General features: G+C 49.3%; 1 protein-coding gene and 2 long non-coding RNA genes across 4 annotated transcripts; 1 reads left to right on the top strand and 2 right to left on the bottom strand.

The window, feature by feature from the left end:
* Positions 1 to 43,449: 43,449 nt before the first annotated feature.
* Positions 43,450 to 49,110, bottom strand: LOC146890231 (uncharacterized). Its single transcript, XR_014999112.2, has 2 exons — positions 47,035 to 49,110; positions 43,450 to 44,780 (listed from the first exon to the last, which is right to left on the bottom strand). It is a non-coding gene; the product is annotated as an uncharacterized LOC146890231 (long non-coding RNA).
* Positions 49,111 to 51,283: 2,173 nt separating this feature from the next.
* Positions 51,284 to 56,977, top strand: Irf2bp2 (interferon regulatory factor 2 binding protein 2). 2 transcript variants are annotated; one of them, XM_085681922.2, is made up of 2 exons: positions 51,284 to 52,897; positions 53,478 to 56,977. In XM_085681922.2, the coding sequence occupies exons 1-2, from the start codon at positions 51,955 to 51,957 to the stop codon at positions 54,191 to 54,193; spliced, it is 1,659 nt and encodes a 552-aa protein (XP_085538048.1). In that variant the 5' UTR covers positions 51,284 to 51,954; the 3' UTR covers positions 54,194 to 56,977. The 2 variants fall into 2 exon arrangements, with proteins under 2 accessions (XP_085538048.1, XP_048306199.2); XM_048450242.3 differs by having other exon boundaries at positions 51,286 to 52,945.
* Positions 56,978 to 58,812: 1,835 nt separating this feature from the next.
* On the bottom strand, positions 58,813 to 60,616 carry LOC146890230 (uncharacterized). Its single transcript, XR_014999111.2, has 2 exons — positions 60,496 to 60,616; positions 58,813 to 60,409 (listed from the first exon to the last, which is right to left on the bottom strand). It is a non-coding gene; the product is annotated as an uncharacterized LOC146890230 (long non-coding RNA).
* Between the last annotated feature and the right edge of the window lie 10,419 nt (positions 60,617 to 71,035).

The following is a 71,035-nucleotide window of genomic DNA, read 5'->3' as shown; positions in this document are numbered from 1 at the left end:
AGGGAGGAGAGGAGAAGATGGGAAGAGAGAGGAGGGGAGGGAAAGAGAGGGGAGGAGAAGATGGGAGGAGAGGGGAGGAGAGAAAGATGAGGAGGAAGAAGAAAGGGGAGATGAGATGCTGGAGGAACGGTAGGGAGTAAAGACTTTACAATCTAAATAAGTAAATACTGTGATTTGAAGAAGGGGACAATGGTGTGATAAGAATTATCCTTCAAGGAAAAAACAAACCACCTTTCCAGGTCCAGGGTCAGGGACAAGGTCAGATGCCTGGGTTCCTGGCTTGAGGAAGACGTCTGTCTGCACGTTCTTCAGGGCTGAGCATCCTGGTCTCCCCCACTGCAGCTGGCCAGCCAGCCTTGGACTGTTCTCTCATTCCCATCCAAACATTTAGATCTGCGGCTGGGGTAGATATTACTGGCTGGGTCAAAAGACAGTTCTGGTCTGAAATATTTATACTTCACTGGCCTCTGTCTGCCTGTGCCTGTGTAGTTTTGCCAAGCAGTCAATACTTTCCACTGAGAATTCTTTCTTCTTTTTGGGGAAGAAATCTCTTCAGAGTAGAAACTGGGGGAAGGGGGGGTGAGTTCAGGCCTCCAAAAGTTGGCTTTTCTTAAAACTCTGGGCACACCTCCCAAAGTAGTCAGCCTTGGAAGGGGATTCTGGCCTCTGGCTTGGAAATGGTTAGGGTTGTTTATCTTGTAATTCGCTGTTGTTATTCTTTTTCTCTCGGTTTCTCTGACCGAGATTCCAGTTTGATAAAGCGTTGAGTGGAAGGGAAGCTGTCATCCTAGGATGCAGGCAGGAGGCAGAGGCGACTGACCTCTTCACTTCCATTTAATTTTAAATAGTGCCCTATTCGAACGATTCCTAGCCAGGGCATCAAACGAAACTTTTACTTTTGTCATTAAAAATTTCTCGATAGACTTGTGCCAAAACAAAGAAGAAACAGAAAAATATAAAGGAAAATAAAAAATTATGATTTTTCTGCCTCCCGATTTTTGGTTTTTCAAGACAGGGTTTCTCTGTGTAACAGCCTTACTGTTCTGCAACTCTCTTTGTAGACCAGGCTGGCCAGGCTGGCCTTAAATTTATAGACGTCAACCTGCCTCTGCCTCTGCCTCCAGAATGCTGGGATTAAAAGTGTGCGTCACCACCGCCCTGCTCATAATTCTCCCATTCTAAAACATGGTTAATTGTATGGATATTCTTTTAAACTTTTCTCCTTTTACTCTGGGTTTAGTGTGTGTGCCTGTGTGTGTATGTCTGTGTGTGCGTATATGTGTCTGTGTCTGTTTGTCTCTGTGTGTGAGTCTGTGTGTCTCTGTGTGTATGTGTGTCTCTGTGTGCATATGTGTGTCTGTGTATGTATATCTGTGTGTGTCTGTGTATGTATATCTGTGTCTGTGTGTGCATGTCTCTGTGTCTGTGTGTGTGTTGTGTGTACGTATCTGTGTATATGTGTCTGTGTGTATGTATGTCTGTGTGTGTGTCTGTGTCTTTGTGTATGTATATCTGTGTGTGTCTGTGTATGTATATCTGTGTCTGTGTGTGCATGTCTCTGTGTCTGTGTGTGTGTTGTGTGTACATATCTGTGTATATGTACCTGTATGTATGTATGTCTGTGTGTGTGTCTTTGTGTATGCACGTATGCACGTGTACACACATGTGTGCATGCCAGCATGTGGAAGCCAGAGGTTGACAGCAGGTGTCCTGAATTACTCACTACCTCCCTTTTTGAGACAGATTATCTGATGAACCTGGAGGTCACTGGCTGCCCAGGGAGCCCCAGGGCTCCTTCTTCTGTCTCCACCTCTTTACTCTTGGGTCACAGGTATGTGCTGTCATACCTGGTGTCTATTCGCTTTTCTATGGCATAGGATAAAGCCAACGTGTGTGCCATTTATGTCTATTTTTGATCATATCGTTATTTATGCCCTTACTATCACTTGCTAGAAGAGAAATTGCTGAAACAAACACGAACTACATTACATTTCTCAATGTAAACTGAAAAAAAATCTTTCCCAAACATTAGTTCCTAAGCCTACCCCCGACATACTGTCCTAGCTGCTGAAATCAGCCCTGGTTTCCAGCACCGGATGGAGTAGCCAGGAGCTCTGTGACTCCGGGTTGTAGCGTCCCTCATGAATGTCCACTTGTCGTCACTGAGTGCTACATATGCATCTCCACGTGTTCCTCCCATGCTCCCACAGTGTGTCTGGGGAGCAGCACAGAACAGGACCCATTTCTGCAGAGATATTCACAGCACAGCATCTGCCCTGTCGTTGTGGCGCTGTTCCCTGGGAACCGAAACAGTCTGTGCCAAGGGACAGCCATCAAGGCCCAGGAAGTAGCACAACCTCCAAGTCTCAGGACAGTCTTGAAAGTCACAGGGTTCACAAGTCCCCTTCCCCAAGTTAGACAAGCAGCCGTGGCTTGCTGGAGAGAAGAGATCCAGCTGAGCTCTCTGCAGATGGCGCAGGGAGCCCCAAGGATGTGGCACAGGGAGCCCCGAGGATGTGCCTCCTGTGAGTGGTCCCTGTGTTGGGACAGGTTTTGGGGATACAGCCATCTTTGACTCATCCATGCTCCTGGAAGTGACCCCACTGAACACTGGTTCACTAAGCTACATTTGGAGTGGATGCCTTTCTTGGTCTGTCCTTGGCGTCCTGTGTAGGGTGGACGGACCTGTTTGTTATCATAACCACCGAAATCACTCCCATCTCCCACTCACGGCCAACTGCAAGAACGTCTCTCAACACTAAGCACAGTGACCTTGACCCACCTCCTGCTCTTTCCTCTTCTTCTGGGGCTCACAGTCAGTCATCAGCAAAGTCCCCAGCCTCTGGCTAGCCACTCCAGTGAACTCCCTGCTCCGAGGACAGCCTGACTCTCCCACGGACACCCTGTCTTGCGTTCTCTACAGCTCTTTGTACGAACGTGAATTTTCCTCCTATGCCTCTTGAAGTGGCGGGTCCAAAGCAGTGAGTGCATACTGCACCTGCCCCATTAACGCTTCCAGATCATTCTCTCTCTCTCCCCAATGACCTTGACTTTGAAACTCCTCCCGTTGCACAACCCATTTCTCCCAGGGTTACTTCATTTATGGAAGATCTTAGCCTGTGGCTTAGGAGCCCTCTCTCTCCCGTATGATTCAGGTTATAGTTTTTGGTGATGTCATTACCCACACCATAATTCCCATAGTGGGGGAGCTTCTCAGTGCCTAGATATCTTCTCCAGTGATATTTTACAGCCCGCACTGGCTCCCCATGCACAGTGGTCTGCTCCCGTGGATCTGCTTGATGTCACCGTTCCCAGTAATTGCCTCTCCTTGCCGGTCTCAGCACTGAACGCTCTGTCCATGTCCCTTCTTGCCTTTCCAGCTTGCTCTCCAACTTCTTCTGTCTCCGGCAGGGCTAGCGATTGATTCTGCCCCATGGCCGGCCTCAGACCTTGAAGTCACCTCCGAGTCTTCCCTCTTGTGCTCTGTAGATGACACAGCCTTCAAAGCTGGCCACACTTGGTGACACGCTGGGGCATGGGGATCTTGAGTTTGAGGCTGGCCTAGTAGTGAGATACTGTCTCAGAACTCTCTCTCTCTCTCTCTCTCTCTCTCTCTCGCACACACACACACATACACACACATGCTTGAGTGCCCACATTCTCATACCTCCAGGACAGACACCTTATTGACTAAGTCATCTCCCCAGCCCCTTGTCTTATAGATATTTTCTAATTCACAGATTTTACTGAGGATGAATTTGAATTTGCGAATGCCTTTCCGGTAAGCACCAAGATTACTTCTCCCCCTATAACGTTTCTGCCTGATAAATTGCATCAGTTTTCTGATGCTGACCCAGCCTTGCATTCAGGGAATGAAGTAGTTTTGATTTTATAGGAATACTTTTAGGGACTGAAGCAATGGATCACAGGGTTGGTAAGGTTCTGCTGTGCAAACATGACCTGAGTTTGAATCCCCAGCACACAGGTGAAGACAGGCACAGCAGTGTGCAGCTGCAGCCCCAGCTCTGTTGGGGGCAGAGACGGGTGTATCCCTGGGGCTCACTGGTCAGCCAGTCTAGCTGAAACGGTGAGGTCTAGGTTCAGTATGAGACCCGGTCTCAGAAAGTAAGGTGGAGAGGAAGAGAGAAAGAAAACCAAAGCCCACCTCTGGCCTCTGCACACACTTGTGTGGAAAAGTCTATTTGTGTGTGCGCGCGCACACACACACAATTAAAAAGGGGAAAAGTAAAAATAAAAAAATTTTCATGCAATGAAAAACTACAGATATGATGTTGTGGAATAGTATTTTAAGATGTGTTACATTCATATATGCTGTGAAATATTTGTTGAATGATGCAAAGATGTGTTGTGGTTTTTTATGTTGCATTTGTTTAACTCTATGAAGCTGTGTTACTTTGCCTGCCCGAAACACCTGATTGCTCTAATAAAGGACTGAATGGCCAATTGTAGGCAGAGTTCTCCTATTCTGACCACTTGCTCCCAAATAATCACTCAGAGGCTTAATATTAATTATAATTGTTTACTCAATAGTTCAGGCTTATTATTAACTAGCTCTTACATTTTAAGTTAGCCCATATTCCTTATTTATGCTCTGCCATGTGGTGGTACGTTTATTTGCATGACATGTTTATTTCCTGCTCCCTCTGCCTCTGGATGGCAACTCAGACTGACTCCGCCCTTCCTCGTCCTATCATTCTTAGCTTCATCTTTCCCACCTAACTTTATCCTGTTCAGCTATTGGCCAGTCATCTTGTTTATTAAACCAATCGTAACAATACATATTTACACAGTATACAGAAGGATAGCTAGGCAGGAGAGGGATAGGCAGGGCTGCCAGGCAGAGAGAATAAATAGAAGAACAAGAAGAGAAGGAGGAGCAAGAGAAGGAGGGGAAGAGGACCCCAGGGTCCAGCCATCCAGCTACACAGTCAGACACAAAATGAGAAGAAAAGGAGAGATATACAGAAATAGAGAAAGATAAAAGCCCACAGGCAAAGGGTAGACAGGATAAGTTAAGAAAAGCTGGCTAGAAAAAAGTCAAGCTAAGGCCGGGCATTCATAAGAAATAACAAGGCTCCCGGGGATTATTTGGGAACTGAATGCCAGACCCCCAAAGAGTCAAATAAAACAGCTTCATGATGTTGTTCTCAACTTTCCCAGCGCTGCAACCCTTTCAGGCAGTTTCTCCCGTGGTGGTGACCCCCAACCATAAAGTCATTTTTGTTGCTACTTCACAACTGTGCTTTTGGTACTGTTACAGATGGTAATATAAATGTCTGTCATGTGACCCCATGTAGGGGGTCACGACCCACAGTTTGAGAACCACTTCTTAAGACTATATTGGAGCTGAGGTTTGTCTGCCTCCTGGTGAGGATACTGTAAAGAATTAGCCCAGTATTCATGATGAGGTTGGTATAGATAAAAAAAAAAACCCATTGTATTGTCAATCATTAAAAAATGGAGCGTATGTCAATGATATTAACTGTGGAAATAACAGTGTCTCTGACTTCTATATTTGCTACCAGTTTCTTGTTCTTCTTTTCTTTCTCCTGAAATAAGGTCTCACCGTGTAGCTCAGACTGACTTTGCAATCCCGACCCACCTAGTGTTGGACTTAGAGGTGTGTGTGTGTGCCGACCACGCCCAGCTTTCCACGGCTATCTTAGCAGTGCTCTGAGTTAGAGAACAAGGCTTGTTATAAAGCGGAATGCGGTGTGACACGGGCAGCAATCTCACGCCTTTTGATTGACGGCGCCAGGTTGATGAACCTGCACCATCCAGGAGGCTCACGCGGTGACGAGCCCCACGACCAGCGCTCTGGTCAGAAGGTGTCGCCGCCATTCGGCATCACACAGCTGCATGCTAGCACACATTAGATGTGTTTCATAGTAGACAGGACCGCGCTTTCTCTGTCACTGCACATTTAACAGCTTGGCAACAACGTTACACTGTCTTAGAAGCCGAGTCAAAAAGCTTTATTAATTTTGCTGAGTTCCACGGTGGTTTTTGTTTGTTTGTTTTTGCTTTTTTTTTTTTTTTTACGATGGTGATTGATGTTTTAGGGAAGTTTTGAAAGTGCCTGCACAACCATCCGGGCCTCTTGACTCCCTGAACACCGCTGGGCGGCTTATTACCATAATCTACAGCTGTTGACTTAGTAGGTTATCTGCTTCTTAGTGTTTTTCTAGAAAAGTCATCTATGTGCTATCTCTAAAGGACATACTGCCCGATACAAATTTCAACTGGGGGCCAGAGAGATGATTCAGAGGTTAAGAGCGCTTGTTGCTTTTCCAGAAGGACTGGAGTGTGGATCCACGGCCCTCATCTTTAACCCCAGTTCTAGAGAGGTCTAACGCCCTCTCCTGGTCTCCAAGGGCACTTGCACATATGTGCACATCTACACACACACACACACACACACACACACACACAAACACTAAAATAAGTCTTTTAAAAAAATGAGACTATTTCAATTTGCCAAGTAAACTCAATCCAAGAAAGAAAGAAAGTATTACAAAAACTGTTACCAGTTCCAATGAAACTTCAAAGCTGTCACAGAACGTCATATTTTGTTGACAAAGAATGTGATCTTTAGGGAGGATAAAGAAGTGAGAAGGGTTGAGGCGAGGAATGTAGTCATGGGAGAGAAAATGAAACTTATCCAACAGGTAGGACCCGACTAACCGCGATCGGATGGTAGCAAAGTCTATTATTTTTCTTCCTATACTGGGGACTGAACGCAGGGACTCGCATGCAAGGTCAGCCCTCAACCCCTGAACCACATCCTCAGCATCGCCTTCACTTTCTGTCTTGAGACAGGGTTTCACTAGGTTGCCCAGCATTACCTTGAGCTCACTCTGTCGCTCGGGTAAACCTGAAGCTTGTGAGCTCTCTGCCTCAGCCCCCTGAATAGCCAGGACCTCAGCCCTCTGCCACCAGTCCCACTGTGACAGGAAACTATAAAACACACAATTTATTTCTGAATAGACCAAGTGTTGAAGCAAAGAAGAAAGAATGGGAAGTTGTTGCCAGCACCGTTTGTGTGACATCACTCTCCGTTTCTCTGACTGACAGCCAGCCAGGACAGTGGATAAGAACTGTGGTTCCCATCATGCACTGCTTCCAGGAAGCTTCCTTCTGGTTCTTTCTAACCTCCAACCTTCAGACTCCCTTTTCTCTACAATAACCCCCTGAGGCTTCTAATCTTTAAAGCTTAGAAAAGGAGATGAGAAGACAGGTGGGAAGTATTGGTGGGAAAATCAAACCAAACCTGCTCTTAGAAGGCTAGAAACATGGTTTTTGACTGGTGTGGCCTTTAGGTCTCAGAGCCAGAGGGCCCGGAAGAATTAGGATGCGTGGCCTGTTAGTTCCTTCCCAGGTTTTCGGAAAGTCACTTAGCTCGCTCTCAGAGAGTGAAAGGCTCTCTCTTCCAACCCCATCGCTCTTACTTTTGTCTGCTTATGATGGAGCCCGGCTAATGCTGCCCAGTGGCCTCAAACTGTCTTTTCTCCTGCTGTAGCCCCCAGCGTGATGGCACAACAGGGGTGTGCCCCACGTAAGGCTTCATCTCCTTTATCTTAAATGCAAAACCCTCCTTTTGAAAGGATGCTATTGCTGGAGATGCTGATGAAGATTGGAGTCCAGCAAAGGCAGACTGCGGGACCAGAAAGCTCTGTCCTCCTTTCCCCGCCCCCCCCCCAACACTGACTAGACTCTATCCCTTCCAGCGTGTTCAGCAGTCCCATGGTAACCGTGGCTGCTGGAATCCCTTAATTGGTAGAACCGTAGTGCACACTGTCAACAAAAGACAAGACAGGTGTGTGGCCTCTGCCCTGCACCCTGGTGGTCTGCCTACAACTGGTGTAAACACAGTGTAAGCACCTGCCCAGGCCACGCTGGGCTGCAGCTCAGTGTCTGCTTGAGAGTTTGGGAAACAGCGTCAAGCAAGCTCTAAGTCTGAACTCCCAGAGACCGAGCCCACTTGCCTGTGAACCGTGTCTGTACTGAGTACCCAGGAACACACCAGGCTTCTCAGACTGCCTGCTCTACTCTTACCACGTTCTCCACCTCTGAACAGCACAGATTTCCCAGGATCCTTCCCTGCTCCCAGGATTCCCTACTTGTAATTATGTCCCCAATGCCATTCCCAGGTTTCTATACCCTAGGTTCCTATAGTTTACCCCCCTAGCCTGGAACTAAACTCTAGGAGATATTTGTGAGAGAAACACACCCATTCGTGTGTCGCCGTGGCTTTTGTGTATCTGTAACTAAACGCCTGCCAGAAGCAAAAATTGTTTGGGTTCACAGTTTAGAGGCTGCAGTCCATCAAGGTTCAGACAAAAGAAAAGGGGGGGGGGGAGGGAGGAACTCCTCACATCTTGGTGACCCAAGAGGTCAAGCGTTCCCACTAGGAACAGGGCTTGGCTAAACCCCTGAAACTACCCTCCAGTGGCTGCTTGGCCCCATCTGCTAAAAGATCCACAGCCTTCTGACCCGGTACCAGCTGGGGTCTGAGAACTCAAACAGGGGACAGCTCACAGTCGGAGCATAATCTGTACAGTGACATGTGTGCCCATTCCTCCTAGGATGGCTCTGAACCCACTCCCTTTCCAGAAGCCTCCCGGGTTACAGCACTCTCTCCATGTAGATACCGGGACCATTTGCTCCCTATTTCCGGGTCATGCTGCTCTTCTGAACTAGGTTTCCTAGCTCCTGAACTGTGGATACTAACGAGTCACGTTGTAACAACTCGGAAGCCACAGACTCCAGTCCCCACGGCTCCTAGAGCAGTGTATCACATTCCAAGAATTTCTGTGGGCCCCGAGGGATGTCTCCGGGGCTCACAGACAGACCTCCATTGTTCTGCCCTCCCACTCTACTCCTTGGTGAGCCTACCCAGGCACCCAGACCCCTCTGAAAATGTAAACAATGTCCCCGTCCTCCACTCTGTGACTCTGTCCCTCAAAGCATGACTGTTCCTACTCTCCCTCCATGGCCTCTCATGAGTCAGCTCTGGTGGCCTGCCTGTATATCCTCTGACCCAAGGGTGTTCTGACAAACGCTTTGTTAGGTGACACTGTCATTGTGTGGGCATCACAGAGTGATCTGCAAACTCAGATGGGGAAGAGCACTGGGCCTTCACTTCGGTGCCCACCTCATCTACCTGTATCTTAAATCATGCATAAGGATGCTCTCTGAAGCCATGTGGACCGGGACTACTAAGTCTGGATCCTGGTTTGTGTATGCATTAAGACCTGGGTGAAATTTGTAATGCATGGCTAGTTACAAAAATCTTTCAAGGGGAAAGACAGGAGCCAGTAGACGTCACATTAAGCAGATTCTTGGGGACTCTTCTTCCTAAGAGAAGAGCAACTGGGGCTTGTCACTGTGTTATATCTTTAGCTGTGAAACGCATGCACATTTTGATTTAAGAACTTTGGTTTGCTATCCTGTATTTAAAAAAAAAAAAATGTGGTCCCTAGAATGTGATGATGATTGCCCGTCATCCCAGCTACTCAGAGGACCGGGGTGGGAAGATGGCAAGTTCAAGGCCTGACTGGGCTGCAGAGCGAACATCATAGCAACATTCCTGTCTTAAAGTAAAACAGAGAGAGAAGTTTGGCTTCCGCCCTCTGTGTCCAGAGGTATTGGTGGCACACAGGAATCCTGGACCGAAGGAGAAGACACCGTGCATGAGGGCAGAGAAAGGCAAGGCTTGAGGCTAGATCTGCTCTCGCTTCCTCGGAGACAGTGGGAGAGCTTGGGAGAAAGCATGGGCTTCTTTTAATTTCTCCAGAGCAGACACTTGTCCAAGAGCAGACTCAACGGGCTGGTTAAAGTAGATGGATCATCTACTGCCGCCCAGAGAGGTGTCTGTTAACAGATGCAAAATGGACAGGCAAACCAATGGGGACCATGGTTATCTTTGAAGATTTCAGCTGGGGAGGCAGGAAAGGATACTGAATGAGCTAGAATGGGGATCCTGCCATTGATTGGACTGTGATCGCTAATTAGACAGAGCAAGAACGCGTATCTGTAAAATTCGTGTCCAAGAAGCATCGCCTTCGCGTGCGGAACATAGCAGTCGTCTGTTTTGGCAGATCGCCCCGTCTCAAAAAGCACCTTGGTTTTCTATACTCAGTTGTGGGAGAAAGGTAACTACAGAACGCTAGCAAGCCCCCAGCAAACACAAGCCTAGCTGTTGCAACTTGAATTAAAACCCGTCAAGAGTCAGCGGTTTCACCTGGAAGATGAAAGGGTGTTCGTGCGTGCATAGGAGGTTGCTATAGATGAGGGCAAGTTCTGACTACAGAAGCCAGCCGTGGGAACTCCAGCATCACTTGGAATGGAGGAGCCTGGCAGACCTGGACAACGTGGGATGGCTGAGGGTCAAGGTCATACTGCAAGGAGAAAAGACAAAAGAACCGCTTTCCAAGAGTTAAGGAAAGGACAACGTAGCCCAGTAAGCTGTAGAATGCCCACCCCTCCCCCACCACCACAAAGACACCAAATCCATTGTACTGATAGCCAGATGCAGGAAGTGAAGCCAGAGCCAGACGGTTACCATTTTCATGCCACAAAAACAAATGCCTTGGCCAGAGACCAGCATTGTCTTCCTAGGCGGCTCAGCCTGGGCAGGAAAGACGGATACCACCCCTATCAAAGGTTCTCAGGTCGTTTAAGTGAGCCCTCCAAAGGGCAGGCATAGCCTGATTACAGATTTCTGTGCTCTCCCCAGAGGAAGAAGCACACTGGCCTTGTGTATTAGCAGCTAGTATTAGCTAGCACTACCCAGCCCAGGTTACAAAGTCCTGGGAAGACTTCTCTGGAGCACAGGGAACAATATTCATTCACAAATGTACACCATAACTGCTGACGGACATGCTGGACAAGGAAATGGTTTTCTTCTCTGTAGATCCTGGACTGACCTCTTTGCTAAGGTTGGGAATGGGGGTATTGTCACACCATCGAAAGCAAGGAGGCACTCATACACAGCTCACAGATACTTCAGCTGTTAGAAGAAGTGACTCTATCAATAAGAAATCTATACTGAGGGGCTGAGGCTCCCCTGGTAGAGTACTCACTCACCTAGCATGGGTTCAGTTCCCAGCGCGGGAGCATCTGCCTAGAACCTTAGTCCTCAGAAGGAGGAGGCAGGAGGATCAGGAGTTCAAGGCCATCCTTGGCTGCCCGTAACTACCTTAGATAATTCCCTGCTTCAAAACAAAAGCGCATTGAGAACCAGAATGGGCAAAGCATCATGGGAATCATGGGCAAGGGATCTTCAGAGTAGACGACGCTCTAGGATTTTGCATGCTTCGTCCACGAGGTAGCTGTTTTTTTTTTTCTTTATTACCAGACATAATGAAGACTGGAGAGATGGGTTGTGTTGGTGACCTCCTGGTTTCTAGTTTGTCTTTCCTGTGTCCTGTCTGCCTCTCTCTTGTCTCCATCACTCATTAGCTGAACTACTTAAGGGACTTGACCTCTGTCTGCTCAGCTGTTAAAATGGAATTGCTAATGCCTGTCCTGTAAGACTGTCCTAAGGACAGTAAGAACATTTATAACTACCAAGCTAGACATGGGGCCCCGGACAGGCTAGGACTTCTGCGAACTTGTCTTATTCACTCTCCTGAAGCACAGCAGCAGAGAGGTCATGTGGACCAACATGGCTAGCGTAAGATGGCCCTGCGCGCCGAGGGACAGGCAACCCCCCTGCCTGAAAGGGTAGAGTGTGTTATGATGGGGGAGGCACTTGGACTAGAAAGGGAAGTGGGGTTTGCCTGAGTTGGGGGCTGGGTAAGTACAACGTAGGTAATGAACAAAGGCTCGGAGGCAGGAAAAGACAGCGCTCTTAACCACAAGCTGCCAAACAGTTAACTAAGCGCAAATATTAGGGTTGGGAAGAAGCTGAAGGTGTGTGGAGGACGTCTCTACACTCAGGGTTCTGTTGGGTCATAGAATGGCGTTTGCAGACCTGGGATGCCCACTAGAAAACCTGATGCAGACGCCAGTATGTAGGACTGCTGGAAAAGAGGCAGGAACACGGGAGGCTACACATACACACACGCACGCACACACACGCACTACTGTTTGATGTGAAAGCAAGAACAAAGCTCAATTTGCGTTGCTCCTAAGGTAAGCTACAAACTATTTTAAAACGATCCACTGCGTCACAAAGTGTCCAGGAAAGAAACTTGACACAAGGCAAAGACTCACTGAACGTGACAATGATTAGATTTGTATTCAACAAGTGGGAAAGAGCGGCTGTGGGGTGCAGGGGAGGGGCACGGAGGGGGGGTAACTGAGAGGGGAAAGGCTGTCTGACTCAGACTCATCAGGATACCCAACAGATTGATTCTTATAATCTGCTTTAAAATGGGAGGCTAGACTGTGAATTTTAGGAAAAGCAAAATTCAGCATCTAAATTACTAAACATGTCCTATGTTCAGAAAGCAATGGGCCAATTCTGTTTGGAGCCTCGGAGCCCATTTTTCTCGTGAACATAATCTTGTAAACAGATGAAGATCAAGTACTTAGCTTATATAAAGAAACCCTAAAATCACCAGATCATTATTTTATATTGCCAGTCCATAGAGCTGAGCAATCTTTCTATGGTCACACTAGTAAAAGAAAAAAATTGTAATTTTAAAAATAGGGCCTGGTAAAGGAGGTTTGATTACAGATTAAGAGATTGATAAATGATTTATGAAGATTTCAAAGAGACTACTGGTTAGTGGACTTTGTTCTAATTTTGACAAATTTCATTTTTATAATGTGCGACTTTATTCTTTATTCATCAGACATAACTCAAGTATCAAAAGCTGAATATTGACTAATGACTGGGAACTTCAGTGTAAATACACAGTCTTTTGGGTTTTTGTTTGTTTTGGTTTGGTTTTTGAGACAGGGTTTCTCTGTGTAGCTTCATCTGTCCTGGAACTTACTTTATAGACCAGGCTGGCCTCAAACTCAGAGATCTTCCTGCCTCTGCTTTCTGAGTGCTGGGATTAAAAGAATGCACCACCACTGCCTTGTGCTGTGGGACAATGGTTTGCACCCTGTCAATCATATTCTTATAAAATGCTGATTGGCCATGCTCTGTCCCTTTGTAAGAACACTAGTTTCAAAAGAAAGTGGGAAGTGCACCTGAATGCATTGGCACAGGAGACCACTTCCTAAATATGACCCTGTAGCACAGACACTGAGAGAAATGATTCATAAATGGCACCTTCTAAAACTGAGAAGCTTCTGTAAAGCAAAAGATATGGTCAACAAGACAAAACACCAGCCTACAGCCTACCCCACATCAAACAGAGGTCTGATCTCCAAACTAAACAAAGAACTCAAGAAACTGGTCATCAAAAGAACAAATAATCCAATAAAAAAAAATGGAGTACAGACCTAAACAGAGAACTCTCAACAGAGGAATCTAAAATGACTGAAAGACACTTAAGGAAATGCTCAACATCCTCAGTCATCAGAGAAATAAAAATCAAAACAATTCTGAGATTCTATATTACACCTGTAAGAGTGGCCAAGATCAAAAACACTGATGACAACTTATGCTGGAGAGGATGTGGGGTAAAGGGAACACTCATGCATTGCTGGTGGGAGTGGAAGCTGGTACAGCCCCTTTGGATGTCAGTGTGGTGATTTCTCAGAAAATTAGGAAATAACCTTCCTCAAGACCCAGCAATACCACTTTTGGATATATATCCAAAGGATACTCAATCGTGCCACAAGGACATGTGCTCAATTATGTTCATAGCAGCATTGTTTGTCATATCCAGAAACTGGAAACAAACTAAATGCCCCTCAATCAAAGAATGGGTAAGGAAAATGTGGTACATTTACACAGTGGAGTACTACGCAGCAGAAAAAAAAGACATCTTGAAATCTGCTGGCAAATGGATAGAGCTAGAAAACATCATATTGAGTGAGGTAACCCAAACCCAGAAAGACAAATATCACATGTACTCATTCATAAGTGGTTTTTAAACGAAAAGCAAAGAAAAACAGCCTACAAGCCACAATCCCAGAGAACTTAGACAACAATGAGGACCCTAAGAGAGACATCTGTGGATCTAATCTACATGGGAAGTAGAAAAAGACAAGATCTCCTGAGTAAATTGGGAGCATGGGGACCATGGGAGAGGGTCGATGGGGAGGGAAGAGGAAGAGAAGGGAGTGGAGAAAAAGGTATAGCTCAATAAAGGAAAAGAAAAGAAAAGAACAAAACAGAACAGAACAGAACACTAGTTCTAGAGGCTGGGAAAAGAGTCCACTTAGTAAAGTGCTCACCACACAAGAATGAGGTTCTGAGTTTCATCCCCAGCACCCACATAAGAAGCTCCTCATTGCAGCAAACACCTAAAATCCCCGCACTGGGGAGGCGGAGCCTGAGGCTCTCTGGCCAACCAGCCTGACTGAATCAATGAGCTTCATGTCCAGCGAAAGGTACTGTCTCAAAAATCAAGGCAAAAAGAGATTGAAGAAGACACTTGATGTAGACCTCCACATACATGTACACATATGTGGGCACATATACAAGAGCGCTATAGAACGGGCACTAGTTAACTATACAAACTTTGTTAACCTTAGTGACCTAGTGAAACTGGTTTACAAATATAGTCATGTCGTTCTGAGGTGTCTTGGGGCTTAGGACTTCAATAAACGAATTGGATGTTGTACGGGGACACAATTTTGCCAATACCAGCGTCTCTAGAAAAAGCCAGGGCTACTATGGGATTGTCTTCTTGGATGGAGCTATGAGGGTCATCGGCAAATGGTACTCTCCCTGGCCTAGGTCAGGCCCAGGTGGAGATTCAAGGAAACTCGGGATCCTGAGACCCAATGCCAGCTTCCCACTAGTGGGGGAAGCTCCTTTGTGTGCCTCTGTTTCTTCAGAGGGTGTGCGTGCGTGAAAGAGAGAGAGAGAGAGAGAGAGAGAGAGAGAGAGGTTCTCACTCAGTTCCTCTATTGTTCTTCATCTTGTGGGTTGGCAGTTGCACCAGGAGCTCACCAGTTTGGCTATGCCTGGACAGCAAACTCCTGGGACCTGTCTGTCTTCACCTTCACCCCATCCCCTAAGTGCTGGCATTACAGATGTGCACAGCCGTGTCTGGCTGTTCTGTGGGCCCTGGGGATCTATCGCAGGTCCTCATGCCTGCAGAGCAGAAAGTGCCCAGCTGACGTATGCCCCCATCCATGGGGATATTTTCATGTTCCCAGTTTTAGGAACAGGAAGTGAGAATTCCTCCTCCCCCGTCCGTGTCACCTACGGGGTAAGAAGCTGGCAATGCCAGGGTAGTGATGAGTCAGCCTTGGGTCCTTCTTGGCTTCTCTGTGGTAAGTGGTTGTCATGGTGGCTCCTTGCTGTGATTGGTGTGATTTGGAGGTCGGCATTGGGAAGGGGAAGTTTGGAGATGGCATCAGAAAGTAGAAATTACTGAGAATAAGGTGGTATTTAGATGTTTTATAATTTTATGAAGCTCATTATGTCATGGTCAAATGAAAACCTTGGCATTTGGGCAGGAAGCATGCGGCTGGTGGGGTGGGTGGATGCTAGAGCTGACTGCTGACCTGAGGGAAAGTCACTCGGAGGTCTCCAGCCAGCTACAAAGAAAGGTTTCCAGGCCAGACCTTGATGGCCCCTTCTTCCCCAACTCTCAGCCTCCGACTTCCTTTGCTGCTGCTAGGGCAGAGAGGGCAGTAATGCTGTGATGTGGCTGCATGTGGGAAGAGGAGTCTTCTAGCCCTAGGGACAAGTGATGGTGTGTGTGTGTGTGTGTGTGTGTGTGTGTGTGTGTGTGTGTGTGGTATGTGTGTCTGTGTGGTGTGTGTGTTTGTGTGGTATGTGTGTTTGTGTGGTGTGTATAGTATGCATATCTGTGTATGTGGTGTGTGTGTGTCTCTGTGGTGTGCATGTCTGTGTGTGTAGTATGTGTGTCTGTGTGTGTGTGGTATGTGTGTGTCTGTGTGTGTATAGTTTGTGTGTGTCTTGTGTCTTTGGTAACTGACTGTGTATGTGTATGTCTGTGTGTATATCTATGTGTGTGTGTCTTGTGTCTGTGTATCTGTGGTAAATACCAGTGTGTGTATGTATGTGAGCATATATGTGTAGTATGTGTCTATGTATGTAGTGAATGTGTGTGGTATATGTGTGCGATGTTTGTGTACATGAATGTGTGCACCTCCACGTGCATGCATGGTGTGTGTCTGTATGTGTGTGGTGTCTGCATGGAGGTGTATCTGTAAATGTGCACATCCATTTGGAAGCCAGAGGACAACCTTGGACATCATTTTCCAGACATGTTATTACGTTAGACATTTTTGGGGTTTTGAGACAGGGTATCTCAATGGTCTGGAGCTCACCCAAGCAGGCAAGCCTGGCTGGCCAGGGAGCCCTGGGAGTCTGCCTGTCTCTGCCTCCCCAGAGCTGGGATTACACGTTTCTGCTACCATGCTTGGTTTTTTTTTTTTTTTTTTTTGATGTGGGGGCCTAAGGATTAAACCCGGGTTCACACGCTGAAGCAGTAAATACTTTCGTTCCCTGAGCCATCTCCCAGCAAAGGTGATGGTTCTAACTAGACCAGGTCAGCAGAACGCACTGTCCTTCCTCAGAAGCCCTGAGTCACGGAAGGCAGAAGAAACCTTTGATGTCATCGAGGCTTAACTGGAGTGAGGGCCCAAAGTTCTGTGTGAGGCTTAGAAGAGCCACAAGAATTCCTGAGGGTGGGACTGCATGTCTGGCCCCAAAACCAACCCGTAAAAAGCTCAGAGTCCTCCAGACATCATCATCTACACTCAAGTTCAAAGAGCTGTGAACATCAAGTATATCTCTGCAATAAAGCCCCACCCCACATTCTCATCAGAAAACTGTGCGGTTCCGAATGGAATACAGAGAAAGGGATGCTGGCTGGGAAATGGCACTTCTGGTCTGCCGACTCCACTGTGGTTCAGGTCCCATGGGCTGAAGATGGTGGGTAGGCAAGGCATCCTGTGTCCGATGCGAGCGTCGGCTCTTGGAGGTACCAGGAAGAATATGTGTATGTGGGCTGGGGACGGTGCAGGACCTGGGCCACAGGAGGCTTGTCCAGCGTCCAGAGAACAAAGACTCCTATAGAATTTTCAGTAAGTGGTTAAGGGAGGGAAGGAGGAAGGGAGGAGGAGGAGAGAGAGACAGAGAGACGGCGAGAGAGAGGCTGAATACACCTCCTTGTTAATGGCACCAAGCTTAGGAAATGTATTTGAGGTTCCTGAAGCGACACTAAACAGTCTACAATGACAAAGCACGCTCTTTCCCTGTGTGGCCAGGCCTTACTCTGGACCACACAGCCTCCTCCCTTCTCTAGAGAGCAAGTCTTTTCTTCCTTCTTTCTGGGGCTCTACAGTCTGAGGAGCTGCAGGAAGCTCTGCACGAAGTCTGGTTTCATCTCATCTTCATCTCCTTTGCTTTGACACGAGGGAGATCGATCCCTGACTTTTCCTCTGCCCAGCACTGGCCTAACGACTTCTGGGTTCTTGTTTGCTGATGGAAAAGAGGGGCCTAGGGTGTCTGGCGGGGCAGACTGGACTGTCAGTCTGGCAGAATTGGTGAGATTCAGGTAAAGTAAAGACCATCTGAAAATACAGTGAGGGACTGGGGAGATAGGTCGGTGGTTAGAGCATTGTGCTTTTTTTTTTTTTTTTCCCCAGGGGATTGCAGTTCAGCTACCAGCCCCCATGTCAGGCTTACAACCACCTGATTGCTACTTCAGGTCCTGGCAATCAAATGTCCTCCCACATCTCTTACCGCAGTTCCGACTTGCCCCCCCCCCCGCCCCGCCCCGCCCCAGGCAGGACCTCTCCAGGGGCGTGCATGGCCAGGGTACAACCTGTCCTTCACCCGTCCATGAGGTGTTCTATTCTTTTCTTTTTGCTGGACTGAAACACGCTGACAAAGAGCAACTCAGAGGAAAGGGTTTGCTTGTCTTCCACTTCCGGATCACAGGTCACCCTGGACAGAAGTCAGGGCAGAAGCTCAAAGCAGTAACCTAAAGGCAGGAACTGTGGAGAAGGGCTGCTTGCTTCTTCGCTCTGGATTGCTCACTGGTTCCGTTCACCAGCCCCTGATCACCCACCTATCCAGGGACCAGGACTTCTGACAGCAAGCTGGGACTTTCTGCATCCATTAATGAATGGAGATAATCCCCCACGAATATTCCCACAGACCAATCTGGTGTAGGAAACTCCTCAATAGAGGTTTTACTCTTGGATGACTCTAGGCTCTGTCAACTGACTATTAAGTTAAGTAGGACATGGAGTTCTCTAAGTACCAACTCCCTGACTCACCAGACACTTGAGGGATCGTCTCTGAACACAGTCTGCACAGTCACTGACTCTCACACATACTCAAAGCTTAGTCTTTGGAGTCTGCTTCCCCACCCCAAGCAGTTGCTCCGCTGAGCCTGAGAACCCCCTGGTTCCCAGGACGCCCCGACCCTGCTGGGTTACTTCCATCCTGTCTCTCCTCACTCTCCGCCCTCAATGTCCCTGAAGACCTTCTAATGTTTCAGCCTTGTCCCTGTGTGCCCATCCCCTTGTGGTTGGCATGAGGTCAGCACCCTACGCCATGGCTGTGTAAGATGCCCCAGCTGGCATAAGTCACTTGCTGATGTGGAGATGGTCAGCCGGGACCCAGTGGTTTTGGTTACTAAACTAATGGTCCATTTCCTTCACAAAGTGCACCTGGAGGAAGGGAGCATCCCACACCAAAGCTAGGGAGTTCCATCATTCAGCCCTGCTCTGATTTCATGTCAGGATACAGACAGACAGCCCAGAGGTGCCTCTACTGCTCAGAGGTCCCCATTGCAACAACCTCCTGGTCCGCAGACCTGTCCCAGGGAGGTGACATTCTCTTGACATTCACAAGAAAGTTGGGGCTGTTTCCCTTCTTATTAATTAATCCCAAAGCCCTATTCTGAGTACTGTCTGAGGCAGAGCCTTGAATTAGCTTAGAATTCAGGACTGCACACATTTTTATCCAGGTCTTTGGTTAATCAGACACTGAGGTCATTATTCTGTACCTTAGGCTGGCTTAGAAAGACATGGAGATTCCTCCCTGAATGAATGAGTTCAGCAGCAATACCTTTATGCTATATTTTGTGTTTTGGTTTTCCCTGGATTGTAGTACTACAGGCATCTCAGAGTGATGTCCCCTAGACTGATTTGTGTTTCCTGGGGCTCTGGCTCCAACCAGCAAGTAAAGAATCTAGAGTTAACTTTGGTGAGACTTTTCCTGGGGACACATGGGCAAACTTGGGTTCAGTCCACATAGGTCACTGATGACAGATGGAAGAAGCCTTCTACCCTAGTCTAGTTTGGTGATGTCATAGCTGCTCCACAACATCGCCAGTTCCCAGTACGGATAACCATTCACGGATGACCGTTCATGTGACCAACAACGCTGGGGCTCTCTGCACAGCTAGCAGGCAGCTCCGCTGAAGAGTCTCATGTAGCAAGCTCTTGCTGACTTCTTATGTAACCCCAGGCAGAGGGCCTCCAGAGTCTTTGTTTGCTCTTGAGTTCTTGCAACTCATGTGGGTTTCGTGAGGCTTCTCTCCTCCAGGAATGCTGCTGAGAAAAGACCAGCCAGCCCTCTTTTGTCTTCAGAAGACCGGGGCAACCTCGGGAGCTATTTCTTGGTTTTGTTCCTTCCTTGAGACGTGATGTCAACAGTCTTGTTTGGAAGCCTGAAGACAGGACAGGAGTGGGTGGCTGAGGCCCCTCCCAGGGCACAGCTATGCAGATTGGGAAGCAGGGGTGTGAGCTTTGGAAGGACTTCCGGGTCTCTGGGCTTGCAGTGACCCATTGTATGCAGATCAGGGTGGTTCTGCAGCCTGCACCAGGTGCCAGCTCCGCCTTCAGTTGAGACAGAACTGGGTCAGTGCCTGTGCCCAGCGAGGAGGAGTGCTGAGTGGGTTACTCACTCTTACTCATGGAGGTTCCGCAATACTCCAGGGCCAGCCCCAAGCTCCTGTCTCCCACATGCAGACTGAGCCTCCCTTGTCTGTCCGGAAAGCAGCACACGGAGGGGACCGACAGGAGAAGGGACCAGTAAAACCAGAAGCTGGGGTAGTGTCTCTAGGCCAGCTCCCCACTACCCTGCTGCCACTAGCCAACAGTTTCTATCTTCTTAAAAACGTCACACCCTGGGAACAGAGCATCCACTGACTGGCTGATTAGGGACACGGGTTGGGGGAGGATGAGAAACCAAGGTGATAAATGGGCCAACTATCCATTCTTACCTTGGGGTTGAGGGGGGTACTGTACCTATGAAAACAATACTCCAGGGCCTCTGGCCATCAGACACCCCTAATCTAGGCACAGGTCAGTTCTAGCTTCCCCTCACCACTGACTCTGCTCACTCCCTCCTCCAGGCTCCCCAACATCCCGCAGTGCTGTATTTAGTTGCTGGGGAAGGAGAAACTGTTTCCACCCAGGGCTGATCTACTTGACTGTTACTTTGAATGTCAAATGTCCCCCACAGGCTCGTGCGTATAAACACTCAGCTCCCAGATGGGGGTGCTGTTTGGGGAAGTGGGGAACCTTTAAGAGGGGGTACTAGCTAGAGGAATAAGTCACTGGGGAGAGGGTCTCAAACAGGCCCTGTTTCCCTGAATGAGCTGAGGCCGGCCCTTCCACTCCTGGTCTGACAGTCGTCCCAGCGACTCTGTCGTGAGTTCCACCACACCGATCCCACTGGAAAGGACCGCTCTCACTTCAAGTTGCTTCTGTCCAATATTTTTGCCCCTGCAACAGGAAAAGTAACTAATACAGGTGTGTCCTTCCAAACGGCTGCAGCACGAGGGGGGGGGGTCGCATCACATGTTCAACGCGGACAACAGAGCAGGACAGAGCAGAGGTGACACATGTGGCCTAGTCAGTGGGATGATAAAATGCCCATGGGTTCCCAAGTGTATTTCCCACGGGGTTTAACCTTGTTTATCTCACTCACCTCCCAAGCTGGGGGTGGGTGGCCCGGAGCCCAAGGTCACAGATCTCAGCTCTGTGCCTCAGAGAATCCCTGTGACCCTGTCAATTGGGGTTCACCTGCAGCCAAACCTCTCCTCACTTCCCAGAAAGACATGGACTTGCCCACTTCCTCTTGAACCTCTGGTGGTCTGAAAAGAAGCGCCCCCCCCCTGGAAAAAGTATACTCAGTGGCCTCTGGGAAATCTACCCTCTTCCAGTAGGTTGCAGAGGGCCGCAAAACCTGCAGAGCCCCTGGGTTCTGCCCAGAGACTGACACCTGGAAGGTGACATTGGCTGATCAGCCTGGCCCCACCCCAAGCCCTGTTTGGTTTGGCCTTTGTCAGAAGGCAGGAGCCTAAGGGACTAGGGAGTGAAGCAACAGCTTCCGTGGGGTGAATTCCTGCCCAGTACTGGTATCTGGTTTCTCAGCCAAGCATGGGTGGCTCTGGCCTGGACTCCTTTGAGTCCCAGTCCTGATTACACACTGTACACTGGTTGTCTCTGTTTGCCTGGGTACTGACTGACCCTTGGTCTTGGTTGCATGCTGCACACTGACTCTCTAGGTTTGTCCGGATATTGATCCTCAATCCCAGTCACATTCTAAACACTAGTTTCCTGCCTTTGCCAACTCTCCTTGCACGCTGCACAGTTGCTGTCTATGCTTGCCTGGATACTGATTCCCGATTCTGGTTGCACAATGCACACTGGTTTTCTCCATTTCCTTGGAAGCCATCCATCCTAGATCCTGGCTGTATTCTGTGCTCTGGTTCTCTAAGCGTGGCTCGTTAGTCCTCTCAGAGAGAGAATGCAAACTCTGTGGTCTTAGAGTTTCGGGCCTTGACGTAGGCCTTACCTGCAAACACGGCTGGCCAACACTATTTTCAGAAGACACACAGCTCTCTTGAAGCCTTGTTGGGCTTTCCTCTGGCCTAATTTAGTAAATTGGCCAGATGTTTCTTCAGGTACCAGAAATAGGCATGAGCTTGAGACTCTGGTGACTTTACCCAAGAAAGGCTGGGCGGGATGCTTGAGACTGGGGCTTTTCGTAGTATGACAAAGGAACGTCGTCAACCTCGAGGATAGCCATGCCCCCATCTGTCTGTGTGTGTTGCTGAGAGTTGTGCCTATTCTTTCAGCACGCAGGTGACAGCCACGTAACAGTACCAGGAACCTCTCACCCCTCATCTGGGCTGCACCAAGCAATGTTTTATGTTCTGTGAGCTAGGAAGCAAGAAGCTGGGACTTGCCCGCTCCTCTTTTCAAGTCTCTCTGGGATGCCAGAACCTGGCAGACATCACCCATCCTGGGCTTGCCAGGGACCCAGCCCGTCTAAGCCCCTACCCCCACCCACAGGGGAATTACGGGAAATACCCCTCCCCGTCTTGAGAGTGAAAAGTGACAAGGGACTTGTGACCCCACTGACGACCCGGACAAGAACTTGTGAGCTGTAGAGAGCTACTGTGGCTTAAGTCCCCGCGGGCAGGGGCAGTGACTCGCTCACACTCGCCACACATCAGGAGTGGAATCCCGTAAGGCAATCTGATTGGCAGGCATCTCACTTCTGGCACCTCCCTGCTGAAGAACCAAGGGGCAGGGATGTCAATACACAGCAGGTGGGTGTTCGTGGGTGGGTGAAACCCCATAGGGAGAATAAATACGGAGGTAGCTGGAGCCAAAGCCTGGGTCCTGGCAGCCTTAAAGAAGTAGATGGGGCTAGCCCTCCCCAGTTAAAGAAACAAATAATCATAGAAGCAGAGAAAGGACATGTATTCAATGTGGCCATGAAGTTGAGTGACCCCCCCCAAGTCCATCTTATGGGTCCTGACCTGAGGATTAACTAGAGAAGAAGAGGAATCAGGGCTACGCGGGTCTAGCCAAGGTGTGGCCAGGCCCATCGCTGACCCATCGCTACCTGGCTTCCACTCTCCCGCAAGGAGGTCTAACAGGCTGTCAGAAGGGTATGAAATCCCTTCCTGGGAGACAAGTTCCCACTCTTGCTGGCACCCGGCTTCAGCCTTTTCCTTCTGCCAGCTAGAGATCCCCAGAGAAATCCCAGTTTCCTGGAGTCTGGTGTCTCGGTAGTCTGACAGCCCCAGAAGAGGGCTCAAGTCTCTTTATATAAGTCCTCACAGCGGAAGTCACGGGAAGAAGGGAGGAAACATCAGTGCACATTGGCTGAGGAAGGAAGGCCACGGGTGAGGCAGCCCCAGCATTAACATCACAGGGTGGCACAGCTGGCTCAGGTGACAGCAGTAGGTGAAGGGTGATGAGACACAAGTGCCCACAGGAAAAGGGACACGGGACCGCCGAGATTACTTCAGAGGAGACTGGCCGCTCTCCCACACACACTGGGGAGGAAAAGGGCGTTCCTGGAAGCCTATGGGCAGGACTCAGGTCACCCGCAACTGTCTTCCTATTCATCCAGGTAGCCTTCCCGCCAGAGCCTGCAAGCCGAGTTCCACTGAGGATTACAGGGCAAGCCCGGTGCAAAGAGAGGTTTGTGGAAGACAAGCCGGCAGAGGGAGCGGGACCCAGAGGCAAGCCATGTCTACTCTGAGTTCTCCTGTTTGGGTTTCATGGGAAAATGGCGAAAGCCTTTCTCCAAAGTGGCGATTACAGAGGATGGATAAGAAAGAAACAGCAGGGACTTTTTTTCCCCCCTAAGACCAAAAATCTAAAAGGAAAAAAAAAATGTCCCTGCAAACTAAACAAAGTTAGATTGAGAAATTCCACCCAGTACCTAAGGGACCGGGTGGCTCCTGGTGCTCCCCACTGGCGCCATTGTCAAGCCCTAATGGCTGCCTGGGGAGGGGACACTAAGCTGGTCTTCAAGAGGCAGAAAGTCCTGATTCTTCTTTGCAGAACCTTTGTTGCTAAAAGTTGGAAGCCGCTTTTGAAAGCTTCAGTCAGAACAGCCACTGGTGACCTCACCCCCTAACACACACATACACACACACACACACACACACACACACACACACACACACACACATGTCCGGGCACCTCCCCTGTTCCTGTCCCCCTTGGCAGGGCCGGTGCTAAGCCCCAGATTCCTTGTGGTCCCTTCCCTTTAAAGCCCTTGGGTGTTGGCTGCTGTCAAGATCCACGAGGTGATTTCCCCATGACACTTTGGGCTGAGCAGCATCCAACATTAAAGAAACAAAGGAACCCCCTAATTACAAGATGAAACCCTTGCCTTCAAAGAATGACAGAAGACCAGATTCTGCAGGAAAAGCTGCAGCCGGGGCCTGGGTGGTCTTGCTGGTGTTTGCTGCTCAGTGATTTGATTAAATGAAAGCCATGCATTTGGGGACTTTTTTTTTCCCCTTCGAGAAACATAGGCGTCATTCAGCCTTCTCCAGCAAATTATAGGGGTTTTAGGTGAATGAGATGTCTTTAACCCACCGCACACACTTCCCCTCTTAGATACCATACAGCTATATCTGATGGTAAAAGTTACCCCGTGCCTTAAAAAATAATAATTAAACAACAACAAAAATCCCTCACAACTGTTCAGCTGCAGGGTGTGGGGTCAAGTTCTATTTACATGGAGTGCCTGCCCGCACCATCTGATCTTCATTAACTTCTGGATCTAAATCTACATGGGGCTTGGGCCTACAGACCCTTTAATTAGCATGCTATCTTAAATTGCTCTTGAATGGAGGTGGCTGTGGCTGGTTTCTTATCTGTGGAGGTAGAGTTCTTAGGACCCCTGCAGGGCCCACGTGGCTGAGATTTTATCTGTCCAAACACAACCCTGTGTCCCTGGCCCTGCTGGGACTCAGCCACTGCTCCGCTCAGTCAGGGCCTCTCTCCGCAGGAGGCTGGGAGGGCTCCCATCCCTACCCTGACTCTTCCAGTTGGCCAGTTGCTGTGGGATGCAGATGAAGAGGGGAGGGCTTTAGAATCTCTGAGATCCAGGGCTGGCCCACAGTTTCTGGGGGTGGGCTGCGGAGGTGCTCTACACTGCTGATGAAAGTCCCGGGCCTGCAGAGTCGCAGTCACCAGCAGCTGTGGTAGGGAACCCATTAGCCAGCTCTGTCTAGGCCAGGGCTCAAAACATTTGTTTTTGGGAACCCAGGCAAGGCCACTGAAAAGAACAATGACAAGATCTTTGGCGGTAAAGAGTCTTAGTTTCTCCAGGGCCAGGAGGGCTATGAGGTCAAGGCTAGTCTGGGCAATTTCGAAAGACCAGGACGGTGTTGTCAAGAGGTCATAGACCCTTCAGGTCACTGGTGATGTGACCTTTGAAAAGGACAGGTCGAAAACCATCTCAGAGACAAACCTCCGGGAAGTTTCTAGATTGTACAGCAACATCCAATGGACCAGGGGCTGTACTGAGCGCCAACAGTCACCTCACTCGGCTTCCTAGAGGCAGAGGCACTGCGCCAGCTGCTTCACACCCCGGCCACCATACCTCCTCCCCCACGCTGGACTGGAGCCTTCAACCGTGAGCAGAGACGAGCCCTCCCATCCCGAAACTGTCTCCTTCAGATCTTTAGTCGCCGCCACAAGGGAAGTGAAGCACGCGGTAAAAACCTCCTCTTGTTTCAAGTTGGTCGCCTCAGTTATTTCGTCACAGCGATGGAAAGTTGACTGTCACTCCAGCACACATTGCCAGGAGATGTGTGACAGGAAGTCCACTTGTGAGCTGGAGAGTGTCACAGGTCCTGTTTGCACAGAACCAGCCCCAGAGCGGGGAGTAAACACTACTTGATTTCCACTGGTAAAAATTTAACACAAGACAAACCTGCTGACTGCAAAGTGTACCTCAAGACTGGTCTCCGCCTGATAGCTAATGTCAACAGGGCTGAGATGTGGGGGCAGGACCTGCCTCAGAGTCTAAGGACCCACGTGCCCAGCTGCAGTCTGCTCAGGTTTCCAGCTTCTGTCTGTCCCAGAGCCCTGGAATGGACGGGACAAGAGTGAATTCGGAGGGCGAGGGGACAAGGGTCCCGGTGCTGGGGAATCTCAACCTCCTGATTTTTTATCTTCAGTTCTGTGACTTCTGGGAAGCCTGTGGGGCCTGGAAACCACACCAGCCAATAAAATGCCAAACAGAAATAGTCAGTCATGGGAAACGAAACTGATAACCCAACGGGGGGCAGAGGGTGGTGTCATCAGCAGGGACAGGGTGGGTGTTGAGATACACTCTAGAGGTGATTTCTCTGGGAGCCTACATTCCTTTCCAACAGTGGGACATTTTTATGAGCACAAAACTCCCTGAAGGAGATAAATGTTTTCTCTCATGTTAGCTCAACCCACAGAACTATTAATTAAAGAAAAAATTCAAGACACTAACATCTATCCACCTACCTACCTACTGTCTGTCTGCCGGTCTGCCCATCTGTCTGTCTCTCTGACTAACTCGGAGTGTAAGGATTTGAATAGTTGACCACTCAATGCTGCGAAGAATGGGTGGGGAAGTGGACAGTATCTTACATATTCCTGTCTTCATGAGACTAAGCCATTGCATAGACTTGTATGTTCCCCAAATAGCTCAGAAATGTGGAATTTAACAAAGAAAAGGCAAAGCTGGAGAGCACTGTTTTGAGATGGAGTCTCAGACAGCCCAGATACAGCTGAAGATGACCTTGAACTTCTGACCCTCCTGCCTCAGCCTCCTGGAGGCTGGGGTGACAGGCAGGGGTCAACAGGCATATCACCGAACGCACATAGCTTTTAAAAAGCAATACCGTAGGGAGCTTGCGGTGGCCCGGCAGTGAGGAAGACATGCTGCTCTGGCGGAGGATCTGCTTCAGTTCCCAGCACCCGTGCCAGTCACCACGGCCCGGCCCGAAACTGCAGATCCAGGAGATCTGACTTCTTTCGTCCCCTGGAGCAGTCACACTCACGTGCACACGTGCATGTACACACACATACACAATTAAAAAGAATAAAAGTCCTATAGATTCATACACACTGTAAAGAACCATTCTCTTCAATTGCACCCACTGGTGAACCCACCAGGTTCCAACCCCAGAGCCATGCACGTGACACCAGCCAAACCCAGAGAGACACAAACAAAACAAAAACTCACAGATGTGGGACAGATCTAGCAGGGAAAGGGGAGTGGACAGGAGACCAAGAAAGGGAAGGAGACTTATCTCGTGTCTAAGCCCAGCTCTCCAGAATGTCCTCCGTAAGACCAAACACCAGGAGTCTTGTGCTACTTTGTGACAGGAGATCATGGGGTCACAACCTATCCCAGGCCCAGTACGCGCACGTGCACTTTAAGAACTGCCTCGCGGTGGTCGGGGGTCTGAACAGCTGAGCTACGGTGAAAGGGATTGTATTCTTGAAAGAATGAAGCAGAAAAAAAGCCACTGAAGGGAAGGCAAGAAAAAAAAAACTTGTGTGTGTGTGTGTGTGCGCGTGCGCGCGTGTGTGGAAAATCCATAAAGCACAAACAAGCGTTCACAATCTCGTTTACTTTTATCCTTAGCCCAGCTCTCAGACAGACCTCTGAAACTGCTTGTTATCACCAAATGTCCTTTCAAGTGTTGAACAGCTAGAGAAAAACCCAAATTGCCTCCCCAGATGACAGACAAGTAAGACACACTGGTTCATTCCGACTGTCCTGAGGGGTTCATAACCCTGAGCAGTTGACTCCTGCCTTCTTCCCAGTCACAAAGGATGCATGATGTGTGCATGCAAATACACACACACACACACACACACACACACACAAGCGTGCGTGCGCGCACATGCACGCGCGCGCATACACACAGTCAGCCCTTTGACACTGTCATCTACCAAGTTCGCATTTGAGAATGTGCAATAGAGGTAGAAGAAAACTTTCAGAAACATCACGATTGTGTGTGTGCATGGGTGTGCACATGTGTGCAGCTGGAAAAGTACATGTGGTGGTGGTGGCCAGAGCAGGACCTCTGGCCTCTTCCTCTATCACTCCCGATGGTACTGCCTCCAGACAGAATCTCTTAATTGAACCCCAAATTCACCCATTCTGTTAGGCTGGCATCCACCTGTCTTCACCCTGCAATGCTGGGCTTACAAGAACACACAACACCCAACTTTTCACATGGGTGCAGGGGCTCTAACTCAGGCACTCAGGCTTGTGGAGGAAGCACTCTTACCACTGAGCCAGCTCCCAAGCCCCATCATCATACTTTAAGAGCTTAGGACTTTGTGTTGGCCTGCATCTCTGCATCTCTGAGTCCCTGTATCCCTGCATCCAGGCATCCCTGCATCCACAGGTGGCCTTAGTCTAGCATGACCTGTGACTATAGATTGAATATGTCTGTTGGGAACACTGTCTGTTAGGGTTTGTATAAGAACTACCAGCACTAGGCTGTAGTGTCGTGTCCAACTTCCTGACCACGCTCCAGTGAGGCAACTGAGTCCAGCTCTTCACAGACTCCAAGGTCACAGACAGAACTTGAAACAGACGTGCAACAACTGCAAAGTACCACTCACCAAAGAGGTTCAAATGGCTACCATGCCAGTGGCTGTCAATTTCTAGTTCTTTGTTTTATTTATCATGCATTTATTTAGAGAGAGTGTGTTTAAGTGTGTATGGACATGCAATGCATGCTATCACACATATGAGCAGGTCAGAAGACAACTTGCAAGAGTCAGTGCTCTCCTTCCACCAGGTGGGACCCCCAAACTCAGATCATCACCAGGGTTGGCAGCAAGCACCTTTACTCATTGAGCCATCTCATCAGCCCATGGCCCTTGATTTCCCAAGGAGCGGAAATAAATGTAAACACCAGGACTCCATGTGGGACTGTGTTCTGCACAGAGTGGAGCATCTGGACAATCCTTAATCATGGCAGAGGAGGTGGCTTGGTTGATAGAGTGCTTGCATACATGCTTGGGGATCCGAGTTCAGATCCCCAACACCCACATGAAAAGTCAGATACTTGAGGCACGTGTCATTCCAGTGATGGGGAAGTGGAAACAGAGGACTCCTGGTGACCACTAGCCAGCCAGACTATCCTAATCCATAAGGCTTGGGTCACAGTAAAAGACCCTGTCTTACAAAACAAGGCTGGCGCGCACGCACACACACAGAGGAACATGTGCACACCATTTACAAAGACATAGAAGCACACAAAAGATATTTTTAGTGAAGATAAGGCATTTGGAAGATAGAGATGTGTAAGCTGACACTACTAAGGAGGAAACTGACTTCGGCTACCACCGGTTCCTCAGCCTGGATATGGAGGCTCACATTGACTACCAATGCCAGCCCTTAACAGTCCACAAAGGAAACACTGAACCAGGCTCCACGGCAGCTACTTTCTCCCAAGGCGAAACGGCAGGTGACAAAGCCTGGGATCCCCATCTGAGGCCCCCATGCTTTGCTGCCCTGCTCTAGAGAGACCTGTTGTGGGTCCTGGATGTCCGGGGGAACGTTCTACACTTCAGGAGCAAGCCTGGGCACGTTTGTTTTGTCTCTACTCTCATAATCACCAGGACAGGAGCCACTGCTCATTGTGGTGGTCTGGCTCTGAGCACAAATCGGTGATCAGCGCAGATGCTTTTCTAGGACCATGCAGGGTGGCACATGCTTCTGGGAGAAAGCTTCTAATCCCAATACCTGGGAGAAAGAGGCAGGGGGATCTTTGTGAGTTCAAGGCCAGCCTGATCTACATAGCAAGTTCCAGGCTAGTCAAAGTTATGTAGTGAGAGCCTGTCTAAATAAATAAATAGATAGATAAATAAAGAAATAAACTCTATATATATATATATATTCAACAATATATATAAATATATAATTCAAAAATATATTTAAAAGAAACAAATAATTGTCTCTAATCTTACAATTTTCCCCACTTAGAATTAACATTTTGCTATATATGTGTATATATAAGCATCCATCCACATGCAAATTCATGTATGTTTAAAATTAAGTGGGGTGTGTCTGCCTTTCTCACTCTGACCCGTTGGCGTCTGTGTCTGTCCGACGCCTGTGTCTGAAAACGCCTTTTTCCTTCTCGTCCTGGCATTCCCTCATAGGGATGGGCTCCGATCAGCTTCACTGTTCCCTGAGTTTCTCTAGCTTTTCCTATTTTATAAGAGCCCTTCACAAAACACACACTTATTCATAAATTGCATCCCTCACTTCCGGCCATTTTGCGGAGACAGACACCTGAGAAGCAGAGTTGCTAGGGCTGGAGAATATTAACACTTCATGGCTTCTGTTATATGCACTTTGTCAGACAGTTTTTAAAATTCTATTAAAGAGTATCTAGAGACAGTTATGGGAATAACACATCAGGCTTGATAGCGGCCCTGTTACCTCTTTCCCTTCAGCCAGGCCAGAGGATGTGTTGGTCACCATTATGGTCTGGAGTTACCCTGCTCATCTGAGTGTTCCTGTGTCCCAGGGCCCACTGTCACAGGCAGTGCCCCCTACATACACCCAGGCCTGCCCTCTAGGCTTCCAGAACACACTGGCATCACTTTGCGGAGCCAGGACAGCCTCCAAGGTTGCAGCAGCTGTAGTAGGAGGCCTGCTGTCTAAGAACAGCAAGTAGCGAGACCGGGGAAAAGTTCCTTCCGCTCAAAAGAAAATCAGAAAATCCTACTGCCCCTCATCTTCCTTCATAGCTTTTCCCAGCCTTCTAGCCCATTTCAGAAATACCAAGGGGCATTTAGCCAGAGAAACAGTTGTTGAATAATGAAAACAATCCAATAATAATAATTTTCAGTGGTGTTCAGCCATATCAGAAGATAACCTCATATTAGGGTTTTCTTTTCTTTTTTTTAATACAGGTGGGGTGTGTGTGTGTGTGTGTGTGTGTGTGTGTAGAGGTTAGAAGAAAAGAGCCTTCCTCGATGACTCTTTAGTTTATTTACTGAGACACTCTCTCACACGTGCCTGGACCTTAGCTAGTCATCAAGTCTAACCAGCCAGCTTGTCCCCCACGGCCCTAGTCCCTGCCAGTCTCTGCTCTTGCAGCGCTGACTTACAGGCAGGCTGCTAGACCCACTCGGCGTTTACAAGGGTGCTGAGACCGTCGCTCTGCTCAGCAAGTGCTCTACCCACTGAGCCATCTCCCCGGCTCTTGTCTGTACTTTTTTTTTTCTGATGTAGTAAAAAGTTAAGCTTGTTATTTAATCTGTTGAAAGCAAGGGTTGATGATTGCATGGAACAGTTTATTATTTATAAACTTCTCTCCCCTACTCTTTCTTTCTTCCTTTCTTTCTTTTTTTCTTTTTTTCTTTCTTTCTTTCTTTTTGGACAGGGTTTCATTCTAGCCCAAGCTGACCTTAAATTCTGAGGTCTGAAATTTACTCTGTAGCCAAGCCTGGCCCTGAACTTGAAGCAATCCTCCTGCATCAGCCTCCTGAGGTGACAGACTTGAGCCACCACATCTTGCTCTACTTTATTTTGTTTGGCTTTGCTTTTACCTTTATATTATACAAAACACATCTTAAAACCTTAGTATAGTCGGGGGATGGTGACGCACGCCTTTAATCCCAGCACTCGGGAGGCAGAGGCAGGCGGATCTCTGTGAGTTTGAAGCCAGCCTGGTCTACAAGAGCTAGTTCCAAGACTGGCTCCAAAGCTACACAGAGAAACTCTGTCTTGAAAAACAAAACAATTCTTTGTAATTATGGTGATTAAAAAAAAAGAAAAACAAAACAAAACAAAAATCCCCAACAGTAATACAAAATGAGTTCATACAAGTAGAGTGTATGAACTGGTAGATTCACCACATAGGTGTACACCTGACCCAACCAAGAGAGCTACAGGGTCAAAAAACTAATTTCCAAATCACACCCCATGCACGGGTCCCATGGGTGAGGTCTGTAGAGGGCTTTCTGGGTCTCACCCACTGTCCACGTTACTGCTGTTGTGAAAAGACATAGTGACCAGAGCAACTTTAAAAAGGAAGCATTTAATGTGGGGCTTATGGTTTCAGATGCTGGAGCAGCAACTGAGCATTTCCATCTGATCCATAACCAGAGAGAGAGAGAGAGAGAGCTCCACAGCTGAACAAACGCACGCACGTTTCCCTTGCTCGCTGGTGCTCAGCTAATGTCTTCCACCCTTAGACAGTTCAGGACTACCCCCAGCATCCTCCATCCAGCCCCTTGGCCTAGGGAGTGGAGCCACCCACAGTGGGCTGGGCCTTCCAACACCAATTAACTTAATTAAGACAGTTCCTCAAAGATAGGCCCACAGGCAAGCCAAAGTAGACAGCCCCTCATTAAGATTCTCTTCTCAGGTGGTTCTAGGTTGAGTCTGGTTGACAATTAACTTTAACTACTAGGCTGCCCTTGGTTGAATCTGAATGGCCTGCCCAGACAAGTTTTCTTTCTGGCCACAAATCTCATGCCTGCTTTACATTTTAGTGATTTGCATTGGGAGTGTGTTTGCTGCCTAATGAAGACACCGTCATAAAGGAAGCCATGACTGTGGGGATCACATGGGGTATTGAGTGGATGTGGATCGCTGATAGGAGCACAGCCGAGTCAAGGAAGCCAACGCCTCAGACCTCCTCCAGAACGAGTGGGGCTGAGCTTCCCTGGGCTGCTGGCATGCGCAGCCCACCGATGCCGGCTTGTCCAGGCATGTGCCTTTCATGTCTTCATCTCCCATCCCCTGTCAGGTCAAACCCAGAGCTGTGTGTGTTGCTGCACAGGACATCCTAAAATATATCACCGCTGACGTCAAGACCTAAGAGCACAAAACGGGAGGCCACCGCGGAGGCAATCAGGGAAGGCAGTGCCCACTCAGCAGGGCTTCTTCTTTACGCTGAGAGCGATGTGCCCCAGCAACATGGTCATTATGAAGGACCGCACTCCTTCACACTATATTTTCCAGACGAGACACTTGTCCCTGTGGTAGTCAGACCTTTTTTGGGGTGGGGCGCACATTTCCAACAGAAACAATGGAGAGAAGATTTATTTTGGTTCCTGGCTTCAACTCACAGCTGGCTCCATGACGGGGTGGCTAAGCAAAGTCAAGCATTACAGTGGCAACAGGAGGTACCAAAGCAAAGCCGTTCCTCCCTTCATGGTGGGCAGAAGAGAGGAGGGCGGGGTCAGACACGCCCTCACATACGTGCTCAGTGACCAACGTCCTGACTTTGGACAAATGTGAGCAAAGTGAATCCAACAACGTGTGAGAAGAATTACACATACACACACACACACACACACACACACACACACACACACACACGTGTCTCAGGGTTCTATTGATGTGAAGAGACGCCAGGACCACAGCAACTCTTATGATGGGTAACACTGAGCTGGGGCTGGATTATGGTTCAGAGGCTTAGTCCATTGTTGTTGTGATAGAAAGCGGAGCAGCACACAGGCAGACAGGGTATTGGAGAGGCAGCTGAGAATGCTACACCTGGATAGGCAGGCAGCAGGGAGAGAGAGTGCCACCGGGCCTGGCTTGGGCTTCTGAAACCCCAAAGCCCACCTCCAGTGACACACTTCCTCCAACAATGAAGCCACACCTCCTAACGGTGCCGTCCCGATGAGACAGTTACAGCCATTTTCATTCAAACGGCACCGCAGCACTATAACCAAATTATTCCTGCTATCCAAATCTGTTCAATATTAGAAATGTCATCCGATGGAACGCAGTGTATCAGCAAACTGAAGAAGCAAAACCAGGAAAAACAAGTGACAAAACCCAATATTCACTCATGAGAGGCACTCAGAGCAAGTTAACAGAGAGAGGGGGACAGCATAGCTCACTCACACACCAGACCAAACGAGCAGGACACCAGCAGCTAACACGTTTACTGCTGAAAACAACCGACTGTGTCCCCCTTCCATGGAGAGCAAGGATGGACACTAGCTGTAGCTCTCTGGAGATGATATGGAAGACCACATAGAAAATTCCACGTGCCTTCAAATGAAACCTGAATGCAAGTGTGCGGGTTCAGCAAGACTGAAGGATCCAAGACAACACACAAAGTTCAATCATCCCTCTGCAGATGAACAGGGAACCTTAGAAAGTATACCGACCGTCGATCGCCACTCCAGACAGCATAAGATGCTCGGGTATAAACTTAATCCAATGTGTGCAGAGTCTCCATGCCGAGAATTTCAAAGTTCTAATGGAGAAAATCAAGCTGGGCATAGTGCTTCACAGCTGTAATCCCCACACTTGGGACCCAGAAGCAGGAGGATCACCGCGAGTTCAAGGCCAGCCTGACCTATGTAATAAGGATCACCTCTGCCTCAGAAAAAAGTCTGGGGTGAGGGAGATGAGATAGTACAGCGGGTAAAAGCATTTGCTGGGCCAGCCTGCGACCCGAGTTTGGCCACCAAGACCCCTGTAAAGAGCCAACGTGGTGGCACGCATTTCCCTTCTCAGGGCACCAATGGAGAGCAGGGAGGTGGAGTCGGGAGAATTGCTGGAAGCCTGTGAGCCAGTTCGCCTGCAACCACAGCCCGGAAATAGAGATGAACTGACTCTGTGAAGAAACTGGGAGAACTGACTTCTCCACAGCTGCCACCTGATCGCCACGTGCACATGAGTACACACACACACACACACACACACCACACACACACACACGCACACACACACACACACACACACACACACACACAATGAGGAAGGGAGGGAGGGAGGAAATGGAGAGTCACATGTGCTATATATTATAAGATTCAACACACATATGTGTTACTTCTCCCTAAATTAACTTAATGGGTTAATGCAATCTCCATTTTTTTTAAAAAAAAAATCTCAAGCAGCTTTTCGTAGATGTAGACAAATTTGTTTTTGCAGTTACAGGGGCAGCACGAGACCTAAAATAGTTCAAACAATTGAGAAAGACGAAAGCATGACGAAGAACCACTTTAGCAGAGACCACGTAGCTATAGTAACCACGCTGGTGTGACATTAGTGGAGAGAAACTGACGTGCGGATCAATGAAGCAGAGCAGAGAACCCACACGAACACGCACTTGATTGATTTTTGACAAACTTAACACAGACATGAAATGGAAAGAGAGCCTCTCTCCCTCTCCTCTGCCCCTGGCCCCTCCCCCCCATGGTGTTGTAAGAGCAAAACAATAACAACCAAAACCAAAATAACAACAACAACAAAAGACCATCAACCATAACCTCACACCATGGTCAAGGTATGACTCAAAAATGGATCTCAAATTCAAATCTAAAACATAAACCCATCAAAACTTTTAGAAAGAAATCCAGGAAGACAGGATGGCAGGGTTTTTTGTTTATTTGAGTGATAAGGGGTTTGTTTGTTTGTTTTGAGATAGCGCCTGGCTGACGTCGAACTCTCTTTTTAGACCAAGTGGACCTGGAACTCACCTCGATCTACCTGCTTCTGTCTCCAAGTGCTGAGATTAAACATGTGTGTCGTCATGCTTACTGGAAGACATGTTGGATGCTAAGGCTAGGATAAAGAGATACAAGTTGACACCATGATGTGTTAAAGGAAAGATTAAATGTGTGACCTCACCAAACTGATCAACCTCTGACCTGTGAAAGAACTCACTAAGAAAAGACAAGCTACAGGCGGAAAAAAAAATAGTTGTGAGATACTTGTAAAAGCATGTAGCCGTGTGTGTATAGCAGCCTGATCTGTGATAGTCTGGAGCTGTGACAACCCAGACAACCCGTGTGTGGATTGACCAATGCACCACCGTGTCCCCACACTGCGGGTCCACCCAAGCAGAGAAGGAAGAGCAAGCTAGTCACATACAGCAGCCTCAGGGACGGGAAAGGACAGGTCCTCAAAGCTGACACACGACACAAGATTATACAAATGAAGAACAGGGTCCCGGTTGCCAAGAGTGAAGAGAGAGGGCTGGAGCAAGGCAGGAGGCAAGGGAGGCTTTGGGAGGTCATGTGAGGGTGGCTGCAATGGTGATGATGTTCATTACTGTCCAGGTCAGTATCCCGACTAAGATACTGCAATGGTGATGATGCTCATTACTGTCCAGGTCAGCATCCCGACTGAGATATTGTACAACCATGCTCTAGGGGACTGGGGAAAGGCTATGCATGATCTTGGTATAATTTCTTGTAAGTCTGCGAATCTAATTTTTTAAAAAATTTACATTTATTTCTTTATTTATATCTACGTGCATGTGTTTACCATAGCATACAGTGCAAGTCAGAGGACAGCCTGAGGATTGGTTCTCCTCTTCCCCTGTGTGAATGCTGGGGGCCCATGGACACTGAGTCCATGGATAAGGAGCCAACTTTGCTGAACCATTCAATTTGGAGTGTAAGGCTTGCAGGGTATGAAAAGGCCAGGAGCCAACACAGAGAGTGAACACACAGGGAAAGACTGAACATTAGGACTCAGAGTATGCCGGGTGTGGTAGTGCACGCCTTTAATCCAAGCCCTCGGGAGCTGAGGCAGGAAGAGAAAGAGTACAAAATTGCTGGGCATGGTGCGTGCCTTTAATCCCAGCACCCAGGAGGCAGAGGCAGGAAGTTCTCTGAGTTTGAGGCCAGCCTGGTCTACAAAACAAGTTTCAGGACAGCCAGGGATGTTACACAGAGAAATCCTGTCGCAGACAACAACAACAACAAAATACTATTTCAAAACAAAAACAAACAAACAAACAAAAACCAGAAAGAAAAGAAATAGAAAAAAGCATCCAGGGACTTCTCAAGGAGCGGATGGCTGACTTTCGGGCGGAGTTCCCTAGAGGTGGTCGGCGGAATCAGGCCCTTTCGGTAGCTCTTTCATGGATCAGAGGGCGTGGAGGACTAACTGACATCCTTAAGTATGGCCGTGAGTGGTTGGTTTTAGAAATGCCTGCTTTGGCCCAGCCCAGAAGTATATGGTGAGAAATCAAGCTCCCCATTGATTTTTGTCTGGAGTGCCTAAGAGGGAGCCCTCCTCTGGCAGGTGGGCTGGGACATACTGCCTCCTTAACCAAAGTAACTTCTTGACGGTCTGTCTCTACAGGCCTCCTCCCTGGTAGTGGAAGTCTGTGCCTTGGAAAACTAAAACAGGCCTGGAGGGGAGGCTGTGGTAATAAATGGGTGCCGGTGTTAGATGCTGATTCCTGGGACTACGGAAATTGTTCTCTCGGCTGTGGCCACAGCTTCAGAAAACTGAGGGTAAACTCTCCATGGGAGATGCCAACAGAGATCGGACTGTCTGTTGAAGAGCTCACTCAGTGGTGGCTGCTTTACCTGTACTGTGGCTGAGCGCAAGGGCAAGACCCCCCAGCCGTCTCTGCAACACAGCCGCGGGTGTCTTCCACACTGCCAGGCCACTTGAATTTTTAAAAACCAACTACTGTTTAGAGGGGCTGGAGAGGTGGTGGCTCAGTTAATAAAGGGCTTACCATACAAGCCTGGAGGCCTAAGTTCAATCCCCAGCATCCCTGTGAAAAATGCCAGGAGTGGTGGGTGTGTGTTTGGAATACCAGCACCAGGGAAGCAGAGACAGCTCCCCAAAGCTGGCTGGCCTGCTGACGTAACCTGCAAACTGCGCGGTGGGTTCCATGCTAGTGAAAGAAGCTGCTTCAAAGAAAAAAGATTTTTAAGGTGGATGGCAATCAATGAATTACACCTGGGTTTGTGTCCTCTGGCCTGATCTACACACACACACACACACACACACACACACACACACACACATACACACTTTAGGATACTATAGGATACTATTTTGTTAAGCCTAAGGGAAATCTCAGACATATGAGGTATTCATTTGAAAGGCTGAGGGGCTACACACTAGATTATCTCTTTCCCAGAGGATACCATATTTCTAAAAGAATATTCTGGAAGTCAATTATATCTTTTCTCAGTAACAGATCCAAACAGTCCTTTTGTTGCAGGTATGATTATAAAGAATTAACAAAGGGAAAAGCTTAGGCACCCCCTCCCATTACTTTAGAAATGACCTTGGCAGAGAGGTACTGATGGAAACCTCAAGGCTGTGTTTTCCTACACACGTCACCCTTCCTGTGGGACCTATGTGTGACGCTTAGGCTGTGTGCCTTCACAGCTTTGAGCTCTGCCACGGTAAAGTTCAAAAATGTCATCTGGGCCTGGGGCGACGTCGCAGGTCAGAGTACTTGCCTCCAAACATGAGAATTTCAGTTGGAATCCCCAGAACCCACAGAAAAAGCTGTGTGTGGTACACCATGACCCCAGTGCTGCAGAACGCAGAGGCAGGAGGATCGATGGGGCTCCCTGAGTGCTAATCGAGCTCCAGGGTCAGTGAGAGACCCGATCCCAAGAGAATAAGGTAGAAAATGATAGAGCGGGCCACCAGACTTGCCCCTCAGCCTCCTTGGACATGAGCATACACACATGCAGCTGTGCACACGCCATGCCTACACACACCCCCGAGTTCACGTGCGATGCTTTATAAAATACCCTTCCCACAGTGATTTGTAAATTTCTGATTGTTTTCTTTCTTTTTTTTTTTTTCGGATATTGCAGTAAGCTGCCTTGTCATAAATTCCAAGAGTAATTAAATTCCCCTCACCGTCCCAGCGGTGGGGAGAGGGAGCAGATTTGGGATCTGGTCTTGGACTTGGATCGTGTTGTGATGCTGTTCTGTGCCCACATCCTCTGGGTACCTGAGAATGCGTCTCACTAGGTCCACAGAGACTGGAGGGCATCTTAGAAGCCAGATCACCCCTCTTGCCTAGTGAGATCTGGGCTGTACTGTTGCCTTCAGCCTCGGAGCATTCTTTCTTTCTGCCTCTGCTGCCATGTTTTCTTCTGGTTGTCGGCTCTCCAGAATATTCTCAGTTACTCTGCCAAGGAGCGTCTTGGAGGCTTTTCTGTGGAGTCTGGTGTGTTAGCAGGAGTCTTGGACCAGGTTGAGACTGTGCTACCTAAGCACATTCAGGTTTCAGACCGTGGGGCTGTGGGGTCTGTGACTATGCAAAGTGAACTTTCCTCATTTGTTAGGAAAATAAACACAAGCCAGCATGCATTCTTTCACCACACGCAAGAAAGCTCACAACCGTAGTTGTGCTCCTGACCAGTTCAGTTCTAAGACTGGGCTCGGCTGTGGCTTATTCAGGGCAGTAAGCACCTGGCCGTGAGTCTGGCTCCCTGCTGTGGTTCTGCCGCCCACCCTAAGCTCTACACACGCTGTTGTCTTTCCAGACTCTGGCTTTCCGGCTGTGGCAAGACCCTCCAACCCTGGAGTGCAGCTTGCTCTGCTTGCTCATTCATAAACCTTGTTTTGGGGGTCAGACTCGGTGATCTCTGGTCAGGGTTGGGATCCTGGGAAGCCCCAAGAAGACAGGAAACTGAAGCCACTTACACAGCTCAGGACCTTGGAGCCCTCTGGAAGACCTGGGGTCTTGATGTATGATGTCTAAAGTGCCCACGTTATTGATTATGTTTTATTTGCAAAAAGAAATCTAAGTCCATTTCCACACTTCATGTGTGTGCGCGCATATACATGAAGGTGTGTGTGTCTATGTATATGTACAAGAGTATGATGTCGTGTGCATGTGCAATAGCACATATTCATGTGTTTACGTGTGTGTGTACACATGGAATGAGAGGTCAACCTTGGGTTGTCCACCTGGTTTTTGAGACAGGGTCTCTTATTGGCCTGAAACTTGCCAAGCAGGCTAGGTGTGGATGGCCAAGGAGCCCCAGGCGGCTGCCTTTCTCTGTCCCTCCAGCCACCTCCCCAGCTCCATTTCCACATTTCCACGTCTGAACAGTCCTGCCCTCTCTCCTACCACCACGCCCCCACTCATTGCCCTCCCCTTCACTACCATTTCTCAGCTGCCTCCCTCACAACTCCTGTTTGCACTCGTGTGTGCTCAGATCCTTCCTCCAGACTGTCACATGACCACATCTCCAAAGGCAACATCAATGCCCACGGCCAAGCGAATCAATCTTAAAGCGGTTCCAACTCTTCACAGAGACCTCATGACGCTGACAGACATCAATGGGAGAGCCTAGTCACGGCCAGGTCAGCTCAGGAAATGTGCCATCGGGATCAATCCAGCATTTTCCAAGGCAGACATACCAAAAGCAATGGTGTGAGGAGATCAGCCAATTTCCACGTTCTTTCTGGCTTGCTGCTTTCTCTAAATGTTTAAGCAAGGAGGTTATCACGCGATTTCCACTAATTATTGAGACTGCCCCGGATCTGCACTGGGTGCCTCCCAGCTGAAGGTAACACGGTGGCGTGTATCTGGTGGGTTACCCTCTAAGTCACCCCGACAGGTCGTATTTCTACTTGACTGTTGGGTCCTTATGGCCTTGGATTTGGCCGATGATGTCGGGAGCAGCAGTGAGCCGTGGCAAGTGACGTTCTCACTGGAGGATTTCTGATCTTGCTTCATAAACAAGAGCGTCCAATCTCCAGTGTCCAAACCGCGTTGTGGAATTATTTCAATTACACAACCTACGGAAAGTTTTGAAGAAGCAGCTAACTTTTCGTCTGTCTGCTGGCTGGGTTGGCTTTCACTAAACGAGCATCATGTATGTGCTGTGATAAGAAAGGATGACAAACTGTATTCTTAGTCTGCAGGATGGACTGTTTCAGAGGACCCCTGTGGTCTGACCCTCCGGTCCTGTTGACCTTTGTTCAGACTAGATCCTTGCTGACTTAATCTCTGGGAAATCGCACCCCGCACCAATATAATTAGAAAATAATTCTCCATCGGCAAGGAGGTGCATGCTCATAAGCCCTGCACTCCGGAGGCTGAGGCAGGAGGATTGCTGCAAGTTTGAGGCCAGCTTGAGCTACATGGTGAGTTCAGGGTTAGCCTGGGATACCCAGTGAACCCTGTCAAAAGGTAATAATAATCCTCCAACGTTCAACGAGAAAAGGCTTTCCTTTTCCGTCATCACGCGAGCCCTGTGTTTGGGCTGAGAATCTGCTGCAGGAAGTGCTGAACCAGTCACTCAGGCCTGGTCTATAATCACGAAATGAGGACAGGGCTTAGAGCTAACTACCTTTGTTTGGATCTCGCAGATAGTGGCGCCTCTGAAATGAACTCTTTGCAGGCACAGTAAGGGGGGCAGAAGGGCAGAGAGCTGGTGTTTAATTTAGGCAGGTCTGGGCTACACTGTGCACTGATGAGCTCGTGCGGTTTTCCAGTCCCTGAATGCCAGCCTCAAGCCACTGAAGGGCTCTGTGAGGCGGGGGAAACGGCCTGCATCTAGCGTATTTCCCTTTCTTGAGGGGTGCATGGAATTCTTCCTTCTTCCTTTCCTTTCTTCCCCCTCCCTCTGTTCTTCCCTCTTCCCCTTCTGAAGCCCTCGTCTGTTCAGAACTGCAGTGACGCTCACAATGACAACCATAACCCTAGCGAGGGCTGGGGTTTGGGAGAGTGCTTGCCCAACAAGCACAAGGCCCTGGGTTCCACCCCTATTTTCGCAGTGAAAATAAAAACAAAACCAAAACAAAAACCCACAAATCAGAAACGAACAAACAGATGCTGACGTAGTAACACATGCCCGTAATCTTGTACTGGAGAAATGAAAGCCAGTAGGACCCTGAGTTCAAAGTCATCCTTATCTGCACTGTGAGTTCAAGGCCAGGCTGAGCTACCGGAGACCCTGTCTTGAAAGAAGGGTGGCTGGAAAGATGGCTCCGAAGTTAAGAGAGCTTGAGGCCCTTTTCCAGGATCTGAGTCAGGTTCCAGCACCCATGTCTGGTGGCTCCGTGTCAATGGCTCCCAACATCCTGAAATCCCAGCTCCAGGGGATCTCACGCTCCCTCTTCCAGACTCAGCAGGCACCTGCGTTCACACATGCTGGCACACGCACACACACACACACACACACACACACACACACTCAGAAAATTTAAAACAGAATAAAACAAAACAAAACAAAAAGCCCAGCATCCCCTGATCTTTGCTAAAATGCGGACACTGCACAGAGCAGGGTTATGTTTCTTGGAACGAGGAGGTTGGCCTGGGCGCCCACCACATGAAAATCATCTGGAGGCCGTTGGCCAGCAGAAAGCAACCTCAAAAGTACGGAATGTAGAACTTGGAGCCCAAACCACTTGATAGTGTCCCAGAAAGTCTTGTCCTGACATGTTTGCAGGCGGAGAGGTCTTCGGCATTCCAGGCTTTTAAAAGAAATGTCTCCTGTTACAGCTGTGGTCTGCTGAGACTTTTTCCACCCTGTGAATTCAAGGAATCTGGGAGCCCTGACTCTGGAGCATGTCTATGGAGACACATGAAGTGACCTTTATGAGACAAGCCACAGAGATGTCTCCTTCTGATTTCTAAACAACAGCTGAAATGAAGCAAATTGTACCCATAATATGTCCCCACCCCCAGCTTCTGAAAAACAGAACTTAAAAAAAAAAGTATGTTGTCTTCCCACAATCACACCCAGATAAGTGAGAACCATCTAGGACTGTAGCAAGTGGAACATTTCATCAAGAGAACATCGTTGAGGCAAATACCTGAACCCTTACTTTCACAAGGTTCTTTATGATTTCAGGATGCAGACTCCAAAGAGGCCACACAGATATGAAGCAGCAAAATCCTGGGTGGGAATGCCCGTGAAAACCTCAAAACAAGTTTCCACATCCTGCTGACCTAGCCCATGGAATGCCTGCCTGGTGGCGTACAGAACCCACTTTTGTTTGTTGCTTGTGTGACTGAAAGGCCTCTTGTTGTTCTGTTTTACAGCGCCGTGGATCGTCCTCCAGCATCGTGTGGGCTGCCAGGCCAGGGCTCTAGCATGAAGCCAACATATCCTAACACCAACTGAGGGTCTCTTTTCTGATCTGTGTTAATCTATGCTTCTGATGTAGCATGCTTATGACACGCTGCTCATCAGATATGCATATATTTATAGGGTACATATTTATGGGCTGGTTAAGTAGCTCAGGGTAAAAAGTCAACCTGAGTTTGATTCCTGGGACCTGCATAAAGGGCAGGGAGAGCCAGCTCCTGAGAGCTGCTGTCTGACCTCCACATGTGCACCAAAGCAAGTGAGCATGCATGTGCACACACACATCCACAAACATGAATTAGAGTAAATGTATTATACACAAAATTGTGTGTGAGAGAAGGGAGATAAAAGGGTAACTGGGGTGAATAGGATCAAAATATACACACACATGTAAAACTGTCAAAGAATAAATTTTTAAAAATTTAAGTGTATAGATAAACATGTATGTTGAAATTCATATTCACATACATGTGTGTAGAGAAATATATACACATGTACACATGATGTAAATAATGCAGTTTCAGAGTGGTCTGAGAGTCTGAAGAGCCAGTAAAAAAAAAAAATGCATGGTGTTGAAAGCACAGGACCTGAGTTCAGACCCCCACCCGCCTCCAAGAACCCATGTAAAGAAAGCTGGGCATAGCAGTGCCCATGTGTTATCTCAGTGTCTGGAGAACACACACAAGACTCCTGGGGCTCACTGGATATCATGTCTAGCCAAATGGGAGAGCTCCAGGTTCAGTGAGAAACCTCGTCTTGGAAAATAAGGCGGAAATCCGGGCAGTAGTGGCTCAGGCCTTTAATTCTAGCATTTGAGAGTCAGAGGGAGGCGGATCTCTGTGCGTTCGAGGTCAGACGGGCCTATAGAGTGAGTTCCAGGACAGCCAGGGCAGCCCAGAGAAAGTGGAGAGCTGAAGTTGGCTCAAGCTTCCTCCACAGGCATGCACGTACACATATATGCACACATGTGCACACACAAATGTTATATACTTATGTACATGTAAATTCATACATATACACAAAGATGTGAGCTCTTCCCATAGGGTCCAGGATGCTTGATGCTTCCCCGTTTGGTTTAAACTCAGTATAGAAGGTAGTTCTGCATCTCTTCAGCTGGACCCTGAGCCTAAGCCTGCAGACACCGTGCTCTCCAAGGATATGAAGATCTCGGAGCCATCTAACCTCACCGTTTCATTGGCATGCACAGTGCCCCAGGTAATGGGCCAACATTTACTAGGGGCTTGGTGTTGCCTGAGATCCCCTGAAGGGTAAAGGAATGCCTGGCTTGGGTTTTTCATGTTCTGTATTCCCATTGTCTGTACCGGCCATCCGAGAGGTCAGGGGAGACATGACATCAGGACTGGCCATCCTCCTCCACCCAAGGAGAGCGATGGGCAGAGGTGTCCAAGTGGCCTGCACCATGTCTCACAGCGGTGGTATGAGCAGATTGGGTCCCCCAATCTCTACCAAGATATTTACATACCTGTAAATAAAGGAGCCAGGAAGAAAATACAAATAGGTATAAAGCCACCAGAGAGTGAAAGAGAACGCCAGCTTGGGAATCTGAATTTTAGCTACAGCTTAACTAAGTATTTTCTGTTTCCAGACAAATTCCTCTTTGCCTCAGTTACCACCTCCGTCGAGGTGACGACCAGGGATGGCCACAGTCATTGAGAACAGTACATTGCTCTGACGACTAGACAGAGACAGACGGAGTCAGAGGAGACACTGTCCACGCAGTTCAAGTCTGCCTCCCTGTAATGTACAAGATGATAACACTCGGAAAGTCCTCGTGTGTGCAGTTCCCAGGCATGCTTCAAAACCAACTTCCTGGCGTCGGAATTTGCTGGAAGGGCTGGGAGGCTTGCCAGCAAGTCCATCAAAGTTCATTTAGATTTGCATTTTCCCTGTGTGACAAGCTTTTTAGTAAACAGGCTCTCCCAGGCTGTCACTGCCACCATTCTCTGGAGCAGGGTTTGCTTGCTGAGTCCAGGCCTGGGAGAGCCACCCATATAGGTTTTCTCCCTCCTTGTATGAACTTCGGTTGGGTCCCATGTCCAACCTTTCCGTGGCTTGCACTTCCCTTGGAATCACATGAAGGGAGGTGCTGGTTCCTACAGAGACACCACAATTAACAAAAGAAAACTTCCTCTTTTAATTTCACTTCCTTTGGCATGGAGTTCTCTCAACCTTCTTAAACTGACTTGGGAGGCAGAGACAGGCAGATCTCTGTGAATTCGAGGCCAGCCTCCTCTATAAAGCAAGTTCCAGGATAGCCAAAGCTATACAAAGAAACTCTGTCTTGGAAAAAGAAAAACAGGAAAGAAAGAAAGAAAGAAAGAAAGAAAGAAAGAAAGAAAGAAAGAAAGAAAGAAAGAAAGAAAGAAAGAAAGAAAGAAAGAAAGGGAAAGGAAAGGAAAGGAAAGGAAAGGAAAGGAAAGGAAAGGAAAGGAAAGGAAAGGAAAGGAAAGGAAAGGAAAGGAAAGAAGAAAAACAAAAACTGACTTGGGTCTTCTGTCTCCAACGAGTACTGAAGAAGAAAATGGTACTGTGTGGATTTCTTTCAAATGGAAGATAACATTTGAATGTATGCCCTAGACATAAAATAATTAGAGTGTGCATTTGTATGTATATGTGTGTGCCTGTTCATATAGCTATAAATGTGAGTGTGATGTGTGTGCCTCCGAAGGCCACAAGTCAACTTCTAATGTGTTTTTTTTTTTTTTTAAGACAGGGTCTCTCACAGGTCTGGAGCATGCCAATTACAATAAGCTGGCTGGCCAGCGAGCCTCAGGGATCCCTCTGCCTCTCCTAGTGCTACGGTTACCAGTGCGCTGCTTTACCAACTGAGCTCTAGCTTCACAGCGGTTGTTTTATAAAAGTACACCCCCACCCCTGCTGTTTTTGTTTTGGCTAAGTACATCAGTAACTAAGCCAGCAGAACTCCGTCAATAAACACCATACACTGCAGCAAAAGGGCATTCTTTTGCTAAAATACATTTTATCTTGTCAAGATAAAAGTCAGTCTAGTTTATACTGGCTAGCTTCTATTTCAAGAGAAGTCCCGAGGACAACAATGGAGAAAGCTTGTTTGTGTAAGTCACCATCCTGGTAGAGCCCACAACCCCCTCCTAACCGTGAACTTCTAGAACTATGACTGTTTAGGTGGTTTCATGCTTTCTTTCTCTTCAGCACCCGGGAGCCCACTGTCTCTCTGCTAAGGGGTCAGCACTGGAATCTCACAACCAGAGTAGACAACTTCATGAGTGTTGTCTCTGCTTTGGGAGAAACGTCACTAAGAATCGGGGTGATGTGTTCCAGCTTGGTGAATGTGGTAACCACTTTACCACCCAAGTAACCCCAGAATCTTTCATCCTATGTCCAATAGCAATTTTTTGTCTAAGGCCAGAACGTGATCTGCCAACTGGACCTGGACCTGAAGCAACTGCCACTTGTCTATCACTTTCATTTGTCGTGAATATTAATCTTTCTTGGTCTGAGGCTTTCGTGAATTGTACTGGAAATCCCCCCCCCATCCCGCCCTGTTCTTACAGAGATACAAGCAATGCTTAACTGTTTTGTTTTGCCTTCTTTGTTTTTGTCCTGTTTTGTTTTTGAGACTGGGTTTCTCTATGTAATTTGAAGGTAGCCTCAAACTCGTGATCCCCCTGCCTCAGCCTTCTGTATGCTGGATTTCCAGACGCATGTCACCGTGCCTGGCTCCTGTGTTTGCTTCAATTTAGAAATCGGAACATTCTTTTGTTAGGCCCTGAAACTGTGGAAGAAGCAAAAGCATGTTCCAGACTATAAAACTTTATTGGCAGCTGTAATTTTGATGTTTTTCTGGTATTTTGGTTTGTGTTTGTTTATTCTGAGATAGGGATATGCAGCCTAATGGCCTCAAATTTGCAACTCTCTTTTGTTTCTGTGGCGGGAATCTTACCAGGCTGGCCTCAAATGTTTCTGTTTCTGTGGCGGGAATCTTACTATGTAGACCAGGCTGGTCTCAAACTCACAGAGTTTTTCTTGCCTCTGCCCCCAAGCGCTGGGATTAAAGGCTTGATCCACTAAGCCTGGCCTGCAAAACATATTCTATGTATTTATTTATGTGAGTGCACGTGTGTTGTGTGTGCGCACACACAGGCTATAGTGCATGTGTGGATGTGAAGGCCAGAGGACAACCTGTGGGAGTCACAGCTTTCTTTCTACCACGTGGTTCTGGGAGACCAAATTCAAGTCATCAGGCTTGGCAGCCAAGCACCCTACCCACTGAGCCACCTTGTCAGCCTATAGGATAGCGTGTGTGCTTGAAATAGCCTCCTAGCACGTCCCTGTGAGCGAGGTAAGAAAGACCACGGCATCACTTACCTCACTTACTCTCTGCAGCCTTCAGAGCCAGACCAGCATTTGGTTATCTCGGTGTCCTTCGTACTGAATATGACTGTGGGAAATGTTTGTTTTTAAGCCAGAACGCTAATGAGAGGATACTGGGCTTTGAATATGTTCAAACGCTGTCCACACATCTTCCTACTGCTTATCTTTCAAAGGATTCTAGCCAGTGTGTTCACGATACATGAAACCCACAGCCAGCCAAGAGCCCTCCCTCCGACTCTTTTCAAAAAGTCAATAGAAGGGGGCTCTGGCACCAAGGCTATTGAATCTCTTCCAGGTCTCCTGAAACTTTTCCTTGCAGACTGAGCAAGGGTGTGACCTCAATCTCTCCTTTGTCTATTTTCTCTACTTTTTTTTTCCTTTTTTTTGTTTGGCTTTTTAAATTCCGACACAGACAGTAATTAACTTACATCAAGACCCCAGTTTTGCTTTGGATGGGGAGCTGTACAAATGCAGACACACAGGCTGGTGACAGCAGCTTTGGCTTGTAATATGCGGTGTTTATAAGCCCCGGTGATTTGATCTGGCTCTTGGACCCTCCACACACAAGCCCTTCTATAATACCAAATGTCCTCTCGGCACAGGGGAGGTCAAACAGAGGGAAAGCACCGCTAGGAAAGGAATAGGAATTTCACCTGAAGAACAGTGAAATTGTCTCACGCATGTAATCGCTTGGGAGAAAGGCTCTTGAACCAGTTCTAGAAGGTTCATTTCTGTTGTCGTGTCTACAGTGTTCAGAAGTGTGTTGATATTAGCATGTTCTTCTGGTTTTACCACACTTTGCCAGCATCATTGAAGTGGGCAGTGCCACCCACGGAAACACAAGCGACATGTGGCTACCTTATTTTCTCCTTCACAGATGCAGAGGTCAGACTTGGGAAAGCCTCACTGTTTTCCAGTGTGTGCACGCACACGTGTGCGCCCGTGCCCACGAGTGCAGGGTAACGAGGGCAACCTCCGAGGCCCATCCTTGCCTTTCATCTTGTTTAAGACAGGGTCACTTGTCAATCCTTGTTTTGTGCACCACGTCCTTGAACTTCTGGGGGAATTCTCCCGTCTTGTAGAAATGCTGAGATTACGGACACACTGTGCTCAGCGTACATGGATTCTGGTGACTCACACTCAAACCCTCAGGCTTGTGCAGCAGGTGCTTGACCCACTGGGCCAGCTCCCCCAGGCCTCACCATTATTGTCCTTGAAAGCTGCACGGTATAGAAGTGACGCCATGAATCCACATCTGGATACAAGGTGGAGTTGGCAAACTTAAAATGCCATGGCAGAAGGTACCCATAACCTGCTGGGGTCCTGAAGGCAGAACTCCATGTAGGTGTTCTCGAAGCTCCCTGCCCCATAGACAGTGGGGGTATGGCTTCCAGGTATGCACAGGGCACCTCACTGCAGTGAGGCCTAGAGGGTAGATCCAGAGCTCAGATGTTTATGTCCAAGGCTCTGAGTGTGGGCTCAGCTCTTTCACCCTTGGAACTAGGCATCAGAATCCCTTCCCAAATTGCTGTTTGCGTCTGTCAAACAGAATAGCATTTGGCCCCCAAACTGAGATCTCTATTTTAAAAGAAGAAATCTTAGGAATTACAGCCAGGAAAACCATTGCTCATCTGTCTCCACAGAGCCCCTCCCTGCAGAGGATTTCCTTTAGTTCTTCAGACAAATCACAAGGTTCCAGCGTTCTGGTTAAGCACCCGTCTCGGCCTGCTGCATCTGCCTGCCTGTCCACTTAAGAATGCGCGCGCGCACACACACACACACACACACACACACTTGCTGCAGCCAGTCTGGTAACCTTGACTCTGAATAGCAAAGCTCCTCCTGACTCTTCTGGGAGGACCCGGAGCCTTAAGCAAGAGGGCAGTCTACATGACTAAAACATACCAACTTCCTCTTTCATAAGTCGTCACATGGTGAGCTACAATTACAATTCCTGCCTTGTCTGTGCGAATTGCAGATGCATTGCCTCACCCTAGAAACCCCGCTCCTGTGTGTGGAGGAGGCAGGCTGTAACTTCAGCAGTCGCTTTGGACAGGATCCAGCTCTGGTCTGCGCTGGGAGGGAGGGCGGGTGGGTGGAAGACAGAAACAAAGCTATGTTTACTTAGCATACATCGATTAAGGGAAAAAAAGAAAGAGAGAAAGAAAGAAACACTGCTCCAGAGTTACATGAAAGGCCAGGCAGCATCAAAGGCTCTTGATACAGTATGAGGGATTGCTGCCCTGGATCCAGAACTTTCTTTAACCCCGTGAATCCAGGTTCCTTTTTATGGACAGCCCAGTCTGAATAGCCTTTCCGTTTTCCAGCAGGCAGGCATCTCTAGGGGGAAGTTCTAACAGCTGAGTTTCGACATGAAGCCAGTGGTGTGAAATACAAAGGAAATGCCGGTCTTTTGGAGAAGTAAAGCTCCACTTAGCCTTTCTCAAGGCAGACATTGTACCTCAGTAATTCTATTTTGGGCGGTAGTGGCGGCTTTCCCTGGAGAGGGCATTGAGGGCCGCTGGCAGGTGGAGCAAGAATAATCAGGCCACGCTTGGATGCAGAGTTCTGCTTTGTTTTAACGTTTCGGTGTCTGCCTAGTGGGTCATCTCCTAGGGCACTGAGATAACTCTGCAGTCGGGGCGGCTTCGTCTCCACTCAGTATCTCCACGGGCAAGATCACGTGCTCAGATGAGTGGCACAGGGTCCTGGAAGAGAGTGACCAGACTGACAGGTCCTGGAGCAGGTGCCCAAACCAGCTGGCACCAGCTGCTTCTGGGAATGGATCCGGGTAGGCCCCATTCCAGGCTGGGAGAGGGCGAGGCCGGCTTCTGACTGGAAGGGGAGATGGGGAGGCCCTAGACACAGGTGTACCTTCTCCGGAAAGCCCCGAGAGAGACGTTCAAGGTTAGCCTGTGGACGCCCTTGGCATCTGGCATTAAGCTTTCTGTGCCATCTCCAACAGGCTTATTCTTGTGCTCTAAACAGTTCTCTGAGCCGCTTCTCTACGGGGCGTGTTTCCTCTTGTGGCTATTCTTTGAAGCAACCTGGCATTTTCAATAGCAACAACTGGAGAGAAACGTCAGCAGGGTTTTTTTTTTCCCCTCCCTTTCCACCTTCCAATCCAGTTGTAGGAAAGATAATGTAATTAGTACCCTGTTCTTCCCACACTTAACCAGCTCATTCCAGTCCTGGGGAGAGAAGTGGGCCTGTGTTGTTCACCACAAAAGCGGCTCTTACACTCAGCCAGCTGAGTGTGTAGGACCCAAATGAGAGAGGGTCAGCCTGAGCGATCGACCACAGACGGCACACACCAATCCCTGCACCCCATCAAAAGTGGACATCTCAGAGTTCCGTCCACTCTGGGCAGCCTGCACTGCCCACCGTGGAAGTCTGTGACCAATGGGCTAAGCCGGGTGGGACAACGGAGAGCCAGAAGCACCAGCCAGCTGTGCGCCCCTGGCGCCCAGGGGGTAGCCTGGCGCACAGCGGAGGTAGCCGGCGCCCGGGGCTGGCTACTCCAAGTTCGTCCAGGGTGGAGGTGGTGGGGTGCAGGGCCTGCGAGCCAGAGTCCGGGGGCGGGGCTTGCGCAGTGACGCGGCGCGCTGCAGAGCCCAGCTCCCTGGAATGTGCACCAGCTCGGCTCGGCCTCAGGGCCCGCGGCGCTGGGCACGTCGGTGCGGAGCCTGCGCAGTGGCGGCGTCCCTTGTCCACGTCACGCGCTTACAGCGCGGACCTACATAAGATGCTGGGGCGGCGGCGCCCAGGGCCCTGGTGAGCTTGAGTTGTGCATCCTCTCTTCGGTGCGCGCGCAAAGGAGGCCGGGCCTGCCTGAGCGCACCAGGCCGCTGTCCGGAGTTTGTAAAACTTAAAGGGACAGAGACCGTGTATTGCTTCCTCGACCAAAGCAGGGCAGAGCGTGCTGATTGCGCGCGCGTGCTCAGCTTAAGCCAAGTGAGACTCTTTAACAGAAAAAGTCCAAAGTGCGCCTTGCTATGCTTGAAATCTCATGCCCGGGAAGCTGCCAATAAACAAGCGACAAAGTGGCATTGCGTGGAAAACAAAACAGTTTGCACGATTTAATCAAAGGACACGGTCACGGGGTGGGGCATCCTGGTCGGGTGGGCGGGGACACGGGGACCCCCCCCCCACGGGTGAGAGCACACCTGCAGCGCCAAGGCCGCGCGAACTCGTGCGGCTTTCCAGTCCCTGCGCGCACGCGATCGAGAAAGGGAAGAATCCAGGGCGGCGCGCGCGCGAGCGCGGAGGGAGGGCGGGCGCACGGGGCCGCGCGCGCCAGAGAGGGAGGGGGCCGCGCAGGCGCGGTGCGGAGCTGTCGAAGAATCAAGTCTGTAGAAGTGGAGCGGCCGCGGCGGTAGCAGCAGCGAGAGCAGCGACGCAGGAGCTGAGCTGCACCGGGTGTCGTGCAGCGGCCGCGCCGGGGCCTAGGACCGAGCTGCACGCCGCCACCGCCGCCACGCGCGGCATGCCCCGCCGCTCGGGCTGAGCTGCCCCGGCGGCTGCCCCGCGTCCCCCGTCCCCCGCACGGCTCTGCGCGCCCGGCGCCACCGCGACCTGCTGCGCTCGCGGCCCGTCTTCGCCCCGGTCTGGAGGCCCGAGCCCGCGGCCCCGGCCGAGCCGCCGCCCCCGCGCACGCCGCGCCGCCCCGCCGCCCGTGGGGACCTGCAGCCGCGCCCCGCCGCGCGCCCGCCGCCCCTCGTGCCCCGGGGGCGCCGTGCGGGCGCCGCGCCGGCCCGGGCTCTGCCGCCGCCGCCTCCTCGCCTGCGGCCGCCGCCGCCGCTAGTCGCGCAGACGCGGGCTTGGGCCGGCCGGCGCGCGCGCACGGGGCCCGTAGGGGGCGGCGGCGTCCCCTCCTCGCCCGGCTCTTCCTGCGGCGCGGCGGGCTGTGCGGACATGGCCGCGGCGGTGGCGGTGGCGGCCGCGTCTCGGCGCCAGTCGTGCTACCTGTGTGACCTGCCCCGCATGCCCTGGGCCATGATCTGGGACTTCACGGAGCCCGTGTGCCGCGGCTGCGTCAACTACGAGGGCGCCGACCGCGTGGAGTTCGTCATCGAGACGGCGCGCCAGCTGAAGCGTGCTCACGGCTGCTTCTCCGAGGGCCGCTCCCCGACCGGCGCGCAACCCTCAACCGCCAAGCCGCCGCCGCTGTCGGCCAAGGACCTTCTGCTGCAGCCGCCGCCGCAACTGGGCCACGCGGGCGCCGAGGCCGCGCGCGCTCAGGCCATGGAGCGCTACCCGCTGGCCCCGGATCGGGCCCCGCGCCTGGCCTCCGACTTCGGCACGCGTGCGGGTGCAGGCCTCCCTCAGTCGGCCTCGGCGCAGCCGGCGCCGGCCAACGGCATCCTGGTGCCCAACGGCTTCTCCAAGCTGGAGGAGCCGCCCGAGCTGAATCGCCAGAGCCCGAATCCGCGGCGCGCACACGCCGTGCCGCCCACCCTGGTGCCTCTGGTGAACGGCTCCGCTGCGCTGGGGCTGAGCGGCCGTGCCGCGGCCACCCTGGCCGCGGTGAGCGGGACATCGGGCCTGGGCGCCCAGCCCGCCGAGCTGGGCACCCACAAACGACCGGCCTCGGTGTCGGGCGCGGCGGAGCACGAGGCGCGTGAGTCGAGCAAGGAGAAGGCGCAGCCCGCGCACCGGAGCCCGGCCGACAGCTTATCCGGCGCGCCCGGGGCGAGCGAGCTCAGCGCCGACGGTGCAGGCAAGGGTCGAGCACCCGGGGAGCAGGACTGGGCCAGCAGGCCTAAGACGGTGCGCGACACGCTACTGGCGCTGCACCAGCACGGCCACTCGGGGCCCTTCGAGAGCAAGTTCAAGAAGGAGCCGGCCCTGACTGCAGGCAGGTTGTTGGGTTTCGAGGCCAACGGGGCCAACGGGTCTAAAGCAGGTAGGGGCGGCTGTGGGGCCAGGGGAGAAGGGGTCGAGGGCGTGGAGGCTAGAGACTGCGCGCACGCGTGTGTGCTGAGGGAGCCACTCTTTGCACGGTTTTGCCTTAGCCCAGAAACAACAAACAGCCAACTTCCTGGTCGGCCTAAGGCTGAACCAGCGCTGAGTGGCAACGTGGTTCCTTTGCTGAACCAGCACAACAGGGATGAGTCAGAGCGGGCTGATAGGCAGAGACACGACGTTTTCCTTCCCCAGCACATTCTTGGATGGGAGCGTGAGGGCAGCAGTCACCCTTTAACCTGCCGGGGACGTTAGCAGTCACATGCGCCGGTTCGGGGTTGGAACCTTTCAGGCAGGCTCGCATGACTTGGCTTCACTTGGAAGTGGTGTGCAGACTCGGAGTCCCTTACTAGAGGGAGTGTTAGAAGTCACGTGCAGAACTTGTGTATGAGGTGTGTTTTGGGAGAGGAGAAATGTCTCTTTTGGTGCATTTCCGTTAATTTTCCTTTACTTCCATGCCTGTCTCTATTCAGTTGCAAGAACAGCAAGGAAAAGGAAGCCTTCTCCAGAACCGGAAGGGGAAGTCGGGCCCCCTAAGATCAATGGCGAGGCTCAGCCTTGGCTGTCCACTTCCACAGAAGGGCTCAAGATCCCCATCACCCCGACATCCTCCTTTGTGTCTCCACCACCCCCTACTGCCTCTCCTCATTCCAACCGGACCACACCGCCTGAAGCGGCTCAGAACGGCCAGTCCCCCATGGCAGCCCTGATTTTAGTAGCAGACAATGCCGGGGGCAGTCACGCCTCGAAAGATGCCACCCAGGTTCACTCCACCACCCGGAGGAACAGCAGCAGCCCTTCCTCTCCCTCCTCTATGAACCAAAGAAGGCTCGGCCCCAGAGAGGTGGGGGGCCAGGCCACTGGCAGCGCAGGAGGACTGGAGCCGGTGCACCCTGCCAGCCTCCCAGACTCCTCTCTGGCAGCCAGCGCCCCCCTGTGCTGCACCCTCTGCCACGAGCGGCTGGAGGATACCCACTTTGTGCAGTGCCCGTCTGTCCCTTCGCACAAGTTCTGTTTCCCTTGCTCCAGACAAAGCATTAAACAGCAGGGCGCTAGTGGAGAGGTCTATTGTCCAAGCGGGGAGAAGTGCCCTCTGGTGGGCTCAAATGTCCCCTGGGCCTTCATGCAAGGAGAGATTGCCACCATCCTCGCCGGAGACGTGAAAGTGAAGAAAGAGAGAGACTCGTGACTTTCTGCAATCCGGAAAGCCCACGGTTACCCTTAAACTTCTTGAACTGTATATAAATCTCCATATATATATATATAAATATATATATCCAAGACAAGGGAAATGTAGACTTCATAAACATGGCTGTATAATTTTGATTTTTTGAATACATTGTGTTTATATTTTTTTGACGACAAAAGGTATGTACTTTAAAAGGCATTTTCTTCTTTTGTTAACGTTATTAGGCTGTCTGCTTGACTCTCCTGGTGACAGTTGCCGTTCTATGTAGGCTGCGACTTGGCTGCTTTTTTTTTTGTTTTTGTTTTTTTAAAGAGCACTTGGCAAACAAATGCTTCTAGCCGTATTTGTATGCACTTAATTTTAAAAGAGAAAAAAAAAGCCAAATACATTTTTCTGACGTTGTAAGATTGCCTTACTGTCTGTCATTCCTCATTGCTGGCCCCTTGCAGGCTGGAGGTCAGTTGGAGAAGGAAGGGAGTGAGAGAAAAGAGGGCACCTTTTACCTGAAGGGCATGCCCCTCGGAGATGCCACCCACCTTGCAGGTCCTCTCAGGGTGGGGAAGCGGGGTGCAAATCCTGTCTTGTTGATGGTTCGGTTCTTGCAATATTGATAGTCACAGGTGCTGCTGAAATGTCTGCAGGATTGTGTTTGGGAGGTTTTCGGTTTTGTTTTGTTTTGTTTTGTTTTACTGAAGGCAAGTTGACCCATGTTCACTCTGCCCACGTGACCAGTTGTAAGCTCTCAAGGCTGCGTGCTCCTCTGTTGCCCCACTGGTGTTTTCCAGCTGTGGAAAGAGTTGCGTGATACAGGATGGTGCGCAAAGACGGCCTTGCTGCTGTTGATCTGCAGCGCCACGCAGCCTTTCCCGGCAGGCCAGGTGAACTCGTGGGATCCGTTTCACTGCTGTTCTGCGTTCTGTTTGTTCCTTTGGTTTACCTGTCCTGTTATTGCGGCCATTGCTGTTGTCACGATACCTATGCCCGGTTGTACCGGGTGATCAGTGCGGTGTGTGCATTGGCAGTTATGGGCCTGTGGGCATAGCTCCGTCGTGGGGCTCACTGCAGGTGGGGGAGCCTGCAGCTTCCTCCTTAGGTCCAAAGTACTAGGACTGTTCTGGAAGAAAAACTGGGGAAAGCTACCAATAGGAAGGGCTTTTACGTGAGCAAGCCCCACCTCTCCCACTATTTTCAAAGCCTTTTGTAAACTAATTTCTTTGATCACTGTTTGGCGTTGGTGAGGTGATTGTTTTCTAATGTAAACAACAACAGGTCATTAGTTGTTAGTAGTGGTCGCCCCCTGGTGATGCTGGTTTTTGTGGGTTGGTTGTCCCCCCCCCCCATTTATACTGTTTTGGTTTTAATGTCAACAGGAACACTACCCTAAACCCTAACACGCAGGTGTTTGTAACTTGGCCTTGTAGGCTCAATCATGGCTTCTAAGTCTACTATGGTTTGTGTTTTTTTTGGTTTTGGTTTTTTTTTTTTTCTGTTCTATTTTCATTTGAAAACAGGTTGTTAACCAGCTTGATCATTTCTAGTTACTTGGTCTTTTTTTTTTTCCTTTTTAAAGGCTGTTCGTTTTAATAGTCAAGTTACTAACGCTCAAAAACCAGTGACCCTGAACCAAATACAGTATTTCTTGTGTTTTTTTTCGTGAGTGCGCCACGTCCTCCAGGTTCTTGTTACCAGTCATTGTGATGTTACAGACAGGCTTGCATGATAGACCAGTTTGTCGTTACTGTGACTCAGATCCAACTGGTCTCTGAGGCGGATGTACACACACACACACACACACACACACACACACACACACACACATACACACAGAGTCAGTTTCATCTGCCCGTAAAGACGTTTGTGAAGGACCCAACTATTATGGTCTGTAGTATAAAATGTGTCTCTAAGCACTTTATTATAAACTGGAATTTGACCTCATCGATGTCACAACTAGATTAGTCATTTGACCTAATTTGCCGCGGCTGTCTGTATCTTTTGCAATCTCAATGCAGATAAGCTCTCCAAAAACATGAATAAAGAACCATCCTTTGGGGGACGTCTGTCCAGCTGCGGAAGAAGCCACCTGTGGTTTCTGTGCTCCTGGCGAAGGAGGCAAAACTTGACCTGTTTTTAAAGGGGGTGCACTTTGAGATTAAGGGCCTGTGTGCATCTGCCCAGCCTGGGGTGGCCTTCAGAAGACTGTGTAGCCAGAGTGTTGTCCTGGAGGGGGTGGGGTGGGGTGGGAGGAGTCTTTCTCTGGCCTACTCACAAACCGTTCACTTGGGGACCTGGGTTGATCTTTCCTCGTCCTTGATGACATTGTGGATGTTGTCCACAGCTGGATAGATGATGTCAAATTCCCAGCACTATTCCAGCCTTGATTTTCATGCTCAGAATATTAGGGAATGGGCTGGCAGCAGGCCCTGCTTGCTTTAACAGATTAGAGAATTTAACAGATCTGGTTAGTGTCTTTCATGTGGCCTCACTCTGAAGTTACGAGAACGCACACACGGTTTACAGCTTTTCTATATTTCTTTTCCTGGCCACCAAGTATTTTGAACGTGTGCCACCTCTTAACCTTTGCTCTTTTTTTTTTTTAAGTTGAAGGTGATAATTTTTCTATATATGATGAAACTCATGTCTACTGAAATAAGTGTAATCTTAGCTATCAACATTATATTTTAAAACCATGCTATGGAAATATCACCTGTGTTCTGTCATGTGTCAGATTTACAGTACTTTTTTTTTCTTTTAGCATTAAATAAAAATTAAATTGGGAGCACTGAACGTTTTCCAAGGCCTTTTTTTAATTTTTTACACCAAGCGCAGGGTGGCTGTCAGTACTCGCTAGACTGAAGGACCGATGGGGCTGCGGTTGGGTTTGCAGGAGAGTGAGGTAAAGGAGAAAGGAGCCAGGGGAGAGGACAGTGGGAGGGGCACAGCTGAGCAGAGGTCATCTGGGCAGCGCTTGTTTTACAACTGGCAGGAGAGCCTGCCACTCTGCAGGAGGGGCTGGGAGGGGCTGGAAGGGGCAGACGCCAAGGACACTGACCTGTCTGTCTCGACCTGGATGTGCCCTTTGAAGAGTTTTGTGAGAACCACCATCCTGGGTCATAGACAGTCCCCTTACAGTGGGGGTGGGGTCTGCATTTGGGAAAGCCATGGAATGGAGTGGGAGGTCCAGCCACGTGGGAAGCCCCAGGTGTGTTTAACTGGCGCCTTGATCTCTTGACCTATAACTGGGAAGCCTCCTGCCATAGGAAGCTCAAGGCTAGTCTATACGGAGTTGTACGTCTTAAGATGACATCGGCAACATCTTTGGGGTGGGGGGTCCTATATATTTTTAATTTTTGCCACTAGTAGTTCACCGGATATATTTTTTCAAAAACAGTAAATGTGACTTTTTCATTTAATGACGAGATCAATAGCAAGGTTAAACTTGGCTTTGTTTTGAAATGCTAGTGACACTCTTGGCAGAAGTCACTTAACAATCTTCTGGAAGCACATTCCAAGGACAAATGTCAAGGATCACACCCAGTGTTTTCAGTTAACTTAAATTCTTGATATGGGAAGGAAGAGTTTAAAGAATTTGGGAATCCTAGTTCTGAGACAGGTTGTCCATTACTTGGTCTTTTTGCATCTGATTTATAGACTTATTTTTATTTAACCAGTGAAGAGTGAAGTGCTCATCTTTTGATGACTAAGTATGCACTGAATCCTTGAGCAAAATGTTGAGTTTGGGTAGCGACCATTTGTCCCAAGTCACCCTCACCAGCTTGCCTTCTGTTCATAGGAAATGAGAAGATATGCCCTTCCTTGGTCATAGACCAAGGTCAGACACTCTGTGAAGGGAATTCATACCCATTTCATCATCTAGGGTTCTAGATCCAGGACTGTGGTTAATGCTGTGCTACTGCTTAGGCCCACGGGAGCAGAGTTAAGTAGGAAGTACACACAGACTTGCAAGGCTCCTAGACTGTCAACCATGTACATCCCTCCTTCCTGTGTCTGGGGGCAGCCTGCATCTTCAGCCTAGCTAAACCCCTTCGGTTGAGACACAAAAATAAAACATGTAGTTTGTAATTTCAGAAAGAGGAAGTTGGAAACACCTAGGTTTATGGATTAGCGGTGGATATCTCTGAACCCCCAGGTAAATTCATGCTTGGTATTACACTCCCCTGCTGGTCATTATTGAAAACTCACAGGGCTGAAGGAGTCCGTGGTGGTGGGGTGCTTGCATGAGGCCCGGGTTTTAACTTTTTGACCCATCAGTATGTCAGCTGCCCCATGTCAACCTGATTTAAGACCACTTCCCTTTGATTTATTACAGCTTAAAAAAAAGATTATAAAATTGTAGGATTGTTTTGTGTGTTTGTGTGTTTAAATCACAACATTGTGTGTCTCTTGGTGGGACTGAGTAATATAAAACATGCAACAAGAAAGGTATTGGGCCCAAAGTACCATGGAGACAGATAATGATGCCGAATTATTTAGACACAGTATCATAAGGCTGTTCTTTTAAGACAGTCTCATTGTGTAGCTTGCTTGTAGATCAGGCTGGCCTTGACTCAAAAGAGACCTGCCTCGCTCTGCTTCCTCAATTCTGGGATTAAAGGCACACACCTGGTTAAAATATGTTTTATTTTGAATGAAAAAAACAAAACAAAACAATGGCTCTTGTCATTGTATAAGTTTCTTCAATGATAGCACCTTCAGTACTAGTCTGGGAAGAGCATGGGCTGGCCCTCTGTAACTCACCAGCTCAAAATCAAACATGCCTCTGGAGGGAACGCCTCCAGGTAGTAGGCGTTTTTTCTTACTCCTTTAGATTAGATCCAGAGACCAAGATGATAGAACTCCCAGTGAGAAATGTGAGCACCAGGTACAGGTTGGCCTTGGAATGGGGCTACAGAACCCAGATGGTAAACACACACACAGCATTTCCTCCACCACGAGCTAAAACACCCTGTATAGAGTAATGCCGCCACATTTGAATATTTCTAAATATAGTGTACATTTTGGGCAAAATAACTTGTTACATAATCCGGAGATCTCACCCCACAACCACTCTTACTTAGCAATTCTAAGGGAGTCAGCAGCACCGTTTCAACCATTCAGACGCTCACCAGGGCACAGCCAGCAGGCACCGAGGAGTCAAGTTTTGTTGGGTGTGCACGTAGGTAACAACCTTAGCAAATATTTAGGTCACTGCAGATTTCTCTGCCACATACAAAACATCTTTCCTGTGGCAGCTCGGTGTCTTCTGAACTGTGCACATGTGTGGCTGTGTCTTCAGGAAAATAAAACGGAAACAGCATTTCAACACAGCTAAGGGCCTCGATTTATCTTAATGTATGGTTTTTCTTTTAAGTGAGTCACAAATTATGTTTTTTTACGCTATGATTTTTCAAGTATGCTATCGAGATCTGCAGAAAGCATGGTAAGGACTGCTGGGCTCCACCTGAGTTAGCACCTCTGAGCCATCCTGGATTGGATTGCTACCGGGAAAAGGCTGCTGGGGGTTGGGGTGGGGACGCTAGGCTGCAACCTGTTTACCCCATCTTGTTACTTGGGCTGCCAACAGCAATTCAATTAGCCTTTTGAGAGATAAAAGATAAAGATTTATTGTACCCCATATTCAACTGAAATCAGAATTTCACAGGCGGGTCACAGTCGTTAGAGACACTATTCTCCTAATAAGCACCATATGGGTGTGCGCCATCATTCTTTTAACACCCCCAAGCAGGCACTTCCAGCTACAGCCCAATTTAGATCCACTTGTGAGCTTAGGGTCGAAGCCAACGGTGGAAAGACCCCTTCTCTGGGCCAAGGACACAGCAGATAGGTTGGCCCGCAGTGGACCTAACAGTAGTGTGAAAAGTAAGAGTTGAGGCTAACTCCCCACACGGGAGAACGGAGTGTCCTAGAATTTATATACCGAGCCACCGCAGTTCTCTGACCCAGGAACACAGTCAGACGTGCATGCGCACAAAGCATGCATTGTGCAGCATACAGCGGCCATGCTTTTTGGCGGAGCATCAAAGCGGCGGCTTCGTTCTGCCGCATCTGCGCACAATCGCGGAGCCCGGGTCGCACGGGGCGGGGTCAGGCTGGGGCTTTTCCTTTCTCCCTTTTTAGCTCTGCGTGGCTGTTTTGAAGGCTGGTGTTTTTGTTGTTGTTGTTTTACAAGGAAGTCACCGGTGCAGCCAGCCCTAGTCGCTGTTACAAAAAGAACAGGGTCAGGTCCACAAAGGAACACAGGGAACCGAACTCGCCGTGTGGAGATTTTCCACTCCCTAACTTACCCGGGGCCACAGCTGAGCACGCGGGAGCTGGAGGTTGCTGGGATAAACGAAAGGCCCCGGAGTGCCCACTGCGCGCCCCGTCCCGCCCCACTCAGCAATCCTCACCCCAAGCCACCGTCCGACTTCCCGACTCGGCAGGCCCCGCCCCTCTCCACAGGCCCCGCCCCATTCCGGAGGCCCCGCCCCTCGACACGGACGGCGCCCTGCGCGCCAGCTGCCGCGCTAAAATTAGCGTCCCGCGCGTGAGTTGGCGCCCGCAGGAATGCGCGCGCAGGCCGGAGCTGCGCGTGCTGCACCAAATAAAGTCAAAGGCTCGTCTGGCGAGAGGGGCTACGGCGCCTGGGGCCCCCAGGGTCACACGCGGCTGCTGGAGGCCGTCAACCGGTGCTGGGGGGGGGGGGGGGAAGCGAGGGGGGACGAGGATTTGCGAAGTTTACAGAAAGCTCTGGACAAAAGCTGCCCAAATGTCACTCCGTTTTTGGAAACCATCATGCCGGGTTTTTAGGGCTGTAGCTATAATAAGCCAAATGTTCCATGCTGGTGCAGTAAACATGCGTGTCTAAGGGACATCCGTGTGTGCAAGAGAGCATACCCACACTAGATAGTGTTCAAAGTGCAGCCCGGAAGGTAACCTCAGGACGTGTCGGTGCAGGAGCTCCCAGGTCTGATCAGGTGCTGTATCCCCGGGCTTTTCCTTTGGACGGACTGTGATGGTGCAACAGACTTAAACTGAGAATATGTTTGAGGTGCTACACAGTTAACTTCTGATTTTTGTGAATCATTCAATTTAATGCTCTTCAGTACCCCAAAAAAGAAAAAAAATCACCTTGTTATTTTTTTAAATGACATTATGTCAAGTGTGGTGGCGGATACCTGGAATTCCAGCACTGTGGAGGCAGAAGGGTCATAAGTTCAAGACCAGCCTGCCCAACACAGCGAATTCCTGTCTCAGAAGGAATAAGGAGGGTGTGTGTGATGACATTTCTCCCTCAGCAGCCTTGGAGCAGATTGAGCCTCTCCCAACGAGTTATGGACCTCCCTCATTCAGGCCTGAATGACGTAATAACTTGCCATTGCTTAAACAGCAATTGCGGCACAGGGCCGGGACACCGAAGAGTTTTGTGTCTGGAATCCTGCTCACAACTTGCCTGAAGACTCTGCTCACACACTGCGAGGCAAAGGTGATGGAAACCAAAGGCAAGGCGCCCACATTTTATCAAGGAATCTTGAAGGCTTCTTGGTTCAAACTTCTGGGGGAAAATTTCTGCTCTTTCCCTGTCTGTGGCTGTGTTTAGAGCCAGAGGCTGTTTCATGGGAACGCAATAGAGTTCTCTGCTGAGACCTGAAGCTAAGTTCCCAGGGGAACACATCTCTGTATTGCCCATGCTGCATGCAGCGGCTGCCACATGGGGCTGGGAAGTCTTTGTAGACCATGAGCATCTCAGGGCATCCTGTTCACTTTTACGTCTTTATTAAAACAACAAAACAAAGCAGCGTGTAGTCGCTCAGCGAGGAGCATTCTCCGTGACAGGGTTCTGATCTTCATGTATCCATCCTGAAAATGCACTGGGTCTGTGCCCACAGGGTGCTGGGTAATACCAAACACACACTCTCCATTCTTAGATGAACGTGGGTAACCAAGGAGTCTCTTCTGAAACCCCGGAGAGCAGGGCGCCCCCTGCTGTCCTCGCTCCTAGAGAAGAGACTCCTACAGGCTGCCACCCACTGGGGGTCAAAGGGTATCATTGGGTGTCAATACCAATTGTGTGCAAGCTTATTTCATCAATGACCTCGGAGAAGAAATGACTTCATTGGGAATGAAATAAAAATATGATCCACAAATAAAGGAGGTGAATGTTTTTCTAAAACTAACCCCTACTCAGAGGTGTTCATACACAGCCGAGCGTTAAGCCAGCACAGCAGTCTTCACCGTTCATGTGTGACTTTAAAAGCAAGGACTGCCTCCGTGTGGTTGCGAGAGAGGGAGGATGTATATTGTATTATTTAAAATATTAAACAATATTGAAGCAATAAACGTCTATGGGGGAATCGAAGAACCCCTCCACTAGAGGAACTTCAGTGAAGATGTTATAGTTGCAAATTTTTCATTTTCTTAAGAGTCATGCCTCCTTTCCCTGGAGCCGGTGAATGCAGAAAAACCATGGGAAGTCACGAAGAGTGGGTCAGCCACAACTCTGTAGGTCGAGAGGGACCTTAGTCAAGGTGTCGGGGCCAAACTAGGCCACCGTTAGTCACAGGTGTTCTCTTGTGGTGTCTGCTGAGACGGTGTAGCGACGGGATGAGGTTGAGACTCTCCATCAGCAAAGAGATGGCGTGTTTAAGAACGGAGACGGAGAGACAGTGTCCACCAGACCGAGAGACAGTGTCCACCAGACCTACATCTGCTCACTGGTTCATTCCTTCACTCGCTGGCTCACTTAATATTTCCCTCCATGCCCGGGTTTCCTGGTAAAAGACGAGGGCCGGGGAGATGCTCAGTTGGCAGAGGGCTTGCTGTGAAAGTCTGAAGACCTGAGTTTGAATCTTAGCACCCATGCAGAAAGCTGGGTGTGGTGGTACACAGTGTAATCTCAGAGACAGGAGGACCTCTGGGCTCAGTGGCCAGTCAGTCTAGTCAATCAGTGCTCTTGAAATTCAGTGAGCGACCCCCGACTCAAAAATAAGGTGGAGAGCCATAGCATTGACCTTTTGCCTCAACACACATATGCAAGGATACGTGCACTTGTATGCACATGTGCACACACACATACACACAAAAAACACGCAAGCTTACTGATATTACACACACACACACACACACACACACACAAAAGGAATATGAGTTAGAGACAGATTACTTAAATTTAGATGCAACCTCCCTCTCTTTCTAAACATTTGTGTTTAGTCTTCCGAGAAATGGGTTAAGGATGGCTTACCTCTTAGGCTTATAGAGGGATTAATAGACAAAGTTAAGTAGTATGCATTCTACGATGCCTACTCTATGCAGTTTAATGCTTGGTAACTTGAAATATGTCCCATGTGACTAGATCAGGTAGGTGGAAAAAGAAACAGTGTATTCAGCTTTTTACGGAAATGCCTTACCCAGACACCCATCTGGCAGCCCCTTCCCATCCCTTTAGAGTGTCTCTCAGCTCACTCCTTTCTGTCTACTTTTCCTCTCTGGCCACGTCATCCACCATCAAATGTTAAAATCATATTTACATACAGTTGTCCTCTAAAGCATCTCTAGACTCAACTTCCCCCAGGTACCGACTAGCCTATGCCAAACTCTTCACTCAGCATAGTCGGTGAGCTGTTTAGTTGGCCTTATAAACTCAGTATGGCACATCCCAAACCGAGCTCCTCTTCTCCCCCCTCCCTATCTCCTCAGGTTTCCTCATCTTTGTGAAAGTTAAGATCGCCTTGCCATTGCTTGGGCTGTAAGCCTTGAAGTGACCTTTCTTGGGGTTTATCATAACCACCCCGCCACTCAGCACATCCCTGTGACTACACTTCAAACATGTATTCAGTAACCGGGCACGGTGACACACACCTGTAATCCTAGCCTTTGGGAAGTGGAGGATAGAGGATCAGAAGTTCAAGGCCACTGTCGGTAATATAGCTAGTTCCAGACAAGGTTGAGCTACATTAGACCCTGTCTCAAGTTAGAGGAAAACAACTGGTTCAAAATTGACCCAGAGGGAGCCTCTGTCATGGCTGCTCTAGAATGCTTCATAGCACATTCTGCCCACTTATTCTCAAATTCAGCAGCTAGATGAACCTTTCAAATGTGGATCTGGGGAATGGAGGGAAGGCTCAGCAATTAAGAGCACTGGCTGCTTCTCCAGAGGACTGAATCTCCAGCACCCACACGGTGGTTCACAGTCATCAGTATCTCCAGTTCCAGAGGGCTCCAGTGCCCTCTTCTGGCCTTTGTGGGCACTGCACACAGGCAGTGCACAGACATGGAGGCAAAACACTCACACATGTGTAATAAAACTAAGCTTTAAATTTTTAAATATAGGTCTGATCTTTTATCTTCTTTCTCCTTTACTAACATCCTTCCAGCGCCCTTGAAAAACATCCTTCAGTGTCAAATACAAAAGCTTGCGAGGCTGTGCTCCTTCCATGCATGGCTACTGTCTTTGCTCTTTCTATTTGGCTGCAAGGCTTCCTTGTTTTTCCTCAAATTCCTCCTTCCTCAGGATCTTTGAGTGCAACCTCTACTTGGAATACTTTTCTATCAAATGTGTATGTATTACACTGTTACCCATTGCTGTCACCAAGTATCCCAAACTGGGTACTTTATGAAGAAGAGGGATCTATTTAGCTCACAGTTGCTTTTACAGTTTGTTTGATATAGGCTCCCTCTGTAGCCAAGGACGACTTAAACTTCTGATCCTTTGGCCTTCCTTTCCAGGTACTGGGATTATAGGCAGGCACCATCACCCCCAGTTTATGGAATGCTGCAGCAGATGAGGGGCCGGGTTAGCTCTCCCGCACCTGCCTCAGGCGCTAATGTGAGTGTGTGTGTGTGTGTGTGTGTGTGTGTGTGTGACATCTTTCTTCCGCTCATGCTACCATGATAGGTAGTGGGACAGCTCTACCATGCTCACAATGTCAGGACTGGCTCTCCCACACCTCCACCAAAGGGGTCAGCTCTATTGTGCTTCCCACGTGAGGTGCAGGACCTGCTCTTCCGAGTGCTGCAGCTGGTAGCAGGCAGGGGCAGCTCTCCTGCCCTCTGACCCCAGGGCCAGTTCTCTCACCTACCACAGATGGGTGGGAGGGGTGGATGGCATCTTTCCCCCACCTGTGGACCACGGCAACTCTTAAAAGGGAAACATTTAATTGGGGTGACTTGTTTATAGTTTTTCAGTGGTTCAATCTATTATTCTCATGGGGCAGGGATATGGCTGCGTGTTGGGAGGCATGGTGCTAGTTACATCTTGATCGGAAGGCAACAGGAAGTGATCTCTGTCACACTGAGGGAAGCTTGAGCAAAAGAGACCTCAAAGCCCACCCCCAAACACTTCTCCAACAAGGCCATACCTACTTCAACAAGGCCACACCTCCTAATAGTGCCAGTCCCTTTGGGGGGCATTTTCTTTCAAACCACCACATTGGATCTTTTTTATTTCCTTCTGCTCTCCCCATATGATGGTCTCACAGTCATGAGTCCTGATACTTCCACATGCAAATTCACAGAATTTCTGGCTCAACAGATGTAAAAGGAATGTCAGGCCACTTCCCACTGCCCACCCGGCTAGCTTTATCTGAAATAATGACACAAAAACTGTATTCTTTTAAACACTGCCTAGCCCATTAGTTTCAGCCTCTTATTGGCTAATTCTCACATCTTGATTAACCCATTTCTATTAATGAGTGTAGCACCACGAGGTGGTAGCTTACCAGGAAAGATCCTAATCTGTGTCTGTCTCGGAGAGGAGAGTCATGGCAACTGCCTCACTGCCTTCTTCCTCCCAGCATTCTGTTCTGTTTACTCTGCCTACCTAATTTTCTGTCCTATCAAAGGGCCAAGGCAGTTTCTTTATTAACCAATGAAAGTAACACATAGACAGATAACCCTCCCCCATCAAACAGATTTAGCTGTAAAGGGATTCTGTCAGTTAGTGTAGCCCAAAAGCCCACAGATGGTAGGCTTCAGGTCTCACTTGTTTTAGGGTTTCTGCCACTCTCCCTAGTGTTGCATGACTTTTCGTGGGCTGGGGGCATCAACAGACCAATGGAAAGATTCCAACCACGTCAAGCCTGGAGAACCAGTGAGTGACTTCATGGTCATGGGCCACTCTTGGGCAGCTGCACCATGGAAGAGTCCCCACCCACAGTCAACCCTTCCACCTCGTATGTAATCTAGCGCATGTGTGCGGGGACACACACACACACACACACACACAGAGCTATGGCAGGAGGGAGCAGTGACTGAAATGAGGAGCATCTAGTGAGGCCTCTTTCTCTGGGGAATATTAACAGCACATTATCACAGACCCAGCTAGCACCGTAGTGTTCTATATTTTGTGGCCTTGACTGGGACCCAAGTTTTTCTGGTGGTCACCATGGCAACTCGACTTCGTGGTGGTGATGGTCATGTCACACGGAGGAGGGAATAAACTCCTCTGCCCCTGTGGTTGCCTATATTCCAGGACAGCCTTCCAGAATGGAGCAGGAGACCTCTTACCTTCTTTCTGATTGGCTAGGTCCTGATCATCTCTGTTCTGATTGGCTTAAGTGTGCTCATGCGCTAACAATCCCGGAACACGAAGATGGGCTCATCCTGATGCGCCTCTAGCTAAAGGCATGCCCTGGGGCATAGAAGTGTCATTCCTGCTGGAGTCAGCAGCTGGTGTTCCCTGAAGTGTGGACCGGCAGGGTGGTAACCGTGGTGCTCAAAGGCTGAGGCAGAGGTGCTGCGCTGGCTGAATTCACGGGATCAAGGACTCCATTGGGAGCTACTGGAAGCATGAGGGTGACTCATAAAGACCTGGTTAGGGTGCCTTGGCAGGGACAAAGAATGAAGGGCGGATGTGCCACGGACATGTCGGAGCAGCCCAGAGGAGAGGGCTGCCTCCTAGATTCTCATCTATAATTTGTTGTTGAAAAGACTAAAATAAAAAAAACAAAAACAAAAACAAAGCAAGCCAACAGTGGAGGTGACAGGATTCATATCTTAGCAAACTGGAGATTGCTCCTCTGACCCTCCCTGTCTTCATATCTTCCTTTTTGCCTGCCCTATCAGGGTAGTCTCTGGCACACATCTGCTTCGGGGATGCCAGGAGAGGGAGGTGGGTGCCGTCACCGGAAAGGAGAGACTCCTTGTGCACACAGCTGTCTCTCACCAGGCACACCTGTTGGCGCGGTGGCCAGGTGTGGTGCTCGGGCTTGTCTGCCAACGCGAAACCCACCCTATTCTTTTGACTGTTTGAGAGTGATCTGGTTTGGGGCCTTCATCTCATGCATAGAGAATGGAAAGTTCAGGAAGCGTTAGTTATGACATGCCATGAGGTGCGTTCTCTAAGTCTCTGGCTTATGGGTTGGCCCACCTTCGTTCTTTCTTTGGGGTTCACGGTCATGGGAGTCACAGGCTTGCCTTGTTGTTATTCCCCCGGTTTCCCCAGGAAAGCAACACTGAAGAGTCCGCATGATCAGCTTGGGATCTCTAGATGGGGAGAGGACCTACGCTCACAGCAGCGGTGTTTCTGGCCCATTGATTAGGCAACTGTGCTTTTATGAATCAGTTATGGTGATGGCTGTGTTGAGTAAGATGTGGAATTGTTCTCGCAAAGAACTATGGACTGTGAGCTTTACAACATGTGCATAGACCTAAGCATCCAGTGGAGCATGTCTGCCCGTTCTTCCTGGCTTGTGCTTGGGTTCTTTATTCCTTTCCCTCCCTCCCTCCCTCCTTCCCTCCCTCCCTCCCTCCCTCTGTCCCTCTCTCTCTCCCTTCTTCCCTCCCTTCCTCCCCTCTTCTCTCCCTCCCTCCATCCTCCCTTCCTCCCTCCCTCCCTTCCTCTCTTCCCTCCCTTCTTCTCTCCCTCCCTCTCTCCCTCCCCCCTCCCTACAGCCCTTCCTTATCTTTCATTGGCTCTATGCACACATGGGTGGAAGCCAGAGGTGGTCATTGGATAGCTTCCCCCATCAGTCTCTACTTTAATTTTTAGACCAAGCCAGTGGTCAGTGAGTTCCCAGGATCCTCCCTCTCTGTGCCCCTGCCCCTGCACTGAGGTGACAAGAGTGTACGACCACGCCTAGCTTTTTCATGCAGGTTTTGGGAATCCAGATTCATGTTCTCTTGCTTTAGTGACTGAGCCATCTTCCCATCCCTGCATTTAGATGTTCTCAGAGGCTCTCCAGCCCCACTGAGCAAGCAGCAGAGTGATTCCACATTACACAGGGCTCAGTCATGTGATAGTACTGCTCACTTGCCACGAGCAGCCCCGTAAAGAGGTGTAGGCTGGGGTTCAAGTCCATGCAGTGTGCTCCCAGACTCATTATGCAGAGTGCTCACAGGCAGCCACATAACTGGACTCTGAAGTTGCCATCCAGAAGAGAAGGGGAGTTTCTCAGGTGTGCGAAGACACTTTTGAGATCCCAATAATACATGGAGCTGTGATCTCATCTCTCACTTATGTGTTAATATTTCTTCTTAGAGCAGACAGAGGTCATTTCATAAATTACACATCTCACTGATTATTCTCCATGGATTGCCTCCTGCTATATAGCAAATATGATAATTCCAATAATTGCAATTAAAAATCATGGGACTTTCACTCACAGGAGGATGCTCTGAAAGCCAAATAATCACTTTGAAGGGGAATCTGAAGAGTCTGGATGAGACACCATAGAGACAGAGGAGGGAGGAGAGACACTAAGGCAGGAACAGACACCATGTGGAGTCGGGAACACGGGCAGGCTGACAATTAGGAGTTAAGGATGAGGAAGCAGGGGGTTGGGGCAATAACTCAGTAGGTCAGGTGACAGTCTGAATTGGGAACCCAAGCACCCACTTAAGAGCCAGTCACAGTGGCCTGTGTCCGTAACTCCAGTTCTGGTGCAGGGTTGGAGACAGGAAGACCCTAGATGCTTTCTGGTCAGCCAATCTAGTCATGGTGTAAGGTTGGAGACAGGAAGATCCCAGACACTCTCTGGTCAGCCGGTCTAGTCAATCAGTAAGCCCTAGGTTCTGCGAGAGACCCTTCCACAAAAAATAAGGAGGAGAGCAATAATGGAAGGCATCTACGCCAACCTCTGACCTCCGTACGCATCTGTGTGGGCCACTGTTCTCATGCACACAAGAATGAAAAGGTAGGTGTTTGACACAAATACTGTGGGAGTTTAAGGACTCTAGACACCAGATGTTTCATGAACTAATTTATTTGACAGGCATTTATCATATGCATTCTATATGCAAGGCAGAGGGGATTTTAGATGTGCGCTTTTAAGACCCAGCAGTTCTGTAGCGTGCCAGATAGATGAACTGGTTATGAAGCAAGAGCAAAAAGGAAAAGCGTGAACAAAAGTAAAGCCTGCTCGCAGAGGGTGGTGGCGCACGCCTTTAATCCCCAAACTCAGAAAGCAGAGGCAGGTGGATCTTCTGTGAGTCTGAGGCCAGCCTGATCTATATAGTGAGTTCCAGGATATCCCGAACTGCATAAAAAGACTCTATCCCAAAACAAACAAACAAACAAAAACTACACCAAAAAAAAAAAACAAAAAAAAAACAAAAAAAAAAACAAAAAAAAAAAACAGAGCCTGCCACAAATACAAGCAAAACTACCCACTGAAATCCCCAATATTTCTATGCACAAGCTATGTTATGTGTGAGAATTCTGAATGGCAACTTGGATCAGTTCCCGGCTGCAGAGATGGGTCCACGCTGAGTCCTTGGTGTTGCATCATTCCAGTACATTCTTCCTCCTGGCAGGCAGTGGTAGGAAGCGCAAGATAAGCATCAGAACTCAGAATCTAGTCTGAAAATTCCGCGAATGCTAAGCTACAGACCCAACAAGTGTGGCAGGCGGCAGGTAGCCTCGTTCAGACAGGGCGTGTCCAGGCGGAGCAGAAGTGGAAAATGAAAGATGGCTCCCTGGAGAGAACTGAATCACGTGGGCCAGGAGATCTATCAGGGGATGCAGAAATCAGCATCAAGGGGTCCGATAAAGTCACTCAGTGAAGCAGAACGAACAAGGAGGACCTGGGTTCAGTTCCTTGGCTCCCATTTAACAGTCAGGTGTGGTGGTGTGTGTCTATAACCTCAACCCTGGGAGAAGGGGTGCGTTGACTTCATGGGCAAACCAGAGCTTCAGGTTTGGTGAGGGACCTTGTCACGAAAAAGGAGATGGAGACTCTTAGAGGAAGCTAACAGGCACCAACCTAACACATGTGTGAATTCACATCTGCAGGAGCGCGTGCACACACCACGCAAACATGTACATATACCACACACACAAAGAACGTGGTGCTGAGTATTTGGGGGCTCAAGAAGGAGGAGTCTGCTGGATGCATAGTTCCAAATCCACGAGAGGGAATGGGGAACAGCGTGTGAAGGGTAGGATAACGTGTGCCTTCTGGGACCAGGACTGATGCAAGGCGGGGCGGAGCATCTCTTCAGTGGTCCACGATAATGATGGCGTGGGAGGGAGCCCACTGTGGCAGAAACATAGATAAAGGTTATGCAGACACCACAGTGGAGGCCACTGACATGCAGTCAATTAGCCCTGTTTTCAGGGTGTAGTCTCAGAGGGTGACAGGGACGCAGGGAGCAGACGAGACCTTTGCAAGAGAGGGTTCATTAGGCTCAGCGTCTTACCGACTTAAGGCTATTGACAGGAAAGGGAGGTTCAGTGATGGTGACCCCAAGATTATGAGAGTGAGGATGACACATACCTGCGTACGTGTGCAATAACGCTGTGATGTTAAGCTGGGACAAGCCTTGGACAGACACGAGAGCGTCTTCTTGCCCCCACTCCTTGGGCTCAGCCTGGATGGGAGGGTCACACCTAGTAGCATCCCTCAGAAA

This window comes from Myodes glareolus, chromosome 22 (genome assembly GCF_982192425.1).
Source record: "Myodes glareolus chromosome 22, mMyoGla1.1, whole genome shotgun sequence".
NCBI classification, from domain to species: Eukaryota; Metazoa; Chordata; class Mammalia; order Rodentia; family Cricetidae; genus Myodes; species Myodes glareolus.
The sequence above is the reverse complement of the archived record's forward strand: the minus strand, read 5'-3'. Positions and strand labels throughout refer to the sequence as shown.

Coding starts and splice junctions, on each gene's coding strand:
- Irf2bp2 (XM_048450242.3), top strand. CDS start 51,955: ATGGCCGCGGCGGTGGCGGTGGCGGCCGCGTCTCGGCGCCAGTCGTGC. Junction 52,946..53,477: donor GGCCAACGGGTCTAAAGCAG/GTAGGGGCGGCT, acceptor GTCTCTATTCAG/TTGCAAGAACAGCAAGGAAA.